Below are 65940 nucleotides of genomic sequence, written 5' to 3'. Positions count from 1 at the left end.
TTTCAAGTTGATCCTCGCCTGATCCCATATATCTAAAAGATTTTCTTTTACTTTCATGGGATATTCTTCAACTTGAACTTTGTATATGGAGTCTGTATCATCCCATCAACGGGCATGCATAGCTCTCTTCAGAACACCATCTTGTAGATTCATGGGCGGCGCTGCGGTAAGCCATCAGTGCAAATGGTAGTTTCTTGTCCCAGTCCTTGACATAGGGGATCCATATACTTGTGCAAGATATCAACCACTGTCTTGTTAAATCTTTCAACCATGCCATCAGACTTTGGGTTGAACGGAGTGGTTCTTGTCTAGTTGATGTCAAACATCCCGCAAATCTCAGAAAAGAGACTTGACTCAAAATGTCTCCCCTGATCTGTGTGTATTTCATGTGGAACCCCAAATCTGCAAATAAATTGTTCAACTAAAGCATTAGCAACTGTCTTAGCTTCTTGGTTAGGTAGTGCATAAGCCTCAATCCATTTGGTGTTATAGTCACCAACCACACATATGACTCTGTTTCCACTTTCTGTTTCAGGAAATGGACCTAAGATGTCAATTGCCAATCTCTCCAGGGGTGCTCCAACACTGTACTGCTGTAAAGGTGCTTTAGATTTTCTTGCAGGTCGTACAAAGAGACTTGATCTGATCAGACGTCCCATGCCAGTAGAATCTCTTTCTCACCCTGGAGAGTGTTTTCATGTAGGCAAAGTGTCCCCCTCCCTTTCCTAAGTGTGCTTCATATAAAATCTGTTTCTGCAAGGAGCGTGGAACTACTGTCAAAAGGGACTTCTGATTACGCTTGAATCGGACCATTTATGGCAAAGTACAGCTTCCACAATCTCTAACGAGTCCCAAAGACCCAAATGTCTGTTCAGTGCGAATCTTGGATAGAGTCCACTCTGGCTCTACAATGATTTGTGCTAACATCCCTGTTGCTGTGTCTTCCATTCCACACTGCTTGCAATGCTTTCTAGAATACCATCCACATTGCCATGTTTCTTGCCAGGATGTTGCTCAATCTGGAAATCAAACTCGCTCAACACTCCTAACCATCTTGCCAACTGTCCTTCCGGATCCTTGAAATTTATGAGCCAATGTAAGGTGACATGATCTGTTGTAATCTTGCTGGCATATCCAACAACTTTTTCACTGTCGTCTTGGACCTGTGATAATACAGCACCCATGCCAAAGTTGCTCGCATCTGTGTCTAAGATGAACTGATCTGTGTGACTTGGATAGGCCAGGATTGGGGCAGAAATCAACTCTTCCTTCAATAGGTTGAAAGCTTCATCACATTCTTGACTCCAGGTGAAGATAGAATTCTTCTCTGTCAGGCAGTGGAGGAGTCTGGCTATATCTGCAAAACCTTGAACGAAGAGCCTGTAGTATGATGCAAGGCCCAAAAAACTCCGAACCTCGCTCACATTGCTAGGTATGGGACAATCTCTCACACTCTCTACCTTTTGAGGATCTGTACTCACTCCTTCGGCTGACACAACGTGCCCCAAATAAGTCATCTGTCTCTTGAAGAAGTGACACTTGGAGGGTTTCAACTTCAGCCCAGCCTCTCGAAATCTGTCAAACACTCTTCTCAGTCTAGACAGCACTTGTTCAAAATCATTGCCAAAAAACAATGACATCATCCAAATAAACCAGCAGTATATCACAGTGCAGGCCTTTCAATAGTTGTTTCATCAAGCAGGAGAAAGTAGACGGAGCATTGCAAAGTCCAAACGGCATTACCCACCATTGAAAAAGGCCACTCCTTATACAAAATGCAGACTTTAGCTTTGCTTCCTCGTCTAACTCTACTTGCCAAAATCCACTAGAAATGTCCATAGTTGCACAAAACTGGGAATTATTCAGAGCATCCAGCGTATCATCAATTCTCGAAATCGGATGGGCGTCTTTAATCGTGCGGTCATTCAAACGACGGTAATCGCAACAAAATCTCCACTCTCCTTAGCTCTTCCTTGCCATGACAATAGGGGAGGCCCAGGGACTTGATGAAGGCTCGATAACTTTTTGCTCCAACATGTCTTGAACCATTGTATCTGCAGTTTCTTGCTGGATAATTAGTAGGCGGCGATAATGCTGTCGTACTGGTGTGGCGTCCCCTGTGTTGATACTGTGTTTTGCTCTGTGATTCTGTCAGTTCACTGCAACTTCTGTTCCATAAATCTCTTAAACATTCATGAACACTTGTATCACCTGTACCTGTAATGTCATCAGGATCAGGTGTCTGTTCTTGTAAATTGTCTAAACGTCTAACAATGCCTGTTGTAAGTGCTCCTTTCATCACAACAGGATCTGGATGGGGTCCGAAAGCTCTAATCTGGTACAATCTGCTTCTTAATGTCAACATCACCCTTGCGACTATTAACCCTTTATTCTGTAATCCTAACTGCAAGTCGAGTTCGATTAACCCTTCTCCGGCAGCTGTCTGTCCAACCTCTGGTCTCACTACACACTACACAACTGGGAATAATAACCTCTTGTTGTGTTGACAATCTCCAACACAACTTCTCGCTTCTCTGTGAGGAGGGGCCCCTCTCCTTCCCCAGACGTAGTTCTCGACGTTCCAAGTCTAACTTTGCTTGGTAACGCCCCAGGAAGTCTAGTCCCAAATAGCTGACCCTCTGATGTCTGCTACTAGGAAGTCAACTTGTTTACTGACAGTCTTGACCTGAATCGTCATCCTGTTCCTGCCATACAACTTAAGACTACTTCCATTTGCCTGCTTTACTTCGTCAAGTCCATATTTTCTCTCTCAGCCTTGCTGGAGTATCTGTCCTGTACATGCTTAGCTGAAATGATATCCTTGTCTCCCAATAAGTTAGGAGGTCTCACTTCTAAAGAATTTCTGACTCCTGAAAAAGGAGGTCCCAGCCTGGGTCGCCTTGCTGATCCCGGTGAGAAGTGGACAAAGCAGAACTGTATTCTGCAAGCACAAAGTCTTGTTAACTGTCCGGACACCCCGGATCGCGATGACAATCGACGACTGTCAAAACATCTAAATATAGACTGTAAACTTTAATATTTTATACAGACGACAAATCACTTGCGACTTGTGATAACTGTAACTGTAACTGTAACTTGTATGCTTGAATAATTACGATCTTGGAATATTCCGTCGGAATGAATCCGGAATGGCTGTCGGAATCTCGGAACTGTCAGACGTCATCCGGACGTCAACAAAACGTCATCCGGATGTCCACAAAGGTAAATAATCACTAATCCACGATCAAATACTTTGAGAGCAGACCAAGTATTAATATTAGCCATTTAGATTAAAAGCTATACAATAAAAATCTCTTAGAATGCGAAAAATATAATTTAGCGGTGACGTAACCCTGGAACCCTACCTTGCTTGTCAATGTAAAAATATTGCCGCCCCGAAGCTCACCTTGACAGGTCTACTTACAGGTGGCGTAAGGTCACATGACACGCAACTGTGACGTCAGAAAATCCAAGATGGCGACTGTAAACATGACTGGCGTGACTCAAGTTGGAATTTACTGCTATACTTGATTCTGTAACTTGGAAAAACGCTGCTTAAAGGTATGTCATCCTTATAACATACAATATGATGCTGGTACCATGGTTGAAATTGGTGTGAAGGCTGGGAGTTGTTCCACGGTCATAAAAGGCTGTAAGTGTGATCTTTGAAGTCCATGTTAACCTTGCTAGAACAGGAATGTTTGTTACACTATGTAGGTATGGTCGCCGATAATGGAGTAATTAGCCAATACAACTTTGGCCCGTCTTGGCCCGGCCCGGCCCGGCCCGACTGTTAGGAAACCCCCTGCAATTATCTTGGACGCGACGTTTCACCTCACTGTAAAATACTGTAGCACACGCTTGACTGCTTGTGTTGCTGGTACACTGATGCAGGGTGAGGAAATACTCTGCACATATTTACAGTGTCCTGAAAGCGTCAGGCATCCAAAGAAGGTTTATGTTCATGGAATATGGAATACGGTATTGACATGGTGTCACTACTTACTGATAAGTTATCGCGAAGAAATATTTTCTTGGAATTTACTTTTCACATTTTGTTTAAAGGACCGGTCGATTGATATGCAGGGTTTTTTACGAAAAAAAAAATATTGTCTACTGGAGCCCTCTCTGAATATCGAAATGAATTTAATGACATCTGCATTCATCAACATTGCTTCTCGGAGATATCTCACACATGAGATTTAGAAATGTCTGGTTATCGCAAAGTGGTCAGCTGATGAGATGTACTTTTGTTTCAAGATTAAGTCAAGTCCATTTCACACACACAGACACACACACAGACACACACACATACACAGAAAGATATGTACAGACAGACAGACAGACAAACTCTCACACACTGAGACACGAACACACACACATACAGAGAGAGATATGTACAGACAGACAGACAAACTCACACACTGAGACACGAACACATTCAGGCACAGACATACACACATACAGAGAGAGAGTCACACACACACACACACTCGCCAATACAGACACACGCAGACACACACACCGTACACATTATTTTTTCTCACAGGCACACACAGACAGATACACACAGTGACAGACACACATCCACAAAGACACACACACACTTACATACACACAGATATAGACACACCCAGGCAGATATACACACAGTGACAGACACACATCCACAAAGACACACACATACACACTCACACAGACACACACACGTACATACACACAGAGACACAGACACACACAGGTAGATAAACACAGTGACAGACACACATCCGCAAAGACACACACACAGACACACACACTTACACACACACAGACACACACGCACGCACGCCCACCCGCATGCAGACACATCCTTTTTCTCTCAGAGATATCTCTCGGTATGTACATCACACCTTAGCACAGCGGCGTACCATGTAATTTTATTTCAACATCTGGCCGAGGTTATCTTTGAATTTCACGTTCATATAATCAGACATATCCTACGTGACAAAATACAGGTGCGTATAAACACCTGTTTAACGGTTGTACAAAGCACCACTTTCGTTATTTAAAAAATATGTACAATGTGGTGCAATGGGCGTAATTAGTATCAGGAGATTGCTGATGAAACGAAGCCAGCATGGTCTCCGGTTCAATCGCATCTCCATTGTTACACAATAATCTTTATCTGTAAGTTTTTTTCTAGCCATATGTTCGTTGAAATGGAAAAAATGTTTTGATAGAAATAGTTAATTGTATGTTTTCAAAAAACCGACACCCAATTCATTCACTTTTTAGTCATTATGTCTGTTATCGATGTCCAATTCTCTTAACTGTACGTTTATCCTTACCTAATGAACCAGATGGTAAGCATACTATATATAATGGGTATTAAAATAGGGTTAGACCAATTTCACGGCACCGCAATGAAAACCTTTGCCGTACAAGTTCTTTTGCTAACGCTCTTCATTGCGTTGTCGGGTAAGTGTTTCTTTCATACATTTTATGTACTGTTGTTTGTTTGTTTGTTTGTTTAACGCCACACTGAGCAATATTCGAGCTATATGACGGCGGTCTGTACATAATCGAGTCGGAACCTGACAATCCAGTGGTGGACATCATGAACATCGATCTACGCAACTGGGAAACGATGACATGCATTAACCAAGTTATCAAACCTGACCACCCGATCTTGTTAGTCGCCTCTTACGACAAAGGAAGTCGCCTTTTGCGACAAGCATGGGCTGCTGCAGACCTATTCTTCCCCGGATGTTCACGGGTGTTTTATGTACTGAATTAGATTTTGATTGAAATGTTAGGCGAACTAATGCTGCCAGAGTTTAGTATTACATGTGCAGAAACGCACACAGTGTTTGACAAATTGAATATTTATTCCGTGGATTTTAAATTATAGTCAAATGAGAAGCTGTCCGCGACTGTATTTAGGTTTAAATGAGTCACATTTCTCTTGGTTGGTGTATGCATAGTATACTTATCTACCATGATATAGTATCACAAATATTACCTATGAACAAACATCTAAGATGTGAAAACTAAGAAAATGTTATAAACTATCAAAATGTAAATTATTTAAAAAATAAAACTTATTAATATTTGTTTTAAATAAACAAAGAAAAAGCTTATTACAAAAAATTAACTAATCAGGTTTATGTAGCCGAACTAGAAGTTCATTAAAAGGCAGCATCTATATACATGTACAGGCGAACCTGTAATCTATTCTGACCATGAGGCTAACTTTGCAATGAGCGTATTGCATTTAAGTAACTTCCTTTTAAACTATACACAATGCATTAGGTTCAAAGGGATTAAATATAATACATAGTATTACGTATTTGCGCGTTTGCATGAATATTTGCAAACAAATTCAACAAATATTTTCTAAATCACTTGTGTGGCAATATTTGTTTTTATACTTTCTTTTCATATTCCTCTTCTCGAAATCAATATATTCCGAAAAAATATATTAAGCGAAAAAAGAAACTTAAAACAACATTTATCAACATTTTTATGTTTCGAACATACTTTCCATGAACATTAGGAAACGGGCGTAAAATATCTGTTGCTGGCATATATATATATATTCGTTTATGGTTTGAATTCGCAAGAAAACGATAGAGTTAATGAAATCTTGTTGACCATTTTTCACATACATCATATAAGCGTTCATCAAAAATGAATACTTTTGAAACACCCGTTAACCTGCCACTATCTTAAAACCCTCTAGTCGAGTACGCCCGCATGTTTAAGTGCTCACCACATTATTTTGAAAGCAAAATCAGGTAATTATAATGATTTGGAGTGTGTATGCTGGAATGTATTTGAGGCTATACGTGCGTGAATGCGCACATCTGTACGCGCGTGTGTGTATACGTGTGATTGTGTGTGTACGTGTGATTGTGTGTGAGTGTGCGTGTACGTGCAATTGTGATTGTGTACGTGTGAGTGTGTGTGTTTGTTTGTGTGTACGTGCATTTCTGAGTGTGTACGTGTGATTGTGTGTGTGTGTGTGTGTGTGTGTACGTGCAATTGTGAGTGTGATTGTGTGATTGTGTGTGTGAGTGTATGTGTGTGACTCTGTGTGTGTGATTGAGTATGTATGTGTGATTGTGTGTGCAAGTGTGTGTACGTGTGATTGTGTGTGTATGTGTACATGTGATTATGTGTGTGATTGTGTGTGAGTGTATGTGTGTGACTGTGTGCGTGTAGGTTTGAATGTGTTTGTGTGAGTGTGTTTGTGTGTCTACGAGCGATTGTGTGTGTATGTGTACGTGTGATTTTGTGTGTGTGGGTGTATGTGTGTGACTGTGTGCGTGTACGTGTGATTTTGTGTGTGTGAGTGTGTGTGAGTGTATGTGTGTGACTGTGTACGTGTACATTTGATTGTGTATGTGTGAGTGTGTGAGTGTGTGTGTGTCTACGTGCGATTGTGTGTGTATGTGTACGTGTGATTTTGTGTGTGTGAGTGTGTGTGAGTGTATGTGTGTGACTGTGTGCGTGTACGTTTGATTGTGTATGTGAGTGTGTGTTTACGTGCCATTATGTGTATGTGTACGTGTGATGTTGTGTGTGTTAGTGAATGTGTGTGACTCTGTGTGTGTGATTGTGTGTGTAGTTTAGTTTAAACATCTTTTTTTCAGATTGAAATGGATTGGGAACAAGTTATCCAACTAAGGACTCTGTCTCCATTGTGTGACCCAGTGCGTGTACGTTTGATTGTGTATGTGTGAGTGTGTGTGTCTACGTGCGATTGTGTGATTGTGTGTGTATGTATGATTGTGTGTGTACGTGTAATTGTGTGTGTATGTGCGTGTACGTGCAATTGTGATTGTGTACGTGTGAGTGTGTGTGTTTGTTTGTGTGTACGTGCATTTCTGAGTGTGTACGTGTGATTGTGTGTGTGTGTATGTACGTGCAATTGTGAGTGTGTACGTGTGATTGTGTGTGTGAGTGTATGTGTGTGACTCTGTGTGTGTGATTGAGTACGTATGTGTGATTGTGTGTGCAACTGTGTGTACGTGTGATTGTGTGTGTATGTGTACATGTGATTGTGTGTGAGTGTATGTGTGTGACTGTGTGCGTGTAGGTTTGATTGTGTGTGTGTGTGTGTGTCTACGTGCGATTGTGTGCATGTGTACGTGTGATTTTGTGTGTGTGAGTGTGTGTGAGTGTATGTGTGTGACTGTGTGCGTGTACGTTTGATTGTGTATGTGTGAGTGTGTGAGTGTGTGTGTCTACGTGCGATTGTGTGTGTATGTGTACGTGTGATTTTGTGTGTGTGAGTGTGTGAGTGTATGTGTCTGACTGTGTGCGTGTACGTTTGATTGTGTATGTGAGTGTGTGTTTACGTGCCATTATGTGTATGTGTACGTGTGATGTTGTGTGTGTTAGTGAATGTGTGTGACTCTGTGTGTGTGATTGTGTGTGTAGTTTAGTTTAAACATCTTTTATTCAGATTGAAATGGATTGGGAACAAGTTATCCAACTAAGGACTCTGTCTCCATTGTGTGACCCAGTGCGTGTACGTTTGATTGTGTATGTGTGAGTGTGTGTGTTTACGTACGATTGTGTGTGTGTATGTGTGATTGTGTGTGTACGTGTGATTGTGTGTGTGAGTATATATGTGACTACGTGATCTCTACGTGATTGTGTGTGTGTGTGTGCGTGTGATTCTATGTGTGTGATTGTGTGTGTGTAAGTGTGAGTGTGTATTTGCTACTGGTGATATTTCCGTATAAGGTATAATTAGTGCATTAAGCTGTCAAACATACGTCTGATTGAGAGCCATTGTGCATTTAATAACTTTAAGTAGAGAAGAACAATAAAACAGCATACGAGGAAGAACTTTAGGAACTGAACTGTTCCTATGTTTTCTGTACAGAGGGAGGGAGAAGCAGGTCGCCATGCGCCCGTCTGTCCCGGCCCCCGACGGGGAGGAGATACCCGCATCCCGCAAACAGTAACAGGTATGTATTCGACACAGAGTTAACCCCGTTTATCCCGACACTCCTGACATAGGGGCGGTACTACACCCCCTGATTCAGTAATTCGGACCTGGTTAATCCAGACACATTTTTCTTCATGTCTTTCCACGTAGAATTGGACATATTATGCACATGCTTCAATCACAGTAGTTTCTTGTCATAATATCAACGTACATTTTAATGATGATTTGGATTAAGACAGCGTGGATGACCAGCTGAGGCAGGTTACAGGCAATAGGGTCAACTGATCGGTCATAGTTCCCAAGAAGCAGAAAAGAACACCCGTACTCGGTATATACACATTTTGTATAGCTTGCTTCATGTTTTGTGTGTGTACTCCATCTTTCAGTGAACACAACCATCATCAAATATATAATCTGTTAATGGTAGTGAAATGGGGTTCAAAGTCGCATTGAAGAACAGTGCACGTTTATAGTGACGTGCATGTGTGTGTGCCTCAGTGTACCCTTGATACACCCCAGTATATCCTCCCGCGTTCTTGAGCTGAGAATGATTATTATTATTATCATTATGATACCCAATTCAACGGATGGGGTAGATCAACCATACATTATCCGCCATATGTTGAATGACTATGTTACAGGCCAGCTCCGGCCTACACACAGCCCTACCGAACACCTGACAACTTGAGGAACCCCTGGAGGCCGGCCGGAGCCCCATTTCGTCATCCGGATATCCACAGAGGTAAATAATCACTAATCCACGGTCAAATTCTTTGAGAGCAGACAAGGAATGTTTGTTACACTATGAAGGTATGGTCGCCGATAATGGAGTAATTAGCCTATACAACTTTGGCCCGTCTTGGCCCGGCCCGGCCCGACTTTTAGGCAGGGTTTTTTACGAAACAAAATATATTGTCTACTTGAGCCCTTTCTGAATATCGAAATGAATTTAATGACATCAGCATACATCAACATTGCTTCTCGGAGATATCTCACACATCCGTTTTAGAAATGTCCGTTTGTCGCATAAGTTGTCAGCTGATAACACGTCCCATTTTAATTCTGGAAAACCAATAGTCCAGAAACTCTAAAGGTATTTACAAATATAAACATGCTGTTTCCATGGGAACATACTAAGGAAGAAAAAAGAAAAAAAAGGTTAAAAAACTCAATATTTACACTATGTCGCCCATGGGCCAGCCCATGGGCGAGAATATCTTCCTTTACTCAAAACTCATGTTTTTGTTTCGCAAATACATAAATGTATTTCTTTGAAGTATCATGACACAAAATTTAACTCATTTTAACTTAATTCAACGATTTTATAGCGATACTGAAATATTTTGTCCATGGGCGAGAAAAAGGTTTGGCCCATGGGCAGGACCATCGGCGAGAATATTTTCCTTTACTTAAAACTCATGTATTTGTTTCGCAGATGCATAAATGTATTTCTGTCATGTATCATGACACATAATTTAACTCATTTTAACTTAATTAAACGATTTTATAGCGACACTGAAATATTTCGCCCATGGGCGAGAGGAAGGTTTGGCCCATGGGCGAGAATATTTTCCTTTACTCAAAACTAATGTTTTTGTTTAGCAAATGCATAAATTTATTTCGTTCATGTATCATGACACAAAATTTAACTCATTTTAGCTTAATTCAACGATTTTATAGCGATATTGAAATATATCTCATGAGAGAGAAAAGGGTTTGGCCAATGGACGAGTATATCTTCCTATACTTAAAACTCATGTTTTTGGTTTCGCAAATACATAAATGTATTTCTTTGAAGTATCATGACACAAAATTTAACTCATTTTAACTTATATTAATTCAACGATTTTATAGCGATGCTGAAATATTTCGCCCATGGGCGAGAAAAAGGTTTGGCTCATGGGCAATCCCATGGGCGAGAATATTTTCCTTTACTCAATACTCATGTTTTTGTTTCGCAAATACATAAATGTATTTCTTTCATATATCATCACACACAATTTAACTCATTTTAACTTAATACAACGATTTTATAGATATTGATATTGAAATAATTCGCCCGTGGGCGAGAAAACGGTTTGGCCCATGGACGAGTATATATGTTCCTTTACTTAAAACTCATTTTTTTGTTTCGCAAATACATAAATGTATTTCTTTCATGTATCATGACACACAATTTAACTCATTTTAACGTAATTCAACTATTTTATAGAGATATTGAAATATTTCGCCCATGGGCGAGAGGAAGGTTTATCCCATCGGCGAGAATATTTTCCTTTGCTCAACAGTTTTAGTGTCGCAAATACATACAGATGTGTCTACAAGCATGACACATGATTCAATTCATTTAAACTTAATTCAACTAATTTGTGGCGTTATTGAAATATTTCGCCCTTGTTTTCGTCAGTCCCTCTAAAGCATTAACTAATTGTGTGCAAAGTATATTGTATTATGTGAAATATACTTTATATTATATCATTACATCATATTACTATTTAAAAAGGGCCTTTGGTTGGATGTTTCCTTCATAGAAGTTTTACTAATTTCACCTTTTTTACCTTTTGTAGCGATCTTTAATGAACCCGGCCTTAACTCTCAAAACGTTTTTAGAGTTTATCATACGAATTCATGCGCGTGTACTCCAATTCATTGGCGTTATTTTCCACAACATTTAAGTTCAGTTAGTTTCTTTTTCAATTCCCATTTTATGTCTCGTTGTTACATCACACTGGGCAATTAAGTGTGTGAATTGGGTTTAACGCCGCTTTTAACAGTATTCCAGTTATATCACGGCGTCACAGGGCAATTAAGTGAAACTAGGTATGCAATATACAGGTACGCTTGCGCGTAATTTAATGGTAAAATGGTCTTTCATTGCATAACGTCTGGCTGAATATCTCACATTTTAACGAAATCTCGAAATAATTGTTTAATTATATACGGTGTCGAACTGACAAATGGAAATTATGTTTAATTGAGTGTTTATTATGGCACGGGAGCAACTTTTAAATGCATTGCCACTGTTGGAATGAAAATGGTAACTGTTCAGAAAAATAAAACAACAGTCTTCTTAGGATAATTCTCATATTTTCATTAGTACGTTGTATCTAATTACAGTGTCGGCCTTATTTACAGGTGATTCTACAATACCTGCTCTTGTTCAATTACAATCTACCCATATATATATTGTGGATACATGTATTACATATTTTCATTATTTTGTGGATATATTAAGCACAAAGACAACAGGTTTATGAAAGATGAATTGGTGCTTTGATATACTCAACGAATCTTGTATTTTCTCCGCGATCCTGATGTGTATCATCGTTCAATGGGTCATTCATTAAAAGTATGTTGTGAGGCGATATCAAAGGCGCCGCCCAATATACACAGTGTCGTCCGGTGAACTACCACCCCACCCTGTCAGTAAGACTTATGTAATCGGTACACACATATCTTTGATGCGGTGTCAGTGTGGAAAGAGTTTGAATTACGTCCACTGGCCACAGAAATCCTTAAAGTATAGTAACAATCAACAAGGCCAATGCCGTACTTATAACCTAGTGACGCACTTAACAACGGCTGTCAATCTGTCTGCTACAACTACCATACCATCATCCCTGTCACAACTGGCGTATTAACGGCTTATTCAAAATATTAATTGTAAAAAGTTCGCTAACAGACTAATGTATGCAGTCCTCAACTGGATGTTACATTCCTGATATCAGCTAACGGCCCTGAATTCCTCGATGGTTTGTTTGTTAGTTGTTTAACGCCGCACTCTGCAATATCCCAGCTATATGACGGCTGTCTGTAAATAATCGAGTCTGGACCAGACAATCCAGTGATTGATATCATGAGCATCGATCCACGCAATTGGGATACGACGACATGCATCAACCAAGTCAGCGAGCCTGACCACCCGATCCCGTTAGTCGCCTCTTACGACAAGCGCAGTCGCCCTTTTACGCCAGGAATGGGTTGCTGAGTATCTGGGGTCCATTGACGCAGGGATTTGTGTAAAGTCATTCCGACAGCATACAATGCCAACTCAAAAATGTCTCCTCAAAGTAATATAGTACGGTACTTTGAGTACATGTGAGATTATACTCTGGTTAGGGAGATGTTTAATCTATATAACGTGTTATTATTCTACCTAACAATGTATTTAATGAAATTAATGGAAAACAAACTCAACGGTTAAAAGGTTTCATTGAAAAAACTACTCCTGTTCTTGACTAATAAAACACCTGCAACCAGACACATATCAAACGCAACTTACAAACACAATAATAATCTGGTTAATCTGTATCATTGAACGAGTTGGAGTACCTTACTCTGCCCACAGATGACAGTATTGGGCAGCTCAGTAATTAGTAGGTAAAACCAGGGATGTACACTGGTCACACTTGACTGGTCTGTCAGATGATTAGGTCGTCTGACAATTGGGAGTGAACCATAGCAAGTACAGCGGAATACCTGAGAAACTAGTTGCTTTTATGGGACCGATTAGTTTTATGATCACGGGCCTCGGCACAAGCGTGGTGTTGGAAGATAAGTTATACATGTACATCCCATATGGTAACTGCTTTTCATTATTCATATTCTAAATTCATTCATAATACCACAACATTTTAGTACTCCTTGAAACTTTACAATGACTTCAAAATGTACAATAGAGTGAAAGAGAACAAATACATGTAATATATTGCGCATTATTCAATCACTGTCTCTTTTAACAGCCGCTACGTTTGTATCGTAGGATTGTACAAAGAAATATTTTGTCTGTCCTTTTGCAGATTTAGCCTCAGAATGTGCTCATTCGAATTAGGAACTAAAATAATTGCATATCATGAATATATATGATACAGTTAAAAGTTAATTGTGCACTGTAGATGTATTCACTTTAAAGTCGTATACGACCTTCGACTTTCGCGAGCGAGTTGAATGATCCAGGTTAATTGGAATGAAGACAGACAGACAGATATTTACGTCTCACTGTGTCTACGGGCATACATAAATACATAGATAAAACCATTTAAAATATACACACGCCATTCCTTTTGGAATTATGAGAGACTAAATCTAAAATATATACAACATAATTAATCTAAAAATGAAAAGGTACAAAAAAATACAATAGCTAAAAATAGATGCACCCATTACTATGTGCTATATAAAAGACGACGCCTGCGTTCGAGTATTGCATAAGTGGTTTTGGCAACAATATTTACTAAATCAATAGAGGAAAACAAATAACATAGTTTATCAACATCACTAAAATCATAATAACTTTCATTCATCTCATATGCAGTACATTCCATGGCATGTCTCAGATCATCATATACAGGACATTTCAGTATAACGTGAGTCTCATCTTCTGTCTCATTACAACACAGTGGGCAGATACGATGATCTACGGGGAGGTTCTCATACCGACCAGTCTCTATTCGGAACGGGGGCGACCCCACATCTAAACTGAAGTGTAGAACGGGTTATAATGGTTTGTATTTGACTGTGCCCACATCCTGGTTGTTGTTGTTATAAGGGATGAAGAGCTTCAGCTCATTGCATTTTTTGGTTACATTCTGTCTGACTAAAGTCGACATGTGCAGGTGAACTCTGTTCAATTAGTGTCGGAAATGCCCATAAATTTGAACTCCGGACAATAATAACCTAAGAGTAAATCCACGTGCGTCTGCCTTTCTCCTCGTTCACCTTCGTAATCCTTGATCATGCCAGAGTTCTGAAATTCAGTGATAATGTTGCTGAACAGTAGATATAATCTGATGGACGTATTGTGCAAAACCTGTTTGACACTATGGGTTCCATGCCCACTAACACTGGGAGGAGTCTAAGCTGAAAATGTTTGGTCCTAACCGCCCCAACATCTACAAGTTTGTAAGCTTGTAGACATCATTAAGAAGAATGATGCTGAGCCCTTTCTCTAAATTCATGCCGGTGGCAGGCTGCCAACAAACAGAAGAAAGTATCACAACCCCGACACAAGTGTGTTCAGTCAAACACTGAACTTAGACCGGCAGAACAAAACTACAGTTGAGTATGCCGATGCTGTATCTCAACCGTGTTGGCCTGTAAAACTTGTTTGAAGATATATGTAGACCGTAATCATTAAGCATGCTAATTAAATCCACAATCATGTGAGACCGTATCTTAATTTGTTCTTGCACTGTGTCATATCGTGTATTTCATCTGTATATGTGTAATGTGTATGTATAAATGACTGCACTTATACCGCATATTCTGCAACAGACAAATTAATCACCTTATTATTGTCTCTCCATTTACCATGGCTGACTGCAGTAATACCCTTTTAACAGTGGACACCGATTACAGTATACATAGAGGCTTTTTGTTCAAAAAGCAACATGCAGGAAATTATATGTAACAATTCACTGTATACTACATGTTTGAATGTTATCACTTTTGCGTTCTGAGATACAGGGATGTGAGTATCTTCTACAAGTAACAATACATGTATACAACAAAATACAAAACCCTCTGCTGGAATATTTCGTGGAAATTATTCGATCAAGTTAAAATGACTGCGTGACTAGACCAATCAACTATTTATACCCCATAAAAGAAACTGCCTTATTTCAGGAACAGTGTTTTAACATGATATTTGAAATTTCCAACTAGCAGATACATAAGAGACAGTGACTACCTGTACGTAATCCGTAAGGTGTAAAAAAACTGAAAATCATATCTGTCGGAAACCCATTAAATTACCAAGTTTGATTAATTACTATATTTATTACAATGCAAATACTTTAGTGATTTTTCAGAGGAGAGGGCATACACACAAGTATATTGCTTTCCTGTGTGAATGCAGGTTGTACTTGGCATCTCAGTTCTCAGCTTCATACCGGTTGTATATCTGAATTTGGATAAAAATATCTTGGTCTCTGGTTTCATGAGCATCTTGACCTAAATTTTACAGTGAAGGAGCTAGCCAAGTCAGCCAGTCGTGCATTGGGTGTCACCATATTTAAATTTAGGTCAGTTGGTGGTTTACACTATAGTGTTTATAATACTCTCTACGAAAACCTTGTGAAGCCTATTTTATCGTATGGTTCAACCATCTGGGGAACTAAGGAATTCAGATGTATCAATAACATCCAAAACAGAGCATGTCGCTTTTTTCTCGGTGTGAGTAACAAAACCCCGAATGTTGCAGTCTGTGGTGACATGGGTTGGGTGTCCTGTCTTACAAAACAGTACATTGAAATTCTCCGTTTTTGGCGTCGTATTAATTATGTTCAGCATTCAAGACTTGTTTTTGCAGTTAAAAGATGGTCTTCCAATTTTAGTAAATCATGGTACAGTAAAGTTTTATCTATCGTTTCATCTTCGGAGTTGCCTGTTTCTAATATTTATGACATTTCGCCATGTGAATTTGATCTTTCAAAACAGGGTTTGATCTATGCTGATTATATTAACTGGTTTACCCAATTATGGGATGACAAAGGAAACGTTAATGGAAATAAACTACGAACATATCGCTTGTTTAAAAATAGTTTACATGAAGAAGCTTATGTCAACTCTCCTCTTGATAGAAGCTAGAGAAGTATACTAAGTAAATTCCGCTGTGGAACACTCCCGCTGCAGGTAGAACTTGGTAGGTTTTCACGTCCAGTTCTCCCCCTTGGGGATAGAATATGTAAGCTCTGCAACAGTAATTCTGTCGAAGATGAACTTCATTTTCTTATGTTTTGTCAATTTTATGCTGATTTGCGTTACGACCTCTTTCAGTTTGCTTCTACTCTCAATCCTTCTTTCCCTCAGCTGTCCACAGTTGACCAGTTTCTCTACCTTATGTCCAATAATTCCCTGTGTAAGAAAACAGCCGTTTCATTGTCTAAAATGTATAACCGTCGTAAGTCCCTCATTACATAATTTATAAAACCCCATGGTTCGTAACTCTAATTTTCTTAGTATTTCAAATGCACTTAAGTGGTTTTATAAACTTCTTTTTTTATATTATATGCTTTTTGCTGTGTAACATGTGTCTCATGGGACTTTATAGGCCAGCTGACGTTATTCTTTTTTATATATATCTGCCTGTATTTTACCAAATCTAAATGTTATTGTATACAACGACGGGTGACACTTAAATCAAACAATTTTCTTCTTCTTCTCTTCTTTGTATATGGAACCATGCGTACAACATGACAATTCCTTGCTAGTCGTCAGTCTACAACACAAAAAATACGGTCAAACAATTTTGTTCACCGCTTTTGCAAGTTGTTTAGTACAATAATGTGTTATTAAAATCTATTTCAATTTTTTTCACCATTTTGCCCATTCCATGCATGTTTATGTTGCTACATCTTATTGCTCATGTTCCCAAGTATTATAAAACACTTTCACGTTTCTCCTTCCTAATCTAACGTTATAACATTTCAGGTCATTACCATCATTTAATACACAAGAGATGATACCAAGACATATTTTATTCGGTTTTGTGGTCTATGCGGTCTTAAAATTGATTTTATTAGTCTTTTAATCTTATGTTTTGTGCATATTTTCACAAACAGGGTCGTTAGCTGATATAAGGAATGTAACACCCAGTTGAAGACTGCATTCGTTAGTCCGTTAGCGAACTTTTTACAATTAATATTTTGAATAAGCCGTTAATATGCCAGTTGTGGCAGGGATGATGGTATGGTAGCTGTAGCAGACAGATTGACACCCGTTGTTACTCCTTCCACACTGACAAAGCATCAAAGATATTTGTGTACCGATTACATAAGTCTCACTGACAGGGTGGGATGGTAGTTCACCCGAAACGGACGACACTGTGTATATTGGGCGGCGCCTTTGATATCGCCTCACAACATACTTTTAATGAATGACCCATTAAACGATGATACACATCAGCATCGCGGAGAAAATACAAGATTCGTTCTCGTTGAATATATCAAAGCACCAATTCATCTTTCATAAACCTGTTGTCTTTGTGCTTAATAACTGTTTATTCAAGCTTGGTGTGGTAGATTGTAATTGAACGAGAGCAGGTATTGTAGAATCACCTGTAACTAAGGCGGCACTGTTATTAGATACAACGTACTAATGAGAATATGAGAATTATCATAAGATTGCTGTTTTTTTTTCTGAACTGTTCCCATTTTCATTCCAAAAGTGGCAATGCATTTAAAGTTGCTTTCGTGTCATAATATTCACCCAAGTTTTCCTCAATCGCCCTTAAACATAATTCCCAATGGTCAGTTCGACACCGCACATAATTAAATAATTATTTCGAGATTTCGTTAGAATGTGAGATATTCAGCCATACGTTATGCAATGAAAGAAGAATCGGGTTTTTTTCCATTCAAATACGCGCACGCGTACCTTTATATTGCATACCTAATGTCACGTAATTGCCCAGTGTGATGTAACAACGAGACATAAAATGGGAAATGAAAAAGAAACTAACTAAACTTTAATGTTGTGGAAAATAACGCCAATGAATTGGAGTACACGCGCATGAATTCGTGTGATAAGTTATCAAAACGTTGAGAGGTAAGGCCAGATTCATTAAAGATCGTTACAATATGTCAAAAAGGTGAAATTTGTAAAACTTCTATGAAGAAAACATCCAACCAAAGGCCCTTTTTAAATAGTAATGTGATAATATATAATATAAAGTATATTTCACATGATACAATATACTTTGCACACAATTAGTTAATGCTTTAGAGGGACTGACGAAAACATGGGTGAAATATTTTAATAACGCCACAAATTAGTTGAATTAAGTTAAAATCAGCTGAATCATGTGTCATGCTTGTAGACACATCTTTATGTATTTGCGAAACTAAATTATATGTATAAAACTGTTGAGTAAAGAGATATATTCTCTCCATTGGCCAAACTTTCTCGTCCAGGGGCGAAATATTTCACTTACGCTTTAAAATAGTTGAATTAAGTTAAAATGAGTTACATTTGCAGACGATACTTCCATTGGTACATCATCTCTTCACTTACAAATTATAGAACACAGATTAAACAGAGATCTTGAGCTTCTCAATACCTGGGTCAATAGATGGCTAGTTAAGTTTAACCCGGACAAAACAACATTTATTCTGTTCACTCATTGTAAAAACCGTACTGCAGATATTATTTATAACAATACCTCACTTAGCGCATCTATCTCGCACAAACATCTGGTCGTTACTCTCATGATATGAAGTGGACAACTCACGTTGATAAAATTTGCCGCTCAGCTTCCAAAATGATTTGTTCGTTAAGAACCGTTAAATATTTACTTGACAAACCAACCCTGTCCAGAGTCTCTCTTGTTTTCATAAGGCCTATATTAAAATGTGCTTTAGAGGTAGGTGATAACTGCAGTCAAGAAAATTCCGAAAAACTTGAAATGATTCAACTCGAAGCCGCTCGCATGGGAACAGGTCTCCCTAAATTCTCCTCAAGATTGAGTTTATATTTTGAGACAGGATGGGAATCACTTTCTTATGGAAGGAAAAATAAAAAACTTTGTACAATCTACAGTTTTGTAAATAACCTATGTCCATCGTATTTACATGACACGTTACCACCCAAAGTATCAACTATTAGTAGATATGAGTTACGAAATCAGAACAATATGAATTTGCCGCATGCACGAACAGTTACATACCAACAATCATTTATACCTTCTTCAATCAAATTATGGAATGAGTTACCCCCTGAATACAGAAGTGCAACATCATTATCAAATTTTAAGCATATGATTAAAACAACCATTGCAACTCCACCTTCATACTTCTTAACCGGCAATCGAAGAGCTAATATTTTACATACACGCCTAAGACATTCTTGCAGTTCCCTAAATGCAGACCTCTTTAAAGTAAATTTATCTGATACTTTGTCCTGCTCCCGTGGAAACCCATGTGAAAACAACATACTCTTTTTTCTTGAATGTCCCATTTACACTATTCCCAGAAATATCATGTTCGCTAACATTATAAAAGCTGGAACTACATGTACAATACAAAATATTCTCAACGGTGATGTATCCCTAGATGAAAGTCACAATAACCTCATCTTCAACAGCGTTCAAAAATATATACTGTCGACTAATAGATTCTAGTAACCCTTTATCAAAAATATAGAATATCGCTCTCCGACCACTTATTATTAATTGCGCCATTAGTGTATAAACTGCATGCATGTATAAGAATACATAGGTATCTCTGCCTCCTTCTGTAAGCATAATGTTTACGGGTATGCATATCCTGGTGTATGTTTGTAAATATGTGTATGTGTATGCCACCTAAGTTGGATAACTTTTGCCCAATCCCGTTGACCATATATGTCCATAAAATATGTTTAAAACAAACACCTGTATGTATTTGCGACACTAAAACATGAGTTTTGAGCAAAAGAAAATATTCTCGCCCATGGGTCAAACCTTTTCTCGCCCATGGGCGAAATATTTCAATATCGCTATAAAATCGTTGAATTAAGTTAAAATGAGTTAAATTGTGTGTCATGATACATGAAAGAAATACATTCATGTATTTGCGAAACAAAAACATGAGTTTTAAGTAAAGGAACATATTCTCGCCCATGGGCCAATCTTAGTGTAAATATTGAGTTTTTTAACCTTTTTTTTCATTTTTTCTTTCTTGGTATGTTCCCATGAAAACAGCATGTATATTTTTGTAAATACCTTTGACCGAGACTGGGCAAAGACAGTAGAGTTTCTGGACTGTTGGGTTTCCAGTATTACGATGACCTGCGTTAACCAAGTTATCAAGCCTGACCACCCGATCTTGTTAGTCGCCTCTTATAATTACGACAAGGAAAGTCGCCTTTTACGATAAGCATGGGCTGCTGCAGACAGACCTATTCTTCCCCGGATGTTCACGGGGTTTTATGCATAGAATAAAACACGCCGGAGGGTTGTTATGATATTTAAAACCCGCATCCCGGGGGATATTCCGAGGGAAAGGGTTTTAAATATCACTAAGAACTCGAGGGGAAGTGTTTTATCTAACTTATGAACCGAAAAAGAAACCTTAAACAACATTTATCAACATTTTTATGTTTCGAACAGACTTTCCATGCACATTAGGAAACAGGCGTAAAATATCTTTTGCTGGCATATGGATCCTGAAAAGGACATCCTAAAAGCATTTTGGAATATCAGAGCCTCTGTAGCCTTGTGGTACACTCACTGGGCTTCAAATACGAAGTTTGCTTTTTCGATCCTCGGGAATATAAAGAAAGTATTTGTCATTTGATTTTACATTTTATTACATGTTACAATCTTAACCGAAGTTGTATGAATAAAATACCCAGGACATTATATAAAATCCATCGGATATTATAACACATTATATAGCAAACATGACTTGAATATCCTATAAAATCCCGGGGATATTATATAAAATCCCAGGGACATTACAGCCTCCCTGTTTATGAGATTTAACCCGACCAGAGAACAATAGGATGACGTCACTGGAGGTTTATAAATACTGAATTAGATTTTGATTGAAATGTTAGGCGAACTAATGCTGCCAGAGTTTAGTATTACGTGTGCAGAAACGCACACAGTGTTTGACAAAATGAATGTTTTATTCCGTGGATTTTAAAGTTTTGTCAAATGAGAAGCTGTCCGCGACTGTATTTAGGTTTAAATGAGTCACATTTCTCTTGGTTGGTGTATGCATAGTATACATATCTTCCATGATATAGTATCACAAATATTACCTATGAACAAATATCTAAGATGTGAAAACTAAGAAAATGTTATAATCCATCAAAATGTAAATTATTTAAAAAATAAAACTTATTAATATTTGTTTTAAATAAACAAAGAAAAAGCTGATTACAAAAACTGAACTAATCTATTCTGACCATGAGGCTAACTTTGCAATGAGCGTATTACATTTAAGTAACTTCCTTTTAAACTATACACAATGCGTTAGGTTCAAAGGGATTAAATGTAATACATAGTATTACGTATTTGCGCGTTTGCGTGAATATTTGCAAACAAATTCAACAAATATTTTCTAAATCACTTGTGTGGCAATATTTGTTTCTATACTTTCTTTTTATATTCCTCTTCTCGAAATCAATATATTCCGAAAAAATATATTAAGCGAAAAAAGAAACTTAAAACAACATTTATCAACATTTTTATGTTTCGAACATACTTTCCATGAACATTAGGAAACGGGCGTAAAATATCTGTTGCTGGCATATATATACGTGTATACGTGTGATTGTGTGTGTCTACGTGCGATTGTGTGTGTATGCGTACGTGTGATGTTGTGTGTGTGAAAGAATGTGTGTGACTCTGTGTGTGCGAGTGTGTGTGTAGTTTAGTTTAAACATCTTTTATTCAGATTGAAATGGATTTGGAACAAGTTATCCAACTTAGGACTCCGTCTCCATTGTGTGACCCAGTGCGTGTTCGTTTGATTGTGTATGTGTGAGTGTGTGTGTCTACGAGCGATTGTGTGTGTATGTGTGCTTGTGTGTGTACGTGTGATTGTGTGTGTGAGTGTATATATGTGTGTGTACGTGTGATTGTGTGATTGTGTGTGTGTGTGTGTGTAAGCGTGATTGTGTATGTGCTACTGGTGATATTCCCGTGCATTAAGCTGTCAAACATACGTCTGATTTAGATCCATTGTGCATTTAATATCTTCAAATAGAGAAGGACATTTAAGCAGCAAACGAGGTAGAATTATTGGAACTGAACTGTTCCCATGTTTTCTGTACAGAGGGATGGGGAGGCAGGCCGCCCTGGGCCCATCTGTCCCGGCCCCCGACGGAGGGGAGTTACACGCAACCCGCCAACAATAACGGGTATGTATTCGACACTGAGTTAACCCCGTTTATCCCGACACCCCGGACATAGAGGCGGTACTACATCCCCTGATTCAGTAATTCGGACCTGATTAATCCAGACACATTTTGCTACATGTCTTTCCACGTCGAATTGGACATATTATGCACATGCTTCAATCACAGTAGTTTCTTGTCATAATGTCGACGTACATTTTAATGATGATTTGGATTAAGACAGCGTGGATGATCAGCTGAGGCAGGTTACAGGCAATAGGGTCAACTGATCGGTCATAGTTCCCAAGAAGCAGAAAAGAACACCCGTACTCGATATGTACACACTTTGTATAGCTTGCTTCATATTTTGTGTGTGTACCCCATCTTTCAGTGAACACACCCATCATCAAATATATAATCTGTTAATGGTAGTGAAATGGGGTTGCGTTGAAGAACATTGCACGTATATAGTGACGTGCATGTGTGTGCCCCAAAGTACCCTGGATACACCACAGTATAGCGACTCCCGCGTTCTTGTTCTATCACCTGAATGACGAACCTTTAAGGAAGGGTAAGTACAAGTACGTCTTTTGGTATAGTCTTTATCGAGCATTTATATTAAGGGAATAGCGAGGCTCCGGTGCGGAATTTATATTTTTTATTCCTATATAAACTGACGCCCAAAAGAAACTTTACCAGAGTTTGAAATCACTCTTGCTCAAAAACAACAAAACATACATGCATAAAGTAAAGTGTATTGAGAAGATCAATATATCAACATAATCAACACTTAAAATGACAATAATACCGCGACCGAGAATGACGTCAGACCCCCCCCCCCCCCCCCCCCCCGCCCCAAAGTTGGGTGTGGTATACAACTCGAGCTTTCAGAATCATGGACAATAGGCAGAGTACATAAACAATCGCTCACGTTCAATAACAAGTCATTAGTAGCGTGTGTGACCACCAAATGCCTCAATACACGCAAAAACTCTTCGACGCACAGAAAAAGTCAGTCGTCTGATGAGGTCACGTGGGATTTGACGCCATTCTCCTTGGAGGGCCAAGATCAGTTCTTGCCGGTTGGCTGGAGAGTGTGGTCGTTGTCGAACACGACGATCCATCAAGTCCCAGAGGTGTTCTATGAGGGACATGTCGGGTGAGCGTGCAGGCCACGGCAGGACGTTGACGTTGTTGGCCGCGAGGAAGTTAGTGACAATTCTGGCTGTATGGGCTCTTGCGTTGTCATGCTGATAAATGACACCACGTGGCTGCTGTTTGAGAAATGGTAGGACAACTGGACGAGGAATGTTATCCACGTAACGCTGAGCTGTCAAGTTTCCGTCAACGATGAACAGCGATGTCCTCTCCTGCCCACAGATCCCTCCCCACACCATGACACTCCCTCCACCATTTGGTACGACCTCCTGCACGCAACACGCCGCCGTTCGTTCACCCCTTCGGCGGTAAACACTTTGTCTTCCATCAGCCCTAAACATACAGAATCGACATTCGTCAGTGAAGACAACCCTGAAGTGAAGACGACGATGTTGCGCTGTCAATAGCTGTCCTCTGTATGATCTAAAAGCCCTGATTCCATGAGCCCTGAGTCTCCTGGCCACTGTCTGTCGACTAGCCCTGTGACCTAAGGCATTTGTCGCCGATGACGTCACTGTCAGGAAGCGATTTCGGAGGTGCAAGGTACGCAAGTACCGGTCATCATGGGGCGTGGTCACCCTGGGTCTGCCTGTTCTTGGCCTGTCAGCGGTCCGCCCTGTCTCTCTGTAACGTTGCATCAAGTTGGTAACGGCAACATGGGAGCAACCGAAGGTTCGTGCAATATGGGCGTGGGTGGCTCCCATCTGTACCATACCAAACGCTCGTTCACGTTGTTCGACTGTGAGTCGTGGCATTTCTTTTGTGTTTTTTTTATCACTGTGGATGTCTGACTTGCCGTTGCAATCGTTTTATACCCTTACCCGCACGTGCATTTGCAGTTGTCCGTGGTGCACGTGTTTTTAACTTTTTCGCGTGTTATCTCGCAAACATGTAACAGACGATTAACATTTTCTGCATACACTACTGTTGTATTTAGGTTATGTGTTTTAGATAGACTTCATCGAAAAAAAATTATACTTTTATGTTTTCAGTTGGTAAAGTTTCTTTTGGACGTCAGTTTATTATATTCACGAGACAGAAATACGATTGTAACACTCTCCTCATTATTAGTGTGTCATTCTTACAAATCGCTGTTTATGACATAAATTCAGTCAATGAAGTAACTTTAGAAACCCTAAATAGATAAAATTCTAGAAAGAACCATATAGCGCCTAATGATTTAAAGTCCAGTTCGTGTACAGAAGCATCATCATAAGGGACAACAACTATATAAACTGATCGAGAATAAAATATTTAAGCTAGTAGACACTAGAAAGGTAAAGAAGACACAATTTATGGATAACATCTTCTTTCTTACCGTAAAGGCAAAGTTTCGGCATAGATCCTCATACCGTTGTCAAACAATACCGTTGTTTCAGCCTTACTTGACAGCGGTTTAAGAATCTACAGTAAACTACGGTTATAACAAACTCAAAGGGACCACTAAATTTAGTTCGCTATAACCGTAGATCGTTATAAGCATATATACAGCATATATACAACAAATTGAAGGGACTAAAAATAAGTTCGTTACATCGGTCAGTTCGTTATAAGCGTGTTCGTTATAACCGTAGTTTACAGTATAAAGAAACGCAGCCAGTACAGAAACAGAGAAGTTGCTATCCATAAATTGTGTCTACTTGTCATTCGTCAACTTCTAAGTAATGCCTATCGAACAATTAATTGTAAAAGTAGTTCCGGAAATGTGACCTCATTTGCTTATGAGTCGCATTATGCCGTTGTATAGTCCCAAGGGAGCTGAGAATGATTATTATTATCGTTATGATACCCAATTCAACGGATGGGGTGGATCAACCATTCACTATCCGCCATATGTTGAATGGCTCTGTTACAGGCAATCTCCGGCCTGTGACGACACACAGCCCTACCGAACACTTGACGGGAGTTGTAACAACTTGAAGAATCCCCAGTGGGGGACGGCGGGAGCCCCATTCTCTCGGGTACTCCCCCCCGTTTACGCTGACGGTAAGTGATGATTGACATAAGGGGCGGACCATTAAAAATATTAAGACAAAAGCTCCAACGGAATAAACAAATTTAAAAATACAAGAAATGAATGCATGTGCTTGTTAAATACCGCAATAGTCCAGGTATAGGAGGGCGGCCTGTTAATAATATATTTGGGTCCAGACAATCAAGTGATTGATATTATGCGCAACGATCCATGCCGTTGGGGTCAGATGACAAGCAATCAACCACTTGCAAGTTACCGAAACAGACCAAACCATCGATTAAGCCACCTCTAATTACGTGCTTCAACCAAGTCAGCGAGCCTCAAAACCCGATCCCGTTGGATGCTTGTCGTAAGAGGCGACTAACGGGATCAGGTGGTCAGGCTTGCTGACTTGGTTGATGCATAGAATCGTTTCCCAATTGCTTGGATCGATGCTCATGGTGTCAATCACTGGATTGTCTGGTCTAGACTCGATTACTTACAGACCCCTGAAATACTGCTGAGTGCGGCGTTAAACAACAAATAAACAAACAATAAACTTAATTACGACCAGTATAACGCGATGGGGTAAATTATAAGCTGGAATCCTCGGATAAAAGGAAGAAATATATATGAATAAATGTCACGATCCAGTTAGGGGCAGATGTTATGGGCGTGCCTGCTGAAACAACAGGTATACGTGTTAATTGCCCAATTAGCAGTATTCTGAACATACGAGCAGTGACGGCAGCCTCGGTATATGCCCAGAATCAGTCCATGTGTATATTGCAAATGTCTCTCTAACTGGGGTTGAAGGTATGATCTGTTTTGACTGCAGGTATTGGAAACCCCCGGACGCTTGCTACCAGTGGCTCCACTTTGCCTCACCCCCGGGCCATCAGTAACCATGTTCATTTCGAGTTAAGCTTTCTCTCCACCAAGAACACCGTCATGCTGATGCAGTGGGGGCATTTCATTGACCACGACTTTACCGAAACTCCAGTGATGACAGGTCCGTAGAGTGATGACCAGTTCGTCTCACCGTGTTTTCATATTAATAGATACAGTTATTAAGCAGCCCACACGATTGCTGCACTGTATTGTCAAGGATGATTGTTAACTTTAAACTCCAAAAAGTTGGAAAGAAAGGGTGTGAAAGCAAATTTAGCAAAGAAGAGCCTTCGGTTAATTAAAATGATGATGATGATGATGATGAAGATAAATGTTAATTCTGTTTACAATCATGACCATGTATAGTAGCGTCATAACACATATGTTAAACTGCATATGAACAATGTATATGCTGTGTTCATTCAGTGTTCTTCTGTGACAGATAACGGCGGGGATATTGATTGTTGCACATGGCCCGATTCAGTTCAAAACAAGTAAGTCCTATTTGCATTTTGAACTGACTTTCATATTCATTTCTTTTAAAGGAAAGCTATACTCAAAGTATTTTAATACTTTAGGACACGCTTAATTACAAATGCATCACCCAATTTATATTGGAAAAAAAAACGAAAAAAGCGTCAACAAATGACAGACGAAAACGTCTCAAAACGGTTTGATGTTGAAGAATTAACAGAAATAGCAGAAACAGTATATGCCGGGCATACTCTAATAAAATATTTTTTCTTCTTCTAGTCTTCTTTTTCTTCTACTTCTTTCTCCTCCTCTTCTTCTTCCTCCTCTTCTTCTTTTTCCCGTTTTTCTACTTCTTATTCTTCAAGTCTACATGTCAGCCAATGAAAACATTTGGCATGCACCTCTGCGGCGGTAGCTTTAGGCCACGCCCCCATGTAGGTTTGTTTTCTATAAAATGTTATCTCTCGGAAATTGACTAGTATGTATTTAGAAAAATTGACATTCGCAACAAAATCGGAAGAATTCTTTTAAGTTTTCCTAAATGCCTACATAGTATACCCCGTTCACAAGCACAGCATTGACCCACATTGACCCAAAATATACATGTGTATAGGTAATTAACTAAAGTGTATAAAGTATATGAATGGTCTAAGGCGCACCTAACCTTCAGTCTATTCACGAAAAAAGTTGTTTTGCAGTCAAAGTCGAATGAGAAGAGAGTCTATCTTCGAATACACCAACATGTGTGTGATTTAATCTGTCCAAAACTTCTTGGCTCCTTAAAACCTAAAGTAAACACTGTACGCCCACCTCTGGACGCTCGCATAAAAGTTTGTACTGCTGTATACCATCTTCCTGAGGCAAGGGAGTTAACTGACTATGAAAGTCCAGTTTCCATGTGCGGAAATTGGACTTTTATAGTCCGTAACGCCCTTGCCTCAGGAAGATGCTGTACACTGAATGGCGTCAAGTCCAGAATACAGAACTGTTGACAATTTGTGTGGTATCAACAGATATATTAATTTAGACCATCCTATAGCGTTGGCATAAACGTTCACACGTCTACATAAAACATACAGCGCAATTATAGACAAATGAGTAAACGCCTTCATATCACAAGCATCATGACGTGTGCATATTAATACAAGTGGGCACATATACACACACACAGAGGTTCTTGTGGACGGGGTATACAGTTGACCAATAACACCATATGAAGGTTTTATGTAAATGTCTTCTAATTCTCAGCACAGACTCCCCGTGTATCCCTATCTACATTCCGAATGGTGATCCGTACTTTCCCGATGGGAAGTGCATGAACTTCGTGAGATCCGAGGCGGCCTCGGGAACAGGCACAAGCAAAACAAGTAAGTTTATCTGCTTATCTCTGCAAGCAACGTGTTTTGGGATGGCGAGTATCACATATTAGAAATAAACATTGTATTCAGCAAACCATGACCTTGTACAGAACCCGGATGGTCACGTGACTCGATCGGTGTCAGACAAGAGCGACACCATGTTTGTTTGCAAACACTGAAGAAGTACGAAGCTGACCTTATATATTCTCATATTTATCTGAAATGACCCCAAGGGACATGTCTTTTATCCACTGGCTTTTCTGGCTGAGAAAACTACCCATTACATGATAAACAAGAAATATACAATTTCATTACAACATAACTTCCTTTTCTCTACGTTCGTTAATCCGAATGGTTTTCCAGTTATGTTTGGATTAACGTGGCCTTTTCCCCCAAATAAATGTAAACAGAAGAAAGGAACAAAGGTCACTGACTGTTAACATATAAATGGGGGAAATCGTAAATTAAAACAAGTTAAGACAATGTGTATATTTTATTTTCGTCTTTTCCTTTAATTTGTCTTGTTTTTGTATGATAAGTTTGTGCCCTCATACATATTGCATCATGCTGATAGGTATTGATAGGACAGCTTTCATCAACTGAACCGTGCCTTTGTTGTCAATATGCCTTCCGGAATGTTTGTTTGTTTGTTGTTTAAAGCGCACTCAGCAATATTCCAGCTTTATGACAGCGGTCTGTAAATAATCGAGTTTGGACCAGACAATCCAGTGGTTGACATCACGAGCATCGATCTACGCAAATGGTATACGATGACATGCATCAACCAAGTCAGCGAGCCTGACCACCCGATCTCGTTAGTCGCCTCTTACGACAAGAGTGTCGCCTTTTACGGGAAGAATGGGTTGCTGAAGACCTATTGTATGTACCCGGATGTTCACGGGTCCAGACTGCACAGGCGTGATACAGGTCACGTTTGTCATGTTCATATCCGACATTATTTTGATTTAGATCCCAGACAACAATACAACGGACTGACTGCCTTCATCGATGGCTCTCTAATCTATGGCGTCTCCACTGCGCAGGCTGATGAACTCCGATATAAAACGCCAGGAGGTATGTGCCGGTCAAACAACGTCATTCTCTTACCGAGGATCTTTCTCACACTTTTCTAGATCACGCTTTATACAAAACATCACCCACTTTCCTTGGTCCTTATTACTTCATGACATCGTACGTGCAGTAGTAGTCTTAGGTTTGGTGTGTCACTAAGGCAACTGACGGACACCCAAGTCCCTCCTGCGTCATTGAGGGACGACCCGATGTCAAGCCGACCGCAGGGACATGACTGAACTTGTAAAAACCGTAAAAACGTGTAAAAAACAACTCACTCACTCTCTCCTTCCATGAGATATCAAATAAGAGCATCTAACCCACGTCTGTTTTCTTACGATATGACAGATAGGTATAACTGCAGTTAATAAATGTTCATCAAGCTTTTAAGATATCTATACTTGCACTTTATTTGCACTGTATATGCTGATGACCCTTACAATAGGATATAATTCACAAGACCGTATGACAAGAGAAGTGATTTCAACTTTCGAAAGGTTCGCTTTTTCCCTATGTGGAGTAATATTCCAGCAGCGTTTTATAGTAGAGCAATGGAAGACATTTCCAAATGTGACGCATCAATGACAAAACGATGTCCGATGCAATTCCCTATGTTTCGAGTTTGTTCGGGCGAAGACTTGCCTTGCCTTTGCATGTGTTTGAGAGGGTACCACCTTCTCGCGAACACAGGGTATAACAATATTTGACACTGACTTATAAACACATATATTCTTGATTTTAATGTTTAGTCGCAATCGTAAAGCAGACTCTGATTTTAGCAGGATGCCGCTTCATTCATTTTGTCTCTTCCAGCTGGCTTGATGAAAGTGAGCAATGGGAATCTCCTACCAAAGGCAGATGGCGATGATTGTTTCCTGAACACTTCTGATTCAAGCAACTACTGTTTTAAAGCAGGTACGTGCAAACTCTGATACAGGAACGAAAGCCATTTCAAAAGAATATTTGTATATATCGAGTCTATAGTTTGGATGTGCATTTCTTCGTATTGTTCACTGGGATGGGTCGTAGCGAGGGTGTTCTTGACCGGACATGCAGTCAAAGTCTCTGTCGAATCCCAATGTAAGTTCAAGATAAAAGAGTTTAAATGATTAGAAACAATGCTTTTGTTTTTTCTTGTGCGAAGGAATTCCCAGGGTTCAATATGAATGAGGAAGTAGTCCTTCAGTGTTTACGTCATCTCAGGAACACAATCTCGTAAACGTCAGTTTCGCGGTCATATGACCGACCTCTCGTCCAATGGAAAAGCCTATATTGTGTAAACTTCACATTAAAAACATATTAGGGGTGAAACTAATGTTAAACATGTCCCTTATTGTTAATAGTACTGACATTCACCACTAGGTGACTCCCGAGTGAATGTGTTCCCGGGCCTGTCGCTCCTGCACACCCTCTTCGTGAGAGAGCACAATCGTATTGCGAGGGTTCTGAAGACGGCCCATCCTCTTTGGCAGGATGAAAGACTCTTCCAGGAGGCTAGAAAAATAGTTAGCGCTGAATTACAGGTGAGTGAATGATACTGCAGAATGTAAATACTTGAAGCTGGTGTCAATCTCATTCAAATCAGATCTTTGTTCTCGCTATCGCTAAACAAAGATCTGAGGACATTCCGTCAAAACTCTCGTCTATCTCTCGCTTCCGTGGGATAAACATTTGAACGGAGGAGGCGTTGCACAGTATATGTGCGAAGCACTGCTGTACAATCTCAACCATATATTGGACATTCCGGGATGTTCGTTTGTTCAGTTTTCAAAATTTTAATCGAGAACTGCGTCAACATATTTTTCAAGCGGAGTCTGAAACGGAAGTCGCCAGGTTGAAACGAGTGTCGTAAAGCTCGAGAAAGCTGCTTTCTAATTGGCTGATGTCGACTTCTTGTTAGTCATTTCAGTGGCCGGTCAAAGTTCGCGAAAGGTCGTTCTGACGTGACCCGTAATGGGATGTCTTCAGATCTTTGTTTAGCACGTGCGAGAACTTAGATATGATTTTAATGAGATTGAGCTGGTGTTGATATCCGTGCTTATTTCAAGTCAACACTCTGAATGCCATGCGATGCCGAGGATAAAGCAATGGCAAATATAGGACACAGGAACATATTTGGCAGAGGATGTGACGCCGTGTTGAGCGTCATTCACACCAAGACGTCGCAGCCTAATGTCATCCCTGTGTTCTGGTGTATACTATGTCCTTGTGTTCTGGTGTATACTATGTCCATGTGTTCTTGTGTTAACCGTGTCCTTGTGTTCTGGTGTATACTATGTCCTGGGATTCTGGTGTATACTATGTCCTTGTGTTCTGGTGTATACTATGTCCTTGTGATCTGGTGTATACTATGTCCTTGTGTCCTGGTGTATACTATGTCCTAGTGATCTGGTGTATACTATGTCCTTGTGTTCTGGTGTATACTATGTCCTTGTGATCTGGTGTATACTATGTCCATGTGTTCTGGTGTATACTATGTCCTTGTGTTCTGGTGTATACCATGTCCTTGTGTTCTGGTGTATACCATGTCCTTGTGTTCTGGTGTATACCGTGTCCTTGTGTTCTGCTGTACGGTGTCTTTGTGTTCTGGTGTATACTATGTCCTTGTGATCTTGTGTATACTATGTCCTTGTATTCTGCTGAATACTGAGTTCTTGTGTTCTGCTGTATACTCTGTCCTTGTGTTCTGGTGTATACTATATCCTTGTGTTCTGGTGTATACTATGTCCTTGTGTTCTGGTGTATACTATGTCCTTGTGTTCTGGTGTATACTATGTCCTTGTGTTCTGGTGTATACTATGTCCTTGAGTTCTGCTGAATACTGTGTCCTTGTGTTCTGCTGTATACTATGTCCTTGTGTTCTGGTGTATACTATGTCCTTGTGTTCTGGTGTATACTATGTCCTTGTGTTCTGGTGTATACTGTGTCCTTGTGTTCTGGTGTATACTATGTCCTTGTGATCTGGTGTATACTGTGTCCTTTTTTTTTGGTGCATACTATGTCCTTGTATTCTGCTGTATATTGTGTCCTTGTGTTCTGGTGTATACTATGTCCTTGTGATCTGGTATATACTGTGTCCTTGTGTTCTGGTGTATACTATGTCCTTGACTTTCTGGTGTATACTATGCCCTTGTGATCTGGTGTATACTATGTCCTTGTGATCTGGTGTATACTATGTCCTTGTGATCTGGTGTATACTATGTCCTTGTGTTCTTATGAATACTATGTCCTTGTGATCTGGTGTATACTATGTCCTTGACTTTCTGGTGTATACGATATCCATGAGTACTGGTGTCTTCTATGTCCATGAGTTTCTGGTGTCTACTATGTCCATGAGCTCTGGTATATACCATGCCCTTGATTTTCTGGTGTATACTATGTCCATTAGTACTGGAATATACTTTGTCCATGAGTTTCTGGTGTATACTGTGTCCATTAGTTCTGGTGTATACTATGTCCATGAGTTTCTGGTGTATACTATGTCCATGACTTCTGGTGTTTACCATGTCCTTAAATTTCTAGTGTATACTATGTACATTACTTCTGGTGTATACTATGTCCATGACATTTTGGTGTATACGATGTCCATGAGACTCTGGTGTATGCTATGTCCTTAAGTTTCTGGTGTATACTATGTCCATAACATAATGTAGAATTCCCTGGACCCGTTGACCACGAAAGTTTCGTTTCGGAAGTGACGTCACCATATCCATCTATCTTCGTACAATGCAGCGCGTTCTCTCGCTCATGAGCTTGAAACCAACAGCCAATCAAAATTGCGACCTTGCACAATCGAACCCCTGATAATGTAATCAGAAGGCTATTAATTATTGTTATTAAATTTTATTCCCGATACCTAAAACAGTTTTGTCTCATCGTCGTTTTATAAAAATATACTGAGTCAAATTAAAAACTTCACATTTTAAAAAGTAATCCCATATATATGATATGCAACAGACAAATGTATCAGAGAAGGTAATTTTTAAGCATTAATGTCCAAAGAAGGATTTTAATTAACGGTGGTAACCATAATTTGTTCCAAGCACCTACGGTATTCGGTAATAACATCAACAGTTTAAATCATAAGTCCCAAGCACGAGAATCTGATGGCACACAAGTTCAGTAGCGTGTATGGCCACCATGTGCGTTGACAACTGCCACACAACGCCTCCGCATGGACCTTGTGATGCCTGTGAACACATGATTGGGAAGACGACGGCATTGTTGCTGCAAAATGTCGCCAAGATCTTGCAAATTCTGTGGTTGGTTCTGGAGAGTGCGCAGACTTCTGCCAAGAGCATGCCAGACGTGTTCTTTGGGACTGAGGTCGGGAGACCTTGACGGCCAGTCCATGACGTTGACTCCCGCATTCTGAAGGAAATTCCTTGTCAAAATTGCTGTGTGGGGTCTGGCATTGTCGTGTTGGAAGATCAAACCGGGTCCATGTGCTGCCATAAAAGGCAGAAGTTCTGGTGCCAGTACCTGGTCGCGGTAAGCAGCAGCGTTGAGGTTGCCACGGATGACAAGAAGCCTGGAACGTGCATTGCCACAGAAAGCACCCCACACCATGACACTTCCGCCTCGAAATCTTTCAACTTCATGTACACAACACTGGGCGTATCGTTCATGACGGCGCCTCCACAACCTCGCCCTACCATCAGCAAATCGAAGATTAAATCGGGATTAATCATCGTCCATCGTAAGTGTCGCTGCGCCCACAATTGACGTTGACGTCTGTGTAATTGAGTCAGAATCGGCCCACAGTATGGCCGTCGTGCTTGAAGGTGAGCAGTTCTCAGACGGTTTCGAACAGTTTGCGCACTCAGTCTACCCCTAAACAACTCATTTCTGGTCAAAAATCGGTTACGGAGGTGACGTAAGACAATCTGACGATCCTCTGCATGTGACGTCACACGTGGTCGACCTGGCCGAGGGCGATCAGCGGTGGTACCCGTTTGCTGTAGACGCGTCTGTAAATCATAAACAGTCCGTCGACTAAAACCCATCGTCCTTGCGACTTCAGCTACGGACGTTCCCGTCTGCAACATGCGGATGGCACGTTCACGTTGCACATTTGAAAGGCGTGGCATGACAAATGGCCGTAAAAACTTTTGTTTTCGTGTGTTTTTCTTTTTTGTTAATGACTGCTTACAAGTATGGCTGAAAAAACGTGCGGTATTATGGCCATGTGACCAGTTGCACATGAAAAAACACTTTTGCCACTATAGTGGTGTGCACATGATTTTGTTCGATTCACCTGCTCAAAAAACGGGTGTTATCTGAAGACAATACGTGGCCATTACTGTTTAAATACACAATAAGGGCCCACAATGATAACTGGTCAAAATGTTAAAATTTTAGGATTGTGAAGTTTTTATTTTGGTTCAGTATATTTTATATGATTTTTTATATTTCATTTTACGTGTTCACATATATGACGTTTCTGGAGATTAGAACATACGCTCGCAACTTGATGACGTCGTAATTTTTGAGAGGGAAGTGTCTGGTGAGTTGTTCCCCATAGATGTAGCTGGGAACGCAGATAAACGCAATGGCCGAACGATCACATCCAAAAGTGGGAGAGATATGACAATCGGTATTGGGAGAAAAGGTATAGATAATCGACGTAAAAATTCTGAGAAACTCCGGGAAAACCCAAACCTAACGCCCCTATTCATAAAATGGACTTGTCCGACATTGCCGAGGTCGAATTGTGTTCAGGGAGTCATCATTATTTAAATAGGGGTAACAATTTTTAAAACTTGTAATTTTTATTAACATCCTTGAAAAGGCTGTACATGATGTTGATGTCTTATATAAGAAATACACGACTCGTGGTCATTGTTTATCTTACAATAAAACACTGCAGGGACAATAAACCACTTGAAGCTGCGCCCTGATGGTTTATTCTCCCTGCTGTGTTTTATTGTACAATAAACAAATCCCACTCGGCGTTTATTTCTTACATATATTCTTGTATTTACCTTTGTCTGATAGGTCATCACATTCGGGGAATGGTTGCCTGAAATCCTTGGCCAGGATGGCATATCAACTTACGGCCTCGGTTTCGACAACTACAACTATGACGAAACCCTTGATCCGACTATTGGCAACGTCTTCTCGACGGCCGCTTTCAGATTTGGGCACTCGATGGTTCCAGAAGCCTTAACCATAGGTTCCGAAGTCGTAGACACCGGAGACCTCTTCAAGAGGACCAAGTACCTCATCAACAATCTCAATGACGTCGTCGGTAGTTTCGTGGAAGCTCCTGCAGAACGTGTCGACGCATGGTACGTCGATGGAATGAGAGACCGAATGTTCGAGAGGGATTCGGCAGCCAAGGATGGGTTTGACATCGTGTCGTTGAGCGTACAGAGAGAAAGAGAACATGGTCTTCCATCTTACAACGAATGGAGAGAACACTGTGGTTTACCCAAGATCACATCCTTCACAAATGGGACGGAGTTTGGAAGGCTTGCGGGTCAGGATCTGGCCGATATATAGTAGGTGTAGTAATATGATAAGTTGGGTGTATTTGGTGAGCTCTCTAGTTAAGGAGCACTGTATTATAGACGATTTGTATCATTATAAACAAACAGTGATCACTTAACGCTGATCGTGCGCCAAGGTTTAAGTCAATGAGTGTTTTAAAAAGAAATATATTTCCATTAAGTTATTCGTAGCAATTTTGCAGGGGAATATGATGTTAATATAATTTCATTGTTGGACAGGATCATAGTTTAAGAGAGATAATTTATGGAAGTCAACTTCAAGCCAGTCACGTACCGTGACCAGAGTGAGTGAGTTTGTTTTAACGCCGTTTTTAACCGAATTCCAGTTATATCGCCGCGTGTCAGCTTAATGTAGGAGGAAAGCCCGAAGTGATGCAGTTCTTAGACGTTTACCACTTTGGTGAAACCCTCGAGCACGGGTATGATGCTGACAAACGTAGAAACAAAATCAGGGCGAACCGGGATTCGAACCCACAATCATAGGTTTCTGGCGTGCCCAAGGGACGCAACTCTGCACAGCGAATCGCGGCGCATTAGACAACTGCCCCCCCCCCCCCGTGCCCCCCCCCGTGCCCCCCCCGTGCCCCCCCCCCCCCCCCCCCCGTGCCCCCCACCGTGACCAGAGAACATATCTGCCAATGCTTGAGACGTATTGATTTTATTATCAGTGCCACCATGTATCTGTCTCATTAGCCCCCTACCAAGGCAAATTAACCCAGATGACTCCAACATGTGCATTGTTTATTACCAATCAGTACTAATAAAACTCCTTGCTTCCTTTCGCCAATTGCTCATCACCAAACATCGCTAATTAACTATTGGCTTCCCTTGTTGAGTTTCCACCTTTGTTATCCTATTATTTTTCTTGTCTGTTACATGTACATACATGCATATATGCTCTCTGCATCCTACCATTCATTCAACTGATGCAGAAGTAAGCATTTACCCCGAAACGTTGTGTTCCTCAAAATAAAACAGTTGACATCCGTCAATGCTCTCCAATCTGCATCACCTTTAAATGCCAAACCCAGACTTGAGGATGATAGTCTGTCCGTGCGTTCCTTATACATATAGTTCATATTTCTCTTCACAGTGAAAGCGTGGATGATATTGACCTGTACAGTGGGGGTGTCTCCGAGCTTCCCAATACACCAGCAGCTGTAGGAAAAACATACATGTGTCTGATTGGTGAACAGTTCAGGAAACTCAGGGATGGCGACAGATTCTGGTTCGAATCAACAAACACAGTCACTGGATTCACAGACTGTAAGCAGTTTCTATTTGTATTTTCAACACCTGTAAGTTAATATTTGTGTAATATTATGTAAATTCACCAGACCGACTAATTATACTACTTATATAATAAAATGCTTCTTTATATAATCTTTGCAATATGAATTATATATTTATTGGTCGAGTGGAGTATATATTAATATGTGAATTTGGACCAAGTACAGCTTTGAAGATAAGAAGCTGAAATGTAACATAGCTATGAAACACATGCATGTATCTAGGTGTTGCTGGTGGCTAGCTTGTGGGGAAAGAATCGCTTGTCAGACTGAAGCCCCGGGTTCGAGTCCCTAGGTGGGCACACTGTCCAAGCCCATGTCTGACGTCCCCCGTTGTGATACTGCTGGAATGTTGCTGCGGGCGCGATTTAAAACCATTCCACTCACTCTCAATCCATTCCTGCAAATGCAACGTTTATAAAGAGGTCATTCCATTACAGCTCAAATCAAGGAATTGAAGAAGGCCTCGCTGTCGAGAATCATCTGTGACAATGCCGACAACCTTCAGTCAATCCAGCCCAGTGCCTTCGTTCTTATAGATACATCTACGAACACCACGGGAGGGTAAGCCAATGTTCATCGTCCATATTCTCAATACTGAATTGCTAGTTTAAACTATATGAGGACACTATGCTTCATTGTTGAGACAAACACGATATGACGTACTTATTGTTCACAAATTGATTAGATTACGTCATCGTAACAATACGCTGTCTCCTTTCGTGAAATTTATCTGAAGGGTTGACTCGTTTATACACATTTCTTCATTTTCTCCTAAGATGTCAAACAGTATTATATAGAACACCCTATCGTAACTCGGATTTTCGGATTATCTGTACCTCGTGAATGAGGTGAAATGGGGTTTAACGTCGCGTCCAAGAATATTGCACTTATATAGCGACGTGCATGCACGTGTATGTGTGTGTGTGTGGCTGCTTGTACTATTCCGGACTGATGCCGATTTATAGTGCTAGCACACTGAGATACCATGCCGTGGTTTAACATGAATACCCCACTCAGACACAGTATACTGACTACGAGCCGACCAGTCCTTGTTTTAGCCCCTTTATGCCGAGCAACAAAAGGGTAACAACAAGTTCCATCTTTTAACGCCTTTTGGTATGACGCGGCTGGGGATCGAACCCCTGACCTTTCGCTCTCCGGGCGGACGCTCTACCATTAGACCATGGAGGCGGTCACCTTGTGAATGAATGAGGTCGGGACATGCACCATTTATTGACTCAGGTCATTACAGGAAGCTCATTAATGTAAAGGACAAGTTATGGATTAGTCTGTTATATATACTAGGCATAAAGACTTACACATCGTAGCAGAGGAAATGTTAGGTTATTTAACACCGCACTCAGCAATATTCCAGCTATATGACGGCGGTCTGAAAATAATCCAGTCTGGAACAGACAATCCAGTGATTGACATCATGAGCATCGATCCACGCAGTTGGTGACATGCATCAATACGATGACATGCATCAACCAAGTCAGCAAGCCTATACACCCGATCCCGTTAGTCGCCTCTTACGACAAGCATAGTCGCATTTTACGGCAGGTATATGGGTTGCTGAAGACCTATTCTACATCGGATCAATACGCGTCTACAGAGGTAGTGTCTCGATATTATTGATTTTTGAAAAGAACCAATGTAAGTATTATTCATAAAATATACTTATTTTATTTGCAGGAACAAGATTCAACCTTGTTCCACACTGGAGGAAATTAACATAAGGATGTTCTGGTAATGATAAATACAAGGAAATAAAACTAAGTGTACCAACTGCCTTAACGGATTTGCTGTTTTGTACCAGCCACTTTTTGATGGCTGTAACTCAATATTAGGCTCAACAGGAAACTGTGCACTTGATTTTATCATATATGCATAATTTCCATTTGAGCCTAGTCAGGGCCTGGTTAGAAAATGAATGAGTGTGAATGATTTTGTTTCACCTTGGGATGCGACCCATGACACATTATCACGAGATCGGGGCGGCAGGGTAGCCTAGTGGTTAAAGCGTTCGCTCATCACGGCTAAAACCCGGGTTCGATTCCCACCATGCCGCAGTTTAATATGAATACCCCACTCAGACACAGTATACTGACTCCGAGCGGTCCAGTCCTTGTTTTAATCCCTCAATGCCTAGCATCAGACAGGTTAACAACAAGTACCATCTTTTAACGTCTTTTGGTATGACGCTCTTCGGGCAGACGCTCTACCACTAGACCACGGAGGCGGTCCGCGCGGAATGGAACGGTTTGATAAAGGGCATGAGGTGAGTGAGTGAGTGAGTTGGGTTTAACGCCGCTTTGAATAGTATTACAGTCATATCGCCCTGTGTCAACTTAATGTGGGAGGAAAGCCCGAAGTGATGCAGGTCTCAGACGTTTACCACTTTGGTGAAACCCACGAGCACGGATATGTTGCTGACAAACCTTGAAACATAATCGGGGCGAACCGGGATTCGAACCCACCATCATAGGTTTCTGGCATGGGCAAGGGACGCAACTCTGCACAGCGAATCGCGGCGCCTAAGACGACTGGGCCACCAGTGCCTCCAAGGGCATGAGGAGGGGGCTGTCAAACCAAAGAATCCAACTATAGTAGAACACGGATATAACGAACAACAAGGGACCAGAGAAATCAGTTCGTTATATCCGTTGTTCGTTATACACGTTTTCGCTCGGAAACGTCCGCCATCTTGGATAAGACAAAACACAATACACACGTAACTGCAGCATTGATTTGTATTAGCAGGGATCATTCAATTGATATCAATTTACAACATTCATTTAATAACATTAAATTCATAACATTTTCTGAAGATTGTTATCAAATACATGTACAAAATTTAAACATATTTATCATTTTTCGATTTACATACGAGATGTGTAGTCTGTGATTTTACTTCGGCCTCGTTTCGCTGACTGCATTCTTGAAACGGCATCGTCAGATCCGCCAAAAACTGTCAAAAGAGGTCAGAATCTGTTGCTTTTTGCGTATTCAAGAGAGCTTTTGTGTTTCAAGCGCCTTATTTGCATCGGCAAAGAAGGGTGGGGCTTGTTCAACGAAGTCAATCCCATCTTGCATTTCTTCATCGTCAGAATCCAGGTATTATAGGCGAACAGTGAACAGGTTACAGTCGCAAAATATGAACATCATCTAGTATTGTGTAATACCCGTGCTCGTGGGTTTCACCGAAGTGGTAAACGTCTGAGACCTGCATCACTTCGGGCTTTCCTCCCACATAAAAGCTGAAACGCCGCGATATAACTGGAATATTGTTAAAAGCGGCGTTAAACCCAACTCACTCACTCACTAGTATTGTGTACATTACGTCTTACGTAAACATTGCGTAATGTGATGAGAAGACACATAGCATCAGAGAGATTTAAACTCAGAATATAAAAATACTTACCCAACATTTTTTTTTACTACAGTAAAAGTATGAAAATAAGGTACCATTTTCGCCGTGTAAACTCTGCGTCGGTTGGGCCAAGTCAAGGTGCTGTTTTGGAAGCAGTGCCGTTTTTGGCAGTAACACGTTTCCATAGCTCGTTGAGGAATACCCATGTTGACGCCCTCTTCACCCATTAGCATTGTTATGACAAAGTGCTTGCAGGAATGCAGGCGGGGGAACACTAATTGTGATGCTGTGGATAAAGTAGGTGGCTTGAAACGCTTTCAATTCTACAAAATGAGTTTTGAAAACGAATTTCAATCAATTCTTTGAAAACTGTTTTTCATATCCGCTTCGGCACATAATTCGTAATTAGGTTTGCATGACAGTTGTGACAAGTACACTTTCAACACACGTTGACATTGATGTGCGTCCCGTGGGAAAAGCTGAACGAAAGAACTTACCCGCATGAGATTCAAACTATCATGCATAAAATTAACTGAACTTTTCTTAGGTTAATTGGATGATTAACACTGTTTCGAAGAGCAATAACTATTGTATTTACGGTTCCATGACCTTGAAATAAGTGAAAGATGTGCCGAGTCAATGGCGACATGTCAAAACCCATTCTTGTGACAGATCCTCGAAGCAATAATTGTCATTCGACCACGAAACACAGAAAGCAAGAATTCTTGTCATGCTTGTCATCACTTAATTAAGACGGAGGTACCGTCAGAAGAGCAGGTCATGCTTTTCATCACTTAATTAAGACGGAGGTACCGTCAGTAGAGCAGGTCATGCTTGTCATCTCTTAATTAAGACGGAGGTACCGTCAGTAGAGCAGGTCATGCTTGTCATCACTTGATTAAGTCGGAGGTACCGACAGCAGAGCAGGTCATGCTTGTCTTTATTGATTAAGACGGAGGTACCGTGAATAGAGGAGGTCATGCTTGTCATCACTTGACTAAGGCGGTGGTATCGCTGTAGAGCAGGCCATGCTTGTCATTACGTGATTAAGACGGAGTTGCCGTCAGTAGAGCATTTCATGCTTGTCATTACGTTATTAAGACGGAGTTGCCGTCAGTAGAACAGGTCATGCTTGTCACTACTTGATTAAGACGGAGGTACCGCCAGTAGAGCTGGTCATACTTGTCATTACTTGATTAAGACGGAGGTACCGCCAGTAGAGCAGGTCATGCTTGTCATTACTTGATTAAGACGGAGGTACCGTCAGTAGAGCAGGTCATGCTTGTCATCATTTGATTGAGACGGAGGTACCGCCAGTAGAGCTGGTCATACTTGTCATTACTTGATTAAGACGGAGGTACCGCCAGTAGAGCAGGTCATGCTTGTCTTCACTGGATTAAGACGGAGGTATCGCCAGTAGAGCATGTCATGCTTGTCATCATTTGATTGAGACGGAGGTACCGCCAGTAGAGCAGGTCATGCTTGTCATCACTTTATGTACCCCAAGTAGAGCAGGTCATGCTTGTCATCATTTGATTGAGACGGAGGTACCGCAAGTAGAGCATGTCATGCTTGTCATCATTTGATTGAGACGGAGGTACCGCAAGTAGAGCATGTCATGCTTGTCATCATTTGATTGAGACGGAGGTACCCCAAGTAGAGCATGTCATGCTTGTCATCATTTGATTGAGACGGAGGTACCGCCAGTAGAGCATGTCATGCTTGTCCTCACTGGATTAAGACGGAGGTATCGCGGTCTAGTCCACGTGTATTGATTGACACCTGCATGGCTGGATAGAAATGCTGGAGGATATAGTTCGTCTTCAACTTTTACAACAGAAAAATATCGTTTACTAGCATGCTATATGTTCTGAAAAATAATGCCCGGAGACCGCCTCCGTGGCGTAGTGGATAAGAGCGTCTGCCTGGAGACCGCCTCCATGGTGTAGTGGAGTCAAGTCGAGGCTACGTTAAAATGGTGTGTCGAACATACTTTGAGGGACGTTAAGGATTATGGACTTGGATAAAAAATATTTGAATACCTGGTGACATCAATGATTTTTAATTATCCTCTCATATAATTGTCATCACTGTTTTGTCTTTTCCGTCCTATGGAATCGATTTTTCTCACATAATCGAGACTGATTATTCTTTGGCGTTGAAGATTAACAGTAAAATGGTAAGGCGTGGAGCTTAATTTTAATAAAGTGACAGACCGGTTGCCAGCGGATCGGATTGTTTGTATTTCACGCCAGAAGAAGAACCCCCCAACTCACAATTTGTCCTCTGATAAACAAAATGAAGTGTTATCCGAAGCCTTGGCATGAGCTACACAGAACACCAGCAGGGACTGATTACTGTGGGTTCCATATCTTTCAGACGGCATGGTAATACGTTGCAATTGCGGATTAGAAATCTGGCCCAGTTTTAGGAGGTACATTAATGTCGAGGCAGGATACTTATTGCAACTATATGGGAGACATCCAAGGGTATTTCAAACAAAACGTTTTAACAGACTGAGTGTTTCGACGCTATACCGTTGTACCTTTATTGCATCAGTATTTCGAGGATATGCGAGTGGTGGGTGTCGGGGTGGGATGTCTGGGTTGGGGGTGGTTGTTCGGGGTGGGAGGGATAGGATGGTAGTGGCGGGTTCGGGATGGGATGGGAGTGGTCTGAGATGGGGTGGGAGAGATGGGGTCGGGAGTGGTCTGAGATGGGGTGGAAGTGTTGGAGTAGGGTCGGGAGTGGTCTGAGATGGGGTGAGAGAGATGGGGTCGGGAGTGGTCTGAGATGGGGTGGAAGTGTTGGAGTAGGGCCGGGAGTGGTCTGAGATGGGGTGAGAGAGATGGGGTCGGGAGTGGTCTGAGATGGGATGGGAGTGGTGGGCGTCGGGGTGGGATAGGTGGGGCGTGGCGGGACGGGTGTGAAAAGGTTCGGAGAGATGTGAGATGAGGATGAAAGTGGTGGGATAGGGGTGGAGAAGCAGGTAGGCCCTTTGAGGAGGAGAGATGATTAGTGGCACATACCATTGACAGAGTAGTATTACAATTGTGGTGACAACGGAGTTTTGTCATTTGGTGCAGCTGACCATTGACTCTAATCATGTGATATTTGACATCTGTGTGATTTTAATCCACTTTGTTATCTCCATTCATGATAAAGGTTTTCTGTAAATGTACCCCTGTGCGTTCCTTTTTTTGGAGAGTATGAACTGGGGCGCAACTGTGATGTAGTATGGTGCTGTGGAATTGTATAGAGTCGTGTTTGGTGTGTGGTGTTGTGTACATGGAGATAGGTATGATCGATGTTGTGATGTGCTGTGTTGTGTTGTTGTGAGGTGTGGGTTGTGTGATTATGCGACTCTGTGATGGCGTATGGTGTGTATTGTATGATATCATGTGTGTCATATGGTGTGTTATTTTGTGACGGTGTCTTGTGTGATTGTGTGTTTGTTATGATGAAATGTGTAGTTTGTTGTGCTTGGGTGTTGTGCTGGGATGTCTGTGCGTTGTGTGTCACATGGCATTCAAGTCAGAATGTTTGCAGCTTCGCATGCACAGAATAAAAGAAAAGGTTACATAAAATCCAAGATGTCCTGATTAAACTGTACCCAGAACGCCATCCGCGTCTACTGGCCTCTTCCATATATACAGACATACAGACATCTTCACGATAACACATTGTATAATACGGCGCGACCCGTGAAGATCCGGGGTAGAATAGGTCTTCAGCAAAGCCATATGCCTGCCGTAAAAGGCGACTATGCTTGTCGTAAGAGGCGACTAACGGGATCGTGTGGTCAGGATCGCTGACTTGGTTGCATGTCATCGTATCCAAATTACGGATCGATGCTCATGATGTTAATCACTGGATTGTCTGGTACAGACTCGATCATGTACAGATTATGTACAGTGCGGCTTTAAACAACAAACAAATATAATACAGTGCGTTGCTAACATTAGAACTGGTCCATGCCTTGACAATACTGCACCATGGATTCAGTTAATATCAATTCATAACCTGACTTCCGACCACAGTCCACAGTATCTGTTACAGATTGGCAATTGGCTTGCAGACATTAACGGTTTTACAGTCACTCTGATGAAGGAGAACCTGTTAGTTACTGACCAGACGGTGGGCTAACGGTGTATATATAACTCGGCATCCAGCACATGTCGGCCTCCCGACGTATGTGAAAATGATACATAGCCACGACGAAGAAAACGACATCTGATTTATGATAAACCGATCTATGAATCCGACAGAGCTAAACATCCAATTACGTGCGCGACATTTGTCAGAGTATTCAACTTCTCGGGTTTCTTCTCGATGGCGGATAATTTGAAATGATTAATAAACTGATACAACTCCTTGAACACTAGTCCGAGGCTGCTCATTCTTCAAGCTCGCAACTTGACATTACTCCATCTATATTCGGCCGATTGCTTTATGTAAACTCATTGCGCGGCATCGTGTAACTGGATAGATATGAAATCCCCGCGTTAATGGTATTTCTTTTTGACGAATAGATGCATGTGTGTATCCTGGCAGTCCGTGGATGTAAATCTGATATACGTTGTGTAATTGATTAACGATTTATGACACTTGGAAGCCCACGTGTTGCAGGATGAATATAACACTGTGGCCCGGAGATAGCTCATATCTATCAGGCCGCATTAAATACGAGCGCAGTAGGGGCATGATTTGACCAGTCATGTTGTCACCATTCGTCAGCGAGCCTGACCACCCGATCCCATTAGTCGCCTCGTAAGACAAGCCCAGTCGCCTTTTGCGGCAAGAATGGGTTGCAGAAGAGCTATTCTATCCCGGATCTTCACGGGTCCACCATAGGTAAACGTCTGTGACCTGCATTACGCGCGGCGTTTCTCCAACAAGGTGACATGCCGTTATATAACTGAAATGCCGCTTACAGGTTCTACTACACCAAATCAGAACCAGTTTGGACAGTGCAGTTTTCAGTGCAGATCGAGAGATATCTGCAGGCTGTGACTGGAGGATATTCTGTAAGATTTTTATGTCTTTCAAATGTACATCCATCCAGTTATTAAATCTGACCATGTTTTTCTATATTTAGAACTGTCTTTTTCAACACGATGACTTATGCTGAATGCTACCACAGTTATTTTCAAGTAGGTGACATTTGGTGCGAAACTGGGGGTTGTGTGTTTAGCTTGCGGTACTCGGAAAAGGAGCTGGCTAAGCTAGTCATTTTTTATTTTTTATTGCTGCTCTAAACTGTGCACACACGTACAGGTAATAACTGTTGAATGCTTAGTTATTTAAACATTTTTTATAACGTTACTATAGAAGTCTATGGGAAAACATTTGGTTGTGTGTAACCTATAGAGGCGTTAAGTCAAACTCACGAGCAATGTCAGTTAGATTCGGCACAGAAAATTGTGTTCAGCCACTGTAAGTGTGAAATAATCTCTGCCAAACGTTATCTAGAGTAATGACATGAGAAATCAGACCTGACGTTTGTTACCTCACAGTTCCAGGCACAAAGTCCAAATTGACAATGCAAGCTGTAAATGGTATGGTGGTAGAGCGTCCGCATGGAGAGAGGAAGGTCCGGGGTTCGATCCCACACCAAAAGACGTTAAAACATGGTTGTTGTCTTGCACCGGGCACTAAGGAACTAAAATGACTGGTCGGCTCGGAGTCAGTATACTGTGTCTGAGTTGGGTATTCATGATAAACTGCGGCATCGTATCTCAGTGGGCTAGCACTATAAAATCGGCATCAGTCCACACACACACACACACAAACACGTCGCTATATCAGCACAATAACCTTGCACGCGACGTTAAACCTCATTTCACCTCACCAACACCAAATGTGCTTCCATTCCACCGAGCACGAGTGATGTTGAACCAGTTAATCGGTCACTTCACGACGGGTGGCTGCTCAACGCCCGGCCAAGTCTTTGCAATTGCTTCCTACCCAAGTCCTAATTTTCACCATCACATCATACTCAATCCTTGGAGAATATGGGTTGGCCAATCGGGGGTGTCAAATCACAATTAACCGTCTCGGATTGCTGCAGTTTATTCAAGGACCTCTCTTATATTCTGTTTTATGAAATGAATGAACATGAACATGAGCATGAACTATATAATTTAAATATAAAGATGTAAATTCCTATTGCAAAAATGGTATGTATTTGGCAAAATAAAGCATTGCAAATTTAACTGACCTCGCCGTCATTCTGTGTGAAAGTCGGAAGCGCACGTAAAAGGTGATATGTTTACCTGATTTCTGTATAAGAACTAACAATAGGGAATGGGTATATAACATATGCTAGTGATTTATTCTTACCATGTTACGACTTTCTTAACTATGAGCATCAAGCTGTTGCAACGCTCACGTCGCCTATGATCTGTCAAAGTTTGTCCTTGGCTATAAGCCCTAGCAACAAACTCGGATCCAGCTAGCTTTGACGGGTATACATGCCCTAGCCACAAACTCGGACCCAGCTAGCATTGAAGGGTATACAAGCCCTAGCAACAAATTCGGATTCAGCTAGCATTGACGGGTATACAAGCCCTAGCAACAAACTCGGACCCAGCTAGTATTGACGGGTATACAAGCTCTCGCAACAGATTCGGATCCAGCTAGCACTGACGGGTATACAAGCCCTAGCGACAGATTCGGACCCAGCTAAACTATACTGACGGGTATATAAGCCTAGCAACAGATTCGGACCCAGCTAGCGTTTATTGACGGATATGCAAGTTCTAGCGCCAGAAACGGACCCAGCTTGCGAACAGGGGGATTAAGTTTGGTATTTCACGTATATTCTCACAATTTCCACGTCGATTTTCTGTACCTTTTCTCCTACCGATGGTCGTATATATCTCACCCACATCTGAATGCAGTCGTTCGGCCCTAGCGTTTATCTACGTTGCCCATCAACATCAACTCACTGGACACTTTCCTCTCTAAAATAATGTCGTCCAATTTACGACATCATCAAGTTGCGAGCATATGTTCGAATGTCCAGAAATGACGTCATGATAGAACGGTGGTGTATCGTGAAATAAACCACACTTCGTTCGTCATTGTTTTTTGAGATTTATCGTCTACGAATTTTATATATCTTATTTAAGGATGTATCTTCATAACAAATCTCCGCTTGATAGGCATATGAATAATAACAAAACTGGGATTTAAGTAAGTCTGCATGATAACATAGTTCCGCATGATTCCAATATGTATGCCAACAAAGTATCGCTTTAAGTATGTATATGCATAATAACAAAGTTTGTATCCCTGTGTTTGAAATAATACGTGTCTTTCTTATTATAAGAACCAAAGTGGTGTTCGTATCAGATACCATAATAAATTTTATCAATTTTCAAATGTGATCGCAAAACTTCTGAATGAGCGTTTGTGAAAGGGCGTTTGCTATCTGTGCAGTCACAAAACGTAGCAGATGTTTCAATAGTTCTCAACAAGAGCGGTGAAATAGTTACTTTTCTCATTAGAATGCATCCTCATCCCCACTTGCTGATTTAACCAGTGCTGCCTGTACTCTACATCCCCGTAGAGGCTGAAGATGACGGATTGCCCCCCCATGTGCAGAGACAGATAGTTTGGTTTTAATGCCGGACAAGTGAATTGCCACACATAATTATGATGATTCAGTGTCCCCGTTTAATATGAATTAAGAATCTACTGATGGCTTGTTCAAGGGTTGTCACTGTTTCCTCGCACGATGGCTATATTTGACAGAGATGTATCATGTCGGACATCATATTCCTCTGCACACATACCATACAACCGTGACGACGGCAAGTCGGTCTTATTGTGTGTGTGTGTCTGTCTGTGTGTGTCTGTGTGTGTGTGTGTGTGTGTGTGTGTGTGTGTGTGTGTGTGTGTGTGTGTGTGTGTGTGTGTGTGTGTGCGCGTGCGTGTGTGTGTGTGCGTGCGGGAGGGGGGGGGGGGGGTGTCGGGGGAAGCTGCTAGGGGGTGTCCACGTAGCATTATCTTCATGTATATCATGTTGTCATGGAGAAAATTTGATCTTCTATGGATGGATGGAGTCTAGTTTTCGGAACCTTCTAAAGACAACCGGAAACGGTTCAGTATTCCTTTGCGAGGAGCCACGGGACTGAGTTGTTTGTCATGAGACGGAAGCGTTAACTCTGAGTCTGCGTGATGTTGATGCTGCGTTACCTGGGGCGATACTTGTTATTATGTTCTGTATCAAATATAATTGAACGTAATTATCCGTATTTAGTTTGTTTGGCATCAGAAACTGTGTCACAACTGCTAAAGGAGTGATAAGGGGTGATGTAGAGGGCTGTATTATTTTGATCAAAGACCATGAATGGTATTGCTATAAAATACATTATGCTATGTTCGTTCCGTTCTCACAGACAGACAGGAACCGGTTCACAGATATAACATATTATCTTATACGCGTGGGTTGTGTGTAACGCTCCATTGAACAATATTTCAGTGTAACGTTCCGGAACTAACTTAATGTTTGCAGGAAATCCCAAAGTGACCCCGGGACGCCATAACAGTAACTTACGTTTCTTATTTATTTGTTGATTTAAACCCAGCTAGCAATATTCCAGGTACATGACGGCGGTCTGTAAATAATCAAATCTGGACCAGAAAGTCCAGTGATTGATATGATGAGCAAAGATCCACGCCGTTGGGGTACGTTGGCAAGCTATCGACCATGTACGGAGCCCAGCATAAACTAGAATACGTCCACCATCCTGAAAACCGAAAAGTTCCCTGGAAGCATTTTAACATTAATCGCATAACCTTAGGTTTTCTGTATATTTTTACATCAGAGAAAATCGAAAATGACCTGAATATAAATGTTTTACACGTTGAAAAACGGCACTTGATATTATCGAACGTGATGCAGTTAGACTTAAGTATTAGGGATTGTGTACGATCGCTCATGTTTGAAATGGCAACTGTTTCTCGGTTTTGATTAAAGGATAAGAATTAAGGTGGACACTTCAGACATAACGTCGTAAATTTGGCGGGTAACATTGACCATTCCTGACACCTCCTAGACTGGACACAGTGATGCTCTTACATCAGAATTTATTGACTATCCCAGATAACAAACATTCCTGACGGGCAAGTTATACCTTGGGAGCAAAGTCTGGGGCGCCGACTGGTCATCACTGCACGATACAATTCACCATGCAGTTCACACAAAGACGCCCCAGATAGGTCATAGTCGACAATATTCGTGAATTTATAATTGATAAATAATTGCCTGGTAAGATATGCAAGTCTCCAGTCCAGATTTCCACTCAGCTCTTGTGCCTTCACTATATACGCTGTACATGTTGTCTGTGCTACTTCAGAACATACATGTTTCACTATGCTAATTTAAGGCATATATGTTTCACTGTGCTAATTCAGAACATATATGTTTCACTATCCTCATTCAGTGTGAATATGTTTCTTTATGCTAATCCAAGGCATATATATGTTTCACAGTGCTAGGTTAAAATAGGTCTTCAGCAATCCATGCTCGCTGTAAAAGGCGACTATGCTTGTCTTAAGAGGCGAGAAACAGGATCGGGTGGTCAGACTCGCTGACTTGGTTGATGCATGTCATCGTATCCCAATTGCGTGGATCGATGTTCATGATGTCAATCTCCGGATTGTCTGTTCCAGACTCGATTATTTGAATATTGCTGCGTGTGGCCTTAAACAATAAACAAACAAATAAACAGTTCAGAATATACATCTTTCACTATGATATTTCAGAGCGTGAATGCTTCACTATGCTAGTTCAGAAATTACGCGTTCCACTATGCTAGTCTAAGGCACACTTGTGTCTTAAGAACAGCCTAAGGTATTTCTTGGCTAAATTCAAAATAGTTGATTATCAATATAACAATTGCGCCATGTCGAGTAACATCAGCCATGGCGTGTCCCCGTTTAACGACCCCCTATCATAACGTCTACTTGTTTAGAATGCACATAACGTACAATTATCATTAATAACTAAATACAGGCCCTTTGTCACACAGAACGCTCTTTGACGCGAGCACATTCCTTAACCCACTAATTAGCCTTGTGAATATTCTTTAAACATTGTCTTCACACTCTTTGACATAACACGTGTCAATAGTAATTACCAAACTGTGTTAAAAAAGGTAATAGTATTTGTCAACACAAATCTATATATCTTAATTGTTCAGGAGAAAGGACAGCCTTTGTATGTACAATTATGTGTTTCAATTTCTACACGCAAATCCAATGGGAACAAAGAGTGTGAGTGCTATCATTGGTTTTCCACGGTTTTTAGAGTATTGATATACAATTGCGACATCAGTGTTGCTGTGGGCCGTACCGCGCTAACATTTCACAGTTTATTTATGGCGCCTAGTTCAACTGATACAAGAACGTGATCACGTGCTGAATTTTGCAAAGGGACTTTGCACTTTTATTGTAAGAGTTGAAATCGAAAAGTTTGTGGCCTCATAGGTGAGGTGAAATTGGGTTTAACGTCGCGTCCAAGATTATTGCACTTATATGGCGACTTGCATGCATGTGTGTGTGTGTGTGTGTGTGTGTGTGTGTGTGTGTGTGTGTGTGTTTTTGTGTGGCTGCTTGTACTAGTCCCGACTGATGCCGATTTATAGTGCTAGCACACTGAGATACCATGCCGCAGTTTAACATGAATACCCCACTCAGACACAGTATACTGACTCCGAGCCGACCAGTCCTTGTTTTAGCCCCTTAATGCCGAGTGCCAGACAGGGTAACAACAAGTACCATCTTTTAACGTCTTTTGGTATGACGCGACCGGGGATCGAACCCCTGACCTTCCGCTCTCCGGGCGGACGCTCTACCACTAGGCCACGGAGGCGGTCTTGCATTGTGGCCTCATAGATTTTGCTTTGTGTAATTCGAGGGTACAGATAGGTTTAAAACATATCATCTCGTGCTCATGAAGGACGTATTATTACTGAGAAAAAAACAATTTGGGTTTTTGACAGACCTTCAGCTGTGAAGAAAATGTTGAAAGCTGTCCGCACGTTGGCTAAGACCAATGTTCACAGCTGTCCGCACGATGGCTAAGCAGAATGTTGACAGCTGTCCGCACGATGGCTAAGCAGAATGTTGACAGCTGTCCGCACGATGGCTAAGCAGAATGTTGACAGATGTCCGCACGATGGCTAAGCAGAATGTTGACAGATGTCCGCACGATGGCTAAGCAGAATGTTGACAGATGTCCGCACGTTGGCTAAGCAGATTGTTGACAGCTGTCCACACGTTGGCTCAGCAGAATGTTGACAGCTGTCCGCGCGTTGGCTTAGCAGAATGTCCGTACGACGGCAAACCAGTATGTTGACAGCTGTCCGCACGATGGCTAACAAGAATGTTAACAGCTGTCCCCACGATGGCTAACCAGAATGTTGACAGCTGACTGTCCTATCCTGGGTCTACCAGTTAGATGCAGAATCATGACAGGTAGTTTGTACGAATTGTATCCAAGTTGGCCTCATCCAAACAAAAGAAGTACATGCGGTTGGCATCAGTTGGCAAAGTCGGTTCGTTTCTTTTCTGGGAGAGTGAAGTCATAATTATGATAATTATCTGCAATGAGATAAAATAATCAGTGGGCATTGCACTGCTACAGCTGCAGATTGTGCGTTACGTCACCCTGCCCCATATTCTCATAACCCAGCATGACCTTGGAAACCCGTGAAAATGGGGGTAGAATAGGTCTTCAACAACCCATGCTTGTCGTCAAAGGCGACCATGCTTGACGAAAGAGGCGACTAACAGGATCGGGTGGTCAGGCACGCTGACTTGGTTGATGCTTGTCATTGATCCCAACTGCGTGAATCGATGCTGATGATAACAATCACTTGATTGTCTGGTCCAGACTCGATTATTTACAGACCGCCGTCATATAGCGGGAATATCGCTGAGTGCGGCGTTAAACAACAAACAAACAAACATATCCCCTGTATCCCCACGTGCGTTACATATCCCAAACATCCCTGTGTGCAGTACACATTTCCCGCTTCCCTGCTGCGCATGCCCCACCTGTGTGTGGCAAACTTTAATGTCTCCTTAATGTCAATCATGAAGTTGGTAGTTTGTTAGTTGGTAATTAATCTTGACATGTGACTGGTGTGTATGCGATGGGTTCGAGAAAATTACGCCTTAAAAATATGAAGTGTCAGAAACACCTAAACATCATTTCTGCAGAAGCAAACAAGGTTCCCCAAATAAAACACAGGACAACGGTAGGGACGATAGCACGACTGTTATATCTTCGATGCTCCTTCCTCTGTTAATAAATGAGCTCGTCTGTTCCTTGCATACGAATTATAACAGCATGCAACCATTCCTTCAAATAAATGTCTTTATCACACCACTGACAGCCTCAATTTGTAGAGGCGAATAAAAGATAAACTAGTATCCGATTTTCAATATGATCAGGCTTGGTCACAAATATGAGTGAGTGGGTGAGTTTGGTTAAACGCAGCTTTTAACAGTATTCCAGTTATATCGCGGTGTGTCAGCTTAAATTGGGGAGGAAAGCCCGAAGTGATGCAGGTCTCAGACGTTTACCACTTCGGTGAAACCCACGAGCACGGGCATGGTGCTGACTGATGACACCAAGTATTTGCGAAAAGGGTAAGCATGTCCTTTCTTACCGGTACTTATTGCCTGACGCAGTACATCAGTACTCCTGCCATGCGACGTCAGCCTGTAAACAAACCACACAATCAAATTTACACGTAATTGGACTTGCAATGGCTTTCTTTTGTAATTTCCACCAAACATCCATGATCATCTTCTATTCAACGTTTAAACACATGTAATCAGATGGAGACGTATGCTACAATGATACTGATTACTCTCCCGTTGAAGATACCAACGTTTAATAACAATAAGGTGAGGTGAGGTGAAATTAGGTTTAACGTCGCGTCCAAGATTATTGCACTTATATAGCGACGTGCATGCACGTGTATGTGTGTGTGTGGCTGCTTGTACTAGTCCGGACTGATGCCGATTTATAGTGCTAGCACATTGAGATACCATGCCGCAGTTTAACATGAATACCCCACTCAGACACAGTATACGGACTCCGAGCCGACCAGTCCTTGTTTTAGCCCCTTAATGCCGAGCGCCAGACAGGGTAACAACAAGTACAATCTTTTAACGTCTTTTTGTATGACGCGGCCCGGGATCGAACCCCGGACCTTCCGCTCTCCGGGCGGACGCTCTACCACAAGAACACGGAGGCGGTTTAATAACAATAAGCTAGTATTACAAAGTGTCTATACCAAAGCGCATGCCTATGTACTTGGGGAAGTACTAAAAACTATTCAATGACGTTGCGTGTAGAAATGACAGATCAATAAGAGGAGCTTATGCACACACGATGACAGGCTGACGTCACATGGCATTGTTTCGCAGGTGGATCTTGCAACAAAATTTCACATATTACGTCATAGGGTTTTGTTAACTTTGTGGCGCAGGGCCCCGTTCCACAAAGCGATCGTACCGCAACGACAGTCGTAAGTCTATGTGAAGCATGGGAGTTACGATAACCTTAGCGATACGATAGCTTTGTGGAACGAACACCTGAATTCTGAAGGTAGACCGTCGTGGGGTACTAAATTAATACGCGTCAACCGTTAATGTGTCAACCGTATAATTCTGTTAAACTCAGTTGCAAAATGCTGTGGATCGCATATACGTCTACATATTTTCACACGACATTGAAATTTTAAAAGGCTATATGTAAACCACGAGCTCCCGTGTAATACCGATTTTTGTGTGGAAACTCTTGAATAGTTCTGACAGGGAGACAGTCCAACAACTGACCCATTTCGCAACTACTTGGTGTCATCAGTCAGCACCATACCCGTGCTCGTGGGTTTCACCGAAGTGGTAAACGTCTGAGACCTGCATCACTTCGGGCTTTCCTCCCACATTAAGCTGACACACCGCGATATAGCTGGAATACTGTTAAAAGCGGTGTTAAACCCAACTCACTCACTCACTCACTGGTGTCCTCACTGAGTCATATAATTTTCACAGCTATTTTACCTTCACGCCAAGTGGAATATGTTTCGGCAGAAAATCTAACCAGGTTAACATATCACCTGCATACCGCTACATACCCCTGCATCCCCTCAGGCGTTACAAATCCCCTGCATCCCCGCATGCGTTACCAATCCCCTGCATGCCGTTACGTATTCCCTCCATCCCTACGTCCGTTACATATTCTCCACCTACCCACGTGCGTTACAAATCCCCTGCATCCCCACGTGCGTGATATATCACCTACATCCTCACGTGCGTTATATATTACCTACATCCCCACGTGCGATATTTATTCCCTGCATCCCTTCATGCGTTACATATCCCCTGCATCCCCACGTGCGTGATATATCACATACATCCCCACCGGCGTTAAATATTACCTACATCCCCACGTGCGTTACATATTACCTGCATCCCCACGTGCGATATTTATTCCCTGCATCCCTACATACGTTACATATCCCTTAAATCCACACGTGCGTTACATATTACCTGCATCCCCTAGTGCGTTATATATAACCTGCATCCTCACGTGCATAATATATTCCCTGTATTCCTACGTGCGTTATTTATTCCCTGCATCCCAACGTGCGTTACTTATTACCTGCATCCCCTAGTGCGTTATATATAACCTGCATCCGCACGTGCTTTATATATTACCTAAACCCCCACGTGCGTTATATGTCACCTGCATCCCCATGTGCGTTTTATATTCCAAGCATACCCACGTGCGTTATATATAACCTGCATCCCGACGTGCGTTGTATATCACCTGCTTCCCGTTACATTAACCCTGCATCCCCACGCGCGTTACATATCCACCGTATCCCCACATGCGTTACACATCCCTTAATTCCACATGCACACGTGCCTTTGAATGCATTTGTGACGGGTGCCACAGGTGGGGCTCTCCTTTTCGCAAACACCTGGTATTATCCCTTTTTGAGGATGATTCACAAACACCTGCTCATGAAATGTTGGGAATCGTACTATCGACATGACATGTCAATTGTCAAAGGTCAAAAGACAAGGCCATCTGCGGTCACTATTGTGTGTATCGTGTGGACCTAATAACTTAGATCAATGTCGTCGTTAGTGAGAAACTGAATTCCTGTTACTCAGAGTTAAGGTAAGGATAATTGTTCCATAAAACATCGACATGTTTTTGAGGGCATGACATAAATGTACGTTTTGAATAAAACTTCAGCGCCACGGAATCGCGTTACTATCGTGACATCACTCACAACGGTAACGCCATGACGTATTGCTGCACACATTTAAGCGCCAATGTGTAATTTTTAATAAAAAAACCCCGCGAACCTAGGAATTTAGCCAAGCAAAACCAAAGGCTGCAATTTCCCTGATTGATATCCTTTCCTTGAGCCAGGCAACGTTCCATGCACAGCAAATTCAACGGATGGAAATCATGACCGGTAAAGAGACCAATTAGCCTTAAATGACATTTGCTAGAATGGTCTTGAACTAAAATTCCACCACGTAACTCATGGTTATTTGTATCTCTATACAAAAATCTCGTCCAAACAGTTATTGGAGTTTCTTCTCCCACAGAGGACCTTCACATTATCTCATCTGTAGCGGTCGACATGTTCTATGTAAACATGCTTCATTAAATCTAATAACCACTTTAACATGTTGATGACACTTCCTGTCCTCGCTAAGGCTCAAAGACAATGTTTATTCCAGATAGAGCATAGCAAATACCTGTCACCAATGTGCGTTTACAAGTTGTTGAATCTTTACACAAATGAAATATCACATCAAATTCAATGATATTATTTACCTCCGTTTAATTGCACATTTAAATGTTTACCCACTGCTTCGTGAGCGTAATTCTCGTACAACATTAAAATTTAAAAAAACATGTGCGTCAGACACAAAACTAGGCAGCCACCAAGTAAAACCTCAAAGCTAAGGATGTTTAGGACATGGATCATGCCCTGAAGTAATCCAATTTCGATTCTATTGTGTAATATAACTTTCTTCATCGACAAAATATTTTTCTCTATAGCGTTCTCTGAAAGACATAACATAATACCAACATCCACATCAGGCAATGCAATGACACATTAACCCAATCGCTATCCCAAGAATAGATTTAATGTGTCAGAGCGACATATAGATACATCGGGTTCTTATAATTATGTTCACGCAGCCCAATCCCACAGGTTTTGGTTGTCAGTGATATGAAAAACTTTGATATACCTGTATGTGTCATCACTGGAGGCCGCAAGTGAGTGGCAGTTGAGTAGGACGATATCTATCCACGTATACCCACAGGTGTAATGTCTCTGTCTATCCACGTGTGTCACAGGCTATTTGAGGTGCCCACAGGTATAATGTCCCTGCCTATCCACGTGTGTTAAAGGCTACTCGAGGTGCCCACAGGAATAATGTCCCTGTCTATCCACGTGTGTCACAGGCTACTCGAGGTGCCCACAGGTATAATGTCTCTGTCTATCCACGTGTGTTACAGGCTACTTGAGGTGCCCACAGGTATAATGTCTCTGTCTATCCACGTTTGTTACAGGCTACTTGAGGTGCCCACATGTATAATGTCCCTGCCTATCCACGTGCGTAACAGGCTACTCGAGGTGCCCACATGTATAATGTCTCTGTCTATCCACCTGTGTCACAGGCTACTCGAGGTGCCCACAGGAATTCATAGACTCTGTAGTGTTCAATAATCAACACCTGAAAAAGAATAGTAACAGCCCTGCAGGACATAAGTACCCTATGGATAGTACTTGATAAATTATGACAACAATTACACTGCATGGATAGTACATATAATTTGGGAGTTGTGATCGTATCTGCTCCACCGATTGTACAGATAGTGCTTGATGAGAAGTGACCGAAGCTTCTCTACAAACTGTAAGGGTAGTACTCATGTAACAGTGACTGAAACCAGACTATAGGGTGTATGGATAGTACCTGAGAGTAGAGACTCTATAAATTCTACATTTTGTATGGATAGTACCTGAGAGTAGAGACTCTTTATATTCTACCTTTTGTATGGATAGTACCTAAGAGTACTGACTCTATATATTCTACATTTTGTATGGATAGTACCTGAGAGTACTGACTCTATACATTCTACATTTTGTATGGATAGTACCTGAGAGTAGTGACTCTATAAATTCTATATTTTGTACGGATAGTACCTGAGAGTAGTGACTCTATATACTATATACACTAATCAAGCTCCTCCGTTTTGATGAAATATCTAACGAGCAACAAAAGAATACTATCCTATACATTAATTATGGTTTACGACTTCGCAACCGTCTTTGTACAAATGATGTTTAATTATTCTTTAGGTTATTTGCCTTCATTAATCAAATGCTTTTATCTCTTCTTGTTGTGTTGTGTTGCGACTTATTTTTCACAAAATTGTACACGTGCACATCTCTGTGCATATAAGTCTGCATGTTTATACTTCTACATGTACAAAATTGTAAATATGTAATGTTACTGTATGTATATGGGCATATGGCCAGAATACAATAAATGATGATGATGATATATTCTACATTTTGTATGGATAGTACCTAAGAGTAGTGACTCTATATATTCTACATTTTGTATGGATAGTACCCGAGACTAGTGCCTCTATACATTCTACATTTTGTATGGATAGTACCCGAGAGTAGTGACTCTATATATTCTCCATTTTGTATTGATAGTACTTGAGAGTAGTGACTCTATACATTTGTCATTTTGTATGGATAGTACCCGAGAGTACTGACTCTATACATTCTCTATTTTGTATGGATAGTACCCGAGAGTTGTAAATACATTCTGTGTTTCGCTATACTACAGTTACATCCACATTGCTATAATTCTCAAATCCAAGGTGGTCCAATAAGAATAAAGAAGTCTCCGCTCAAAGCATGGTCCAGTACACCATACCGATAAGACCAGAAGTATGTGTTTGGGAATCACCATTAAACAATGAAGATACCAACTGTGCGCAAAAATATCAGCGTATCCTACCCAACCGGTGGCACCCATCATAAACATGGGCAAGTCAAGTGTTCAACTCAATTCAAATAATTTTAAGACCGCCTCCGTGGTGGAGGTCTAGCGGAAGGTCCGGGGTTCGATCCCCGGTCGCGTCATTCCAAAAGACGTTAAAAGATGGTACTTGTTGTTACCCTGTCTGGCGCTGGGCATTAAGGGGCTAAAACAAGGAGTGGTCGGCTCGGAGTCAGTATACTGTGTCTGAGCGGGGTATCTCAATGTGCTAGCACTATAAATCTGCATCAGTCCGGACTAGTACAAGCAGCCACACAAACACACACACGTACATGCACGTCGCTATATAAGTGCAATAATCTTGGACGCGACGTTTAACCCCATTTCACCTCACCTAAAAAAAATGTTAAGGTATAAACAGCTTAGGCCTCAAAGCGCGTTAAATGATGAGGGACGAAACGTGTTTTATGTTAGTGCTTTAGTAAACACATTAAGTCTTCAGTGAAGAGAACCATGTTTTTGTACTGTTTTACGTCTTATTTAATAATTGAAAGAAGGCCATAGGAAACTATTTCTGCCCGAGAACATTGCGTTATTGTTAAATATTTGACGTAACGCGTACATCTTACAGATGTTGCACCGTTCAAGAACATACACAACTGTTTCAGAAAACTTGAAAAACACATTAAAATGCCGATAAAGCAACTTTTATTGAGACAAGAGCAATAACGCGGATTAAAGTGGTTATTTTAGCTAATGGGGTGGTTCCACACCTGGTTTAGTGTATTTGATACACAGCTCAAGATGTCATGAAGGTGCGTTCGTGAGTGCGTTTTCTTAACTTTCTTCGTTCGTCAATGAGTGAGTGAGGGGTTGTGTTTGCCACTGATTAGACGGTCATTGGTCATTTCAAGCGTGTCAGCTGTATATGGAAGGGCATTCTTCCACGTGCATGTGGAACACGTTTACCACTTTGGTGACATCCAAGGGCACGGATCGATATGGCGCTTACAAACAAAGAGTCGAACATACTATTGTACTATGATAGGAATAGGAAGGGGCGCAACTCTGCAGGCGGAATTGCGGCACATTAGGCTACCAGTGGTCTCTGGGATGACCAGGCCACTGCCTTGACAACAAAACAGGTAACAAATGTTATATTTGGGATAACACTTTCTTATGTACTTTGCTAAAACAGTGTTATCCCAAACATAACATTTGTAACATTTGACCACTTTCTAAATGACATTGTGTGTTCATAACAAAACAGGTACTTCCCGAAAACTTTACTGATGGGACAGAAATACGCCATTAAACAACATGCAACAAAATGCTTGGACGACATAGGTCATATATATCCCTAGAAAGTAGAAACATAAAAGCACAATGTTTTTTTCTCAAACGTGCAATCTAGGTAAACGATCTCAATATGAAACGGCTGTCGTGTACAATAATGTGATAGTAAGACTCATTCTGTGTTGCACGTTCAAACACTTCTAATAAAAACCACAAAAACTTTTCCATAATCACCAGAAATCTCTCAAGAGTTCATCGTAGGATTCCGAATACTAGTATATCATGAACATTTGTTTATGAATCACTATCAAACAGTGTTAATACCAAACTGATGATACCAGCAAGGTAAAGGTCAATATACGAGCTGTGAGGCTTGCGATCAACTCAGTGTTTGGTGTTTGTTTGTTGTTTAACGCCGCAATATTTCATCTATATGACGGCGGTCTGTAAATAATCATGTCTGATCCAGACAATCCAATGACTGACATCATGAGCATCGATCCACGCAATTAGCATACGATGACATGCATCAACCAAGTCAGCGATCCTGACCCCCCAATCATGTTGGTCGCCTCTTAAGACAAGCATAGTCGCCTTTTACGGCCAACATGGACTGAAGACCCCGGATCTTCACGGGTTGATCAACTCAGCGACTCTGCTGTCTTGATCCGTGGAATTAAGGGATACATGGCACTAGCCCATACGAGGCAGATCATGTCAAGTAGCGCATTTCAACTGACAAAAGAAAAACTTGAGCATGTAATTAGTTTTCAAAGTTATTCATGGAACGCAATTTGTAGGAGAAAGTGAACTGAGTAATCCACGGAGCTCTTGCGCATCTTCAGTTGATGAACAACCTCTGTCTGTTGAAACATAGCATCCCTCTCGGGCCTCACTGGAGCTCTCTCTCTCTCTCTCTCTCTCTCTCTCTCTCTCTCTCTCTCTCTCTCTCTCTCTCTCTCTGTGTGTGTGTGTGTGAGTGTGTGAGTGAGTGAGTGAGTGAGTGAGTGAGTGAGTGTGTGTGTGTGTGTGTGTGTGTGTGTGTGTGTGTGTGTGTGTGTGTGTGTGTGTGTGTGTGTGTGTATTAAGACCCATCTACTACTTATAACTTCCGCGTCAGACGTTGGACGTTCCTCAAAGCCTATTGGCAGTCTGAGTGAGCGAGTGACCGAGTGAGCGAGTGAGTGTTTGTTGTTTAACGCCGCACTCAGCAATAGTCAAGCCATATGACGGCGGTCTGTTAATAATCGAGTCAGGACCAGACAATCTAGTGATTGACAGCATGAGCATCGGATAAAGGCTTCAGAGAATTCAAGAATGAATAATATTGTATAGCATAGTTTGGTGGCACAGGTTGCCCAGTGGTCTAAGGCGCCACGATTCGCTGTACAGAGTTGCGTCCCTTGGGCTCGCCAGAAACCTATGATTGAGGGTTCGAATCCCGGTTCGCACCGATTATGTTTCTAGGTTTGTCAGCACCATACCCGTGGTCGTGGGTTTCACCGAAGTGGTAAACGTCAGAGACCTGCATCACTTCGGGCTTTCCTCCAATATCAAGCTGACACGCCGCGAAATAACTGGACTACTGTTCAACACGGTGTTTAACCCAACTCCATCATCACCATCATCATAGTATAAATTGAAGCATGTTTAGTGATAGTGAGGAAGGAGGCTCTATCTACTATCTAACTGTTACAGTCTATTCAGGGTAGCGCGAGGCCCGATTCGCCCTAATTATCTCTCTTGGTTTGTCCTCGCCATATCTGTGATCGTGGGGTTCATCAAAGGGGCAAAGGTAACAAAACATCAGCTTGACATGGAGGAAGAACAAGGGATTGAGGTTTCAGAGTTAACCACTGTGAAACCCACGACCAGCGTATGATGTTAACAAACCAAGTAACATAACCAGGGTGAACCAGTATCAGCAGTTGTTTGCAACAACCGATTGTGCAGTTGCAATATTATCCACAAAAGTATCGTCTCTTTTACGGAAATTCATGGTACAGTAAACTACGGTTATAACGAACTCAAAGGGACCACTAATTTTAGTTCGTAATAACCGTAGTTCGTTATAAGCATATATACAACATAACTACCACAAATAGTCGGGACAATAAAGTAAGTTCGTTATATCCGTCAGTTCGGTATAAGCGTGTTCGTTATAAACGTAGTTTACTGTACATTATAATGATATGTTGTAACTCTGATTGCCATCATCTCCAAAACTTTGACTCATAATAATATGTGAGACTGGTATTTGTACACAGTAAATTGGTTACATCTGCGCAACATTTAACTCTCCAAAACAAATGTCCAAACGTTTGTAAAGATCGTATTGTTTAATTCATGCCCACACTCGGCTATTTGCACAGCGTCTCCACTGAAGATCAGTCTAGACGACCATGATATAATGCCACTGACAATTGGATTGTTTGTGCGATTGGGCTTATTTATGAAGTGCAACGTTGCAGTCTTGCTGAAGGTCATGGCGTTATAAGAACTCCTGATGATGTATTGCCCAAGCGCTAATGTACCAAAGTTCAGTTAATAGCATAGGAATAGCAAGGTGCTGGATCTCGTGGATGCATGTTTGTGTAGTCGGAAACCAAATGTGTGTCCAGATGTATATCCAGGTGTATTTACAGATGTATATTCAGATGTATATCCAGGTTTATTTACAGATGTATATTCAGATGTATGTCCTGGTGTATATCCTGGTGTATATCCTTGTGTATATTCAGATTATATACAGATGTATATCCAGGTGTATTTACAGATGTATATTCAGATGTATGTCCTGGTGTATATCCTGGTGTATATCCTGGTGCCTATTCAGATTATATCCAAATGTATATCCAGGTTTATTTACAGATGTATATTCACATGTATATCCTGGGCCCACTTGCACAAAGCGGTCTTAGCGCTAAGATGATCGTAACTCCCATACTTTAACATAGGCTTACGATTGCCCTAGCGGTAAGATCGCTTTGCGCAAGTGGGCCCAGGTGTGTATCCAGGTGTATTTACAGATGTATATTCAGGTGTATATCCAGGTGTATTTACAGATGTATATTCAGGTGTATATCCAGGTGTATTTACAGATGTATTTTCAGATGTATATCCTGGTGTATATCCAGGTGTATTTACAGATGTATATTCAGATGTATGTCCTGGTGTATATCCAGGTGTATCTACAGATGTATATTCAGATGTATGTCCTGGTGTATATCCTGGTGTATATCCTGGTGTATATCCTGGTGTATATCCTGGTGTATATTCAGATTATATCCAGATGTATATCCAGGTTTATTTACAGATGTATATTCAGATGTATGTCCTGGTGTATATCCGGGTGTATTTACAGATGTATATTCAGATGTATGTCCTGGTGTATATCCTGGTGCATATTCAGATTATATCCAGGTGCATATCCAGGTGTATTTACAGATGTATATTCAGATGTATGTCCTGATGTATATCCAGGTGTATACCCAGATGTATACCCAGGTGTATTAACAGATGTATATCCGGGTGTATATTCAGATTATATCCAGGTGTTTGTACAGATGTATATTAGATGTATCACAGATGTATAAATATCCACAGGATTGTAGTTTGCCAGCGTTCATAGTTGTCCAAGATCTTTAGTTGTTACACATGACAGGGACAGGGCGTCAAGAAAAAATAACAAGATGAAGTCGACGGTACATGGATGACGCTACTACTACTATATATAAGGATAGTCGAATAAGGTTAATTGATTTAAATCTCACTTTCAAAATAAAGCTGTTCGTCCTAGAATGATTACATTCACATTACTGTCTCATCCTGCCAGGTACCCATGCGCTGCTTGATGAACAGAGTCCAAAATCTATCAATGACCTGGTGATAAACACCTGTCCCGGTCTGACTACTAGACTGAACATTAAGGATCTTGAATTTGTTCATTGTCAAATGATAGTGACAAAACAATTTGCATAATCATAAGGATTATCTACATGGTACGACTCCGACTATGTCACGAGCATGTGTTCAGGAACCACTACTGTGCAAGATTTGTTTGTTTGTTTGTTTGTTGTTCAAACGGCGGTCTGTAAATAATCGAGTCTGGGCCAGACAATCCTGTGACTGACATCGTGAGCATCGATCCACGAAATTGGGATACGATCACATGCATCAACCTGACCAGTGAGCCTGACCACCCGATCCGGTTAGTCTTCCGACACACATAGTCGCTATTTACGGCAAGCATGGGTTGCTGAAGACCTATTCTATCCCCGATCTTCACGGGCCACCGTGCAAGAATAACGAATATACATAATAAGATAGGCAGACAAAGGCGAATCTGACTTTCTTGGCTAAGATTGGCAATTAGACGCCTTTAAATAACTTACTGGTAATTAAATTGGATATAAATGTAGCACTACTCACAACAATTCACAGATCATCACTAAGGACACTCAATAAGTCCAATGAAGTGTTGTGTTTCTGTATATTAATCGCATTCTTATGTGTATCCTTATCTCCGTGTTAAAGAACTTCCAGCCAGCTTCCATCTTAATTTCAAATATATCCTCCGATTTCCCAGATCGTTTAATTAGACACTGCCTTGATCCTTCCCGGGCGAGTCCTTTCAAATCGAATTCTCAGCGGCAAGATGTTTGCGGGTGTCAGGTTAGAAGAGGATCATAGATATCAGTAGAGATTAAAGCTCGGCTTATGTATTTATTGTATCTGATTCCACAGGTTACCATAGTCCAGATCATGTGTCCGAACCGATGATTGTGTATGTTATAAGTTGCAGTAAGATCACGAGGCGAACATGGGGTTTTATGCGTCTCGCGTAAGGTTTTATACCACGAGCCCGAGTAGTATGAAACATAACGCGGGACGCATAAAACCCACGTACCCCGAGTGATTCTGCGACAACGAATGTATCTTACCGACATGTTTTAAGATGAAATTGTAAAAGAATTCAAACAAATTCAAAATTAATAGAAACCAGCTGTTCGATTGAGTTTAGCTTGTGTTATGTCACGTGATTTCCATTGACTCGCAAAAAGCGTGCGACATTTTGCTTTGAAGCGGGGAATAAGGGATTCATTCTGCCTCTCAGAAATCCACGTGCATCCTGACTTGCTCGTCGCGGGGTATAAGAGAATAATCCCCCCGCTGAGAATGTTTTTCCGCTCCAAGGCGGGATACACAGTATTTTATCAAGATCAAGTGGACCAATCAGATCTCATTATTCTGAGTGAGTGTGTTGTGTTTATCGCCGCTTTTAACAGTAATGTGGGAGGAAAGCCACAAGTGATGAAGGTCTTAGACGTTTAACACTTCGGTAAAAACCACGAGCACAGGTATGGTGCTGACAAACCTAGCATAATCGGGGCGAACCGAGATTCGAACCCACATTCATAGGTTTCCGGCGTGCCCAAGGGACGCAACTCTGCACAGCGAATCGTGGCGCCTTAGACGACTGGGCCACCCGTGCTAAAATGTACCTCTCATTATTCTGACATGGAGGGGCGGTCGGGTAGCCTAGTGGTTAAAGCGTTCACTCGTCACGCCGGAGACCCTGGTTTGATACCCGACATGGGTACAATGTGTGAAGCCCGTTTCTGGTGTCCCCCGCCGTAACATTGCTGGAATACTGCTAAAAGCGGCGAGAAACCATACTCACTCACTCATTCACACTGACATGAAGGTATGAAA

At 41.2% G+C, this 65940-nt stretch overlaps 1 protein-coding gene across 1 annotated transcript; it reads left to right on the top strand.

The window, feature by feature from the left end:
* The first annotated feature begins 5379 nt into the window (after window positions 1–5379).
* On the top strand, window positions 5380–39267 carry LOC139452624 (salivary peroxidase/catechol oxidase-like). The gene is made up of 15 exons (XM_071234159.1): window positions 5380–5460; window positions 8879–8963; window positions 9586–9686; window positions 22705–22789; window positions 25779–25909; window positions 26716–26889; window positions 27211–27262; window positions 28491–28609; window positions 29570–29674; window positions 30485–30586; window positions 31034–31194; window positions 35669–36174; window positions 37277–37449; window positions 37913–38036; window positions 39171–39267. Exons 1-15 carry the CDS (start codon window positions 5406–5408, stop codon window positions 39226–39228), a joined length of 2031 nt encoding a protein of 676 aa, XP_071090260.1. The 5' UTR covers window positions 5380–5405; the 3' UTR covers window positions 39229–39267.
* The last annotated feature ends 26673 nt before the right edge of the window (window positions 39268–65940 follow it).

The sequence above is a fragment of the Haliotis cracherodii genome, unplaced genomic scaffold (genome assembly GCF_022045235.1).
Source record: "Haliotis cracherodii isolate W230 unplaced genomic scaffold, xgHalCrac1.p SCAF_9, whole genome shotgun sequence".
Classification (NCBI taxonomy): Eukaryota; Metazoa; Mollusca; class Gastropoda; order Lepetellida; family Haliotidae; genus Haliotis; species Haliotis cracherodii.
This window is presented reverse-complemented; position numbering and strand designations above follow the sequence as displayed.

What these genes read in the sequence shown, in the direction of transcription:
- LOC139452624 (XM_071234159.1), top strand. Translation starts at nt 5,406, where the DNA reads ATGAAAACCTTTGCCGTACAAGTTCTTTTGCTAACGCTCTTCATTGCG. An exon ending in GCTCTTCATTGCGTTGTCGG is followed by an intron (nt 5,461 to 8,878) that starts GTAAGTGTTTCT and finishes TTTTCTGTACAG; the next exon opens with AGGGAGGGAGAAGCAGGTCG. An exon ending in CCCCCCCGTTTACGCTGACG is followed by an intron (nt 25,910 to 26,715) that starts GTAAGTGATGAT and finishes TTTTGACTGCAG; the next exon opens with GTATTGGAAACCCCCGGACG.